Source organism: Saccostrea echinata, unplaced genomic scaffold (genome assembly GCF_033153115.1).
Source record: "Saccostrea echinata isolate AGI-Se365-2 ecotype Australia unplaced genomic scaffold, CSIRO_AGI_Sech_v1 ptg000054l, whole genome shotgun sequence".
NCBI lineage: Eukaryota > Metazoa > Mollusca > Bivalvia > Ostreida > Ostreidae > Saccostrea > Saccostrea echinata.
The window spans coordinates 42,664,479-42,736,567 of NW_026889803.1; the positions used below are offsets into that span (position 1 = coordinate 42,664,479).

General features: G+C 35.0%; 1 protein-coding gene and 1 non-coding gene across 2 annotated transcripts; both read left to right on the plus strand.

Annotated features, from left to right (window-relative positions):
* Nucleotides 1-9,552: 9,552 nt before the first annotated feature.
* Nucleotides 9,553-9,626, plus strand: Trnat-cgu (transfer RNA threonine (anticodon CGU)). The gene has a single exon. It is a non-coding gene; the product is annotated as a tRNA-Thr (tRNA).
* A 17,771-nt stretch (nucleotides 9,627-27,397) lies between these two features.
* On the plus strand, nucleotides 27,398-38,433 carry LOC133205443 (antiviral innate immune response receptor RIG-I-like). Its single transcript, XM_061341262.1, has 15 exons — nucleotides 27,398-27,482; nucleotides 27,825-27,959; nucleotides 28,042-28,383; nucleotides 28,601-29,083; nucleotides 29,170-29,232; nucleotides 29,734-29,901; nucleotides 30,093-30,175; nucleotides 32,112-32,363; nucleotides 32,688-32,850; nucleotides 32,967-33,062; nucleotides 33,471-33,637; nucleotides 33,894-34,062; nucleotides 34,172-34,405; nucleotides 36,501-36,668; nucleotides 37,466-38,433. The coding sequence occupies exons 1-15, from the start codon at nucleotides 27,398-27,400 to the stop codon at nucleotides 38,107-38,109; spliced, it is 3,252 nt and encodes a 1,083-aa protein (XP_061197246.1). The 3' UTR covers nucleotides 38,110-38,433.
* Nucleotides 38,434-72,089: the final 33,656 nt, after the last annotated feature.

A 72,089-nucleotide genomic window follows, 5' to 3' on the forward strand; every position in this document is an offset into this window, starting at 1 on the left:
AAAAACAGAGAGCCGTTTTATTATAACTTCACATACATGTTTAAATTAACAATCAACCAATAACAATATTCTCACCACCTCTCCAGAACATGACACTCATCAATAAACACAGCACTTTTAATGTAGACATATGTAGAAGAGGAAAGAGGTTGTCTCCCATTATCAGTCGTGAATAGAGATGACAAAGGATGCCTTTGAAGTTTCCTCTCATGTCATCCTCAACATCAAGAGACACACTCCTCACTCCGTAACTGATCTTCCACGTTTATTTGACAAGCAGGAATGTTTTCTATATTTTAAAAAGTACAAATAAATGACATGAATTATCTACGAGGTACGTTAAGATGTTACCTCAGAATTACATGTCATGCACTATACACACTTCAGCATTTAATATCTATTTTAAAAAAAAGGCTTTGTATTGAATCAAGGATATATTTTTGAGGCACAATATTCATTACAACAACAAAAAATTAAAACATAAAAAAAATTGAAAGTAAATCCGACTATGCGTGTTTTCTGTGGTTGAATATTTGTTGTCAGTTCCATGTGTTGTACTACTTGTACAATTCGTTTCAGTAAGACTTAATTTCATCACTCCAAAAAAATCCACGAAGTACATATCCTTAAACAGTGAAAATCTGTTTATAAGATATGAAAAATAATTATCCATTCATTTATCATTACGTATTATTAACAGAAACTGAACAAGCATTCTGAGAGTATTGCATTGGCAATACTAGTCCCCTACCGGCAAATGAAAATGCCATAATTGCGTCAAAAATCATTGAAGCGGAACGAAATGCAAACTTGATCTATAACTAATCAAGGTAAAGCTACATACCAAAAATCAGCTCAATATCTACAAGCGTTTAGAAGAAAATTGCGGAAAACCCTTAAAAATTGAAAAGGCCGTAGTTCCGTCAAAAATCAATGAAGCGGAACGAAATGCTAACTTAATCTGTAACTCATCAAGATACACTCACATACCAAAAATCAGCTCAATATCTGCAAGCGTTTAGGAAAAAAGTGCGGAAAACCAAGTGGGACAGACTGACAGACAGACGGACGGACAGACTCAGAGGAAACCTATAGTCCCCTCCGGTTTCACCGGTAGGGGACTAATAAACCGGCGGAGCTGCCATAAAAAATGAAAATGTCTCTTAAAAATAAAAAGTCAAAAGCTGTTAAATAATAAGTTAAATACAGTGCCTTTTAACACTAAAATATTGAAAATAAATTTAATTTGAAAGCCATATCTCTTCATGGAGAGCAACTGGTCCCATTGAATGATGTTCAGCGGATAAATTAACTAGAACAGACGGAGATTCAGAAGGATGAAGAAATTCACGGATAGTAGAATAAAGCTGAAAAACCATTTTCCATCATCCACTAGGGAGGTTTATGATTAGGTCACCAGTGTTTTCAAAAAGACGAAGCAAAGATGACATTAAAAGATCTTTTGAATCGAGACTGTATATCTTAAAAATCATATTTCTTATAGCATTTCTTAAGTTAATTGATCAAAAACTTGTAATAAATCTCTCTACTAGAGTCACGGATCATAGACAACATTAGTATGAAATAGCACTAGAAAACCTTATTTTCTTGTCTGGTTTCCACAGAAGCATGGGGCTGATGAAGGCAGACAATGTTTCAAAGTGTAACACTCCGCTCATCAAATTATTGCATTCACATAGAATGTTTCATGTTTATGATATCAGTAATATGTTTATAAAATTTGTCAGCTCATACATCCAACTAAGTAAACAACAACTGAGCAAACATTGCAAGAATTATTAATTAATAAATTTAAAGATGTACTTTACACAAAACCTATTTTGTAATATACCATGAATAGTGTACAAAAAGGGTTTCTATTTAATTCTTAGTGTAGAAAACTCTGAAATACATTGTTTTACCTGTACTGTCTTTTACCTAGATCCTACAGTTTAAGGTCTTCGAAACTTCTGGTCAGGAGTGAAGAGGTGTTCCAAGGGAAAGGTATGGTCACTGGCACGAGAAGGACCCCTCGGTCTGAGTCGCTGTCTGGCAGACTGGTACACCACAGACTTTAAAGCTAGTGGAGAGGGGGCTTCCGCCGGCGCACAGTCTGTGGCCTCTCTCCTCCAGGTGCAAGGTGAATACACCGAGAGGCAGGATCATCCAGCTTTTCTTGGAGCAGCCTCTGGTGATCTAGAATAAATGTTGTATTGTTTCTGGGTGCACGCTCCCGCCTCTAGACAATCTCCTCGAGCCTGGAGACCCCATCCTGAGGAGAGTGGTGTTTGTTCCTACATCCCTGGTACATCTACGTGAAGATGGCCCGTGTTCAGTGTCAAACTCTCTGGTATCCTAAGAAAAGAAACTCTGAGAGAATGTCTACATCTTTCTTAGCAAGCACTGTCTTGCTGGATGCTGTGGAGATGAACTTAGTCGCAACAGGCTTGGCTACAGGAACGCAGGTGTCACTGCCTGGCATAACTGCTATTATTCACCGAGAGGGAAAGTGGAAGGCAAAGCTACAGGGGTGGATGGAACAACCTGAACCTGTGCAGTGGCTGGAACTTGACGCTTCCTCTCCCTAAGGGCTGCAGAATCTTCATTTGATAACTGACGAACCATGCTGAATACTACTTTGCTCTCCTCCCTGAACTCAGCTGAAGAAGGAGGAGAACAAAAGAAGATCCCTTCAATGCTGAATGTAAGGAATACCACTGGGAATGCTTAGTGTAGTCATAATGGTAGTATCCACAGATTGGACATACATATGGCCTCTCGTCAGAAGTAATATGTTTGAAAAATACATATTAAAAAAATAATGTTCTCCTCGAAGGTTGCAGACAAAATTCCCACACTCTCCCTCTCTTCCCAGCTGAGGAAATATTTGACATCTTAAAAAACTGAACAAAGTCAGTACAGTAAAACTGGCAGACAAAAAAAAACTTGAAATCTTTTATGTAAAGCATTTTTGAAACAGGTTACATCCTTATACATGTAATAATTAACATTCACCCTTGCACCCCTTTTTATAAAGTATAAAAAGTGGTCATGATTTGTTGTTATACACAATATGTCACACACATATTGAAAGGACAACAAATCATTATTTTTAAACTATTAATCAGTAGGCATTATGACTATATCAACACAGTAAATATGCATTTTACTGTAGATGTATGTCGTTTTTCAGTTTCTCTGATTTCAGTGCCCACTTTGATGGCGTACATCCAGTGTAGAGAAGTAGTTTGTTATGATTGACAATTTTACACCCGCCACGAGCATCAAATTGAATCTCATACTAGGTCACTGAAAATTTTCAGTACTACAAAAGGTACTATGTAAGCTTTTCTTCATTTTGGACATTCTCCTTCTTTGATCTTTTCATTTAGTAACAATACAATATCTCCAGCTACGTAACTTTTGAATTGTAGATATCTCTTTGTCGTTTTGTAAATTTTTCCTGGCAATTTCATGGGCATACTAAAGTTTAGACCTTGTTTCTTCAACAAAATCTCCATAAGATGAAATTTCTTCTCCATTGGAAGTTAAGAAATGATGTATTACCTCATGTGGTATTTTAAACTCCTGACCAAACATCAGTAAGGTTGGAGTAAGTCCTGTATTTGTTTCATGTTGTGCCAAATTAATATTACCTAAATCCTAATCATTATCGGAAAACATCTTGGTTTTAAAACAGTAGTTTTTAAATATCTTTCTTTCGTCTTCAGACAGTAATTCAGATGAACTCATAAAGATCTTTTAAATGCTCTGGAACCTTGATTTCACTACTTAAAAGGAGTTGATTATCTCCTGAAACATTACTTTTAGTAACTTTTCTAATACCACTCTTGGATACTTCATCAACTAGGGTCATAATCTCTTCAATAGTTTCGCCAGTTCCAACAACTGTATCTTAATACACCGTATTGGGCTCCTTGAAATGATTCATAACCTGAAAGGAACAATAATCCTCTTTGCGATGATCTTTTTTTGAAAAATCAGGTGAAATTTCTAGCAATAGATTCTCATTATCAGCACCGTTGTCGGCAATTCTCTCAATAGATAAATATATCTATGTGGTTTTTGGAGACCAGGTCTTCCAACAATCTATTGGAATTCCCATGGGTACCAATTGCGCCCCGTTATTAGCAGACCTTTTTTATATTCCTATGAAGCAGAATTTGTCCAAAATCTTATATGTGAAAAGAAGAAAACACTTGCTGTGGCCTTCAACTCGACATTTAGATATATCGACGACGTTTTGTCATTTAACAATGGTTATTTCCATTCTTATGTCGATACGATACATCCTGGTGAGCTTGAGATAAAAGATACCACAGAGTGTAACAAATCTGTTTCATATTTGGATATTTTACTTGAAAAAGAAGTTAATGGTAATCTAACAACAAGCTTTATGATAGACAAGATGACTTTAACTTTTCAATCGTCAACTTCCCTTACTTATGCAGCAATATACCTTTATCACCTGCATACGGGGTTTATATCTCTCAGTTGATTCGATACGCAAGAGCATGCTCTACGTATATAAAATTTCTAAAACGGGGTAAATTACTGACAAACAAGTTGATGAAACAAGAATATCAGCAGTCTCGTTTAAGGACATTGGCAAGTCAGGGCTTTCCGGAGAAAAAAGGTTTAATACATGGGTTTTTTCACTTATAAAAAAGTGATTGAGAGTGATCTCCCGTGTAGAATTCTCTAAGTATTAAAGCGTATGTTACAGAGGTAAACAAAAGCACGTGTACTTTCTTCAACGGGTAGAATCATCTATACAGCAAAAAAGAAAAGTAGTAATGGCTTTGTTGTACATTATATTCCGGGACAAAGAGCCAATAGGTCGTCATTTACCATAGTTACGCTCAGTATGCTGGGAAGGGCAAAGATGTGGCATATACTGAGAGGTAGGTCGACCATGCCGACTGAGAACAGTTCTTAGGTCGTGTGAAGGAATCGGCATTTAGTAACTACGAATAAAAGTTAAAAATAAATCCATGCCAATATTTTTATGACAATGTGTTTCAATCAATTCAGTCAATTACAAGATAAAAACAATCAACCAGTCTCTTCACCAATTTTAGCTGTTAAGGGACGCAACTCAAAAATGATAATCGGTGCCGGTATACCCATGTTTTGTTTCTATATATACATTTTCAGCCAAAATATCTAAGAGTCATAGGAAATGAAGATACAATAATGTATATAATACAAAAACTGTATGAAATAAATGGGTTTTGAAGAAATATGGTGAAAAATTATGTAGGTCCCTTTTATCAACATTTTACATAGGAAATGCATTAAAAATTGTAAAAACACTAATTTGACAAAATCTTAAAAAGAATGTTGGATTGGTAAGTAAAACGATCCAGAATATAGCTTGTCTAGTACATTTAAACCTACTCAAAAGTTCTTGAAAAATTCTATGCAATAACTAGGAACCTTGCCAATGTCCTTAAAGTCATCATTTCGTAAGTTCTATGGTCGATACAATGACCTTGTCAGCAAATATAATTTATCATTGAGTCAAATGCTGACTGACGTTTTTCATACTAATTGTTAGGCGATTATTTACACACTGAATTGTCGACGGATTTTTCCGTTATTTCCCGATCATGACAAGGAGCACACGGCGGGTGACCGGTCGGCAGGGGATGCTCACTCCTCCATGGCACCTGACCCCACCTCTGATGTTTTGGAGGTCCGTGTCTGCTCTGCTCCTATTTTGTATTGTTTAATGGACTTTTGAGCTTGAATACTGTTCGTTATCTCCATATATTTCATGCAGGAATATTTGCTTCAGCGTCAGTCATCGATGGGATAGCAATTCCTTACTCAGCGACTCTAGAGCAAACGCTCTAACCACTGCGCCACGCGGGCGACAGCAGTAAAATGAACATCTATCCAATTAATTTTACCTCGATTTATATCCTATCAGTGTCAGGTAATCTTCGATTCGTTGAAAATACCAAAATGAAAATCATCTCCTAAAGTTGTTGGGTCTCTACTGCCCGTCTGTTGGTCAGTTGTCTCATAACATAGGCATCTCTTGACCCTCAGAAATGGCCATTTAAAGAGGGGTCCCCATCCTTGCTGATCTTGGGCAAACTGTTTTCAGCATTGGACAATCATAGTGCCCTCTGTTTGAAACAAAAACAACAGTAAGAGTTGGCATCCTGTTTTTAACGTCACGAACGTTTTTGTACTGATTGACCTGTTTTTCCTGTTCTTTTCTATTCTCTGCAGGAAAACCTGTCATCGCTTTTGTGGAAGAGTTCTTTTCATTTCCTCCAACTATTTGCATATCTCTTTCAACTTGGGGCTTATTTATGGTGAACTGCTCTCTGGGAATATTTAGGTCTTTCCACCTTTCTGTGAAAAGACCTCTTGAAATGCTTCTATTTATTATTATTTTTCCGCTACGGCCTTTTGCACCGAAAGACTTGTCGAAACAGTTCATGATACTGGACATCAAAAGTTATGTCGAAAACTACCCAACGAGTATGACCTATGACTCCCTTTGGAGTTCTTTCCCCTTATACAAAAACCTTGTTATCGCTATTCAAATCGAAGAGATGCAAAACCTTTTCACCAATGTCTTCCACTAATTAAGGAGACTCTTCAATCCATTCATTGCGAAAGTATTCGTCGATCCCTTTTATGAGTTATTGCCCCTGAAAGTTTTTGATGTTTACGTATAATGAAAAATTTTCAAAATGAGAAGTCGAAGAGACATCGGGCCAACTGTATTAGATTCTTGGACCTTGAAGTTCATGTCAACGGTCAAGGTCAATCAAAATTTTGAGAAATTTAGGTTTTTTTTTATAGCTCTTTTGTCTTTCAACATATACTATGTATCTTCAATATGTACTTTCAAAACTATTTCAAAGATTTCATTCTTGTTCCCTGCGCTTAACCCCTTTAAAAGTTATTGCCCCTTGTGCGAAAAACCTTGTTATCGCTACTCCTCCGATACCATAAACCATACAGGTACAAAACCTTGATTAATGTCTTCAGGGTTATTAGACACAACTTTAATCTATTCAGAGTGAAAGGATCTGATAACCTCTTATATGAGTTATCGCCCTTATGTCTTTTCTCTTACTATTAAACTTTATAAATTTAAAACTATAAGACCTAAAAGCATGAGACCAATTGTAATGTGGCCCTTGACATTTGGCCCTGTATATTTTTTCAAGGTCAAGGTCACATAATTTTTTTGGGAAAATTTTCATTTTTGCATAATTTCAAGCCATTTGTTTTTTTTTTTTTAATTCGAAATTTAACTACAAAGAGTTAAATATATAAAAAATAATAAAATTTAAAGAAGGTGGAAAGACCTTTAATTAAAATGAGAACAATTAGTCTACAAGTATTCCTTCCGTTGCTTCCTTTCACAAACTTTTTGTTATTGTCAAAACTCAAACTCAGCTTTTTGTGTCTCCGTTTTAACTTGTCTAGCTGCCTTGTTCTTGTTCTTCTGTCCTATACCAGTTTCCTCACAACTCACAAAACAGCCTCACCTGTTTTCTGGTTCTTTCACCTACTCTACTTGAAATTGAGCATTGCTGTCTGAGAGACCATCAAGATATCTTGATAGTAAATTTTCATCTCTTGTTTCTGAATGTCGTTTTGTATGAGCTTTATCATATAGGCACCTGAGATCAGCTGCGTAGTCTTCAACCTTTTCACCAGGTTTTGCTGTCAGTTGCTAATTTTAGCTATAAATGTTTTTCTGGTTTCCACAATTCTGAAGCCGTTGTTTAACTGTGAGTCAATTTGGAATAACTTCTGCGTGTAGCTTTTGATAATTGTCCATAAACAAATTCTGCTGCTGTAACATATAGTCGAAGTAGGAGTTCCGTCTTATTTTTGAAACTCGGTCCATCGCCTTCTCTCTGCTATTTCCTCAAGTCTAGCAAACCAGATTTTCCAGTCCTCCTTCTTTCCATTAAAAGAAGACATCTTTACATTGTGCAGCTTACGTCGATAAGGGGGTTCTGACACCTTTGTAGAGACTTCTTCATCACTTGTAAGTTGAATCAGTAACATTTGTTGTTGTGTTCCTGACTCCATTGGTAGAATTTCTTTGTTTTTCTCTCAGCAGTGCATGTTGTGCTCTTTGTACCTCCGTTTGTATCATTTCTGCTATGTCTATTTGCGGTGCCGTCTCTTGTTTTCCACCAAGTATATCATTCGATCTATCTTCCATGACTGTTTTAGGTGGATGAGCTGTGGAAGGATTAAGAAATGAACTTGCAGTTCTTCCAGGTATATTTCCGGTATGTTGAGGCAAATGGGCAGAACCAGTTGATGGGTAAATGTTAAGTGATCCATAGAAGAGGTCACAGGTAATGTACCTGTAGAGGAAATGACAGTTATTATTAGTATCATTAAACATCTATACAAGAATTAACAATAAATTATAATTGAAAAATATGTTAAACTTCGTAAACACACAGCGCAATTTCTTATGGGAGTTGGTCATAGCTAAAACAATAGGCACCATGAGGTTTTAGCAATAAAGTAAATCTAAGCAGTATAATACTTGTACAGTAATTATGCATGTATAAAATTTAATTTTTACTTAGTTAACAAATTATTTTACACCTTATACTTGTAACAAGAAAACGATCAAATGCGCATCATAAACAAACAACGAAAATCCAACAACTTTATAGGGGCGATGTTAAAAGCGTAAATCATAACCTACATGTACATGGTAGTACGAGTATCAACAATAAATACATAAAATGAATAACGGTACTGCCCATAGTCTTACAATAGGATGTAAGTGGGTTAAACTAACTCGATACCCAGATGTGTGGGACCATGCTCTTTAAGTCGTAAAAACGAGATAAAACTCGCACATTAACCCCTTTTTGAATTATTTCCGAAGCTGGAAAACGTAAACTACAGATTAAGCCATCACGAAAACCATTTTTCTCTTTTGATATTTGCAATTAAAACATCCCATTTCTCCAATTCAAAGATTAGAACTACGAACTACGCTGGGGTTTTTCTTCGCACACAGTATAAGACACACATTTTGGGAAATCCCCATGAAAGTTAAAAGGAGAAAAGTGATTGGTTAAAACTTTTTTTAGAAAAACACTGTTGACCAATCACACCTCGGGTTTAATCTTAGGTGCAGTGTTGAGCGAATTTAGTGGACGATTTAAACTACACCAGCATGCATGACATATCGGACTTCTGAAACACGGCTTAAACACCTCGTAAATAATCCTAAGCTAATATTTTTTATTAAGAGTAATTACTGCTGAATGATTCCAGTCGTCATTCCACCCGCTGCAAGGTATTTTATCGAAAATACGGAGTGTTTTCACTAGTATTACGCATGTTACCCCTAATGTAATACATGTATGGTACGACTTAACATTTGAAAAAGAAATTATTTATTTCCTGTAAGTTTTGAAATTTGTAGAGATATGCATCTATGTTGTACATGATTTTTTTTATATTGAATATTATGTTTCTCATACACAACAATTTTTATTCAAATCATAAAAAACTGTTCACGGTAGCTCAGTCGGTAGAGCGCTCGATCCGTAATCGGGAGGTCGTGAGTTCGAATCTCGGCCGCGACAGACCTGAGTCGATAAAAAATGGGTAGCAACTGTTCCTTCGCCATGCGCTCGGCACTTTGAAGTGAAAGTTGCGGGTCCTTCGGATGAGACCTTAAAAACCGAGGCCCCGTGTCACGGCAGGCGTTTGCACGATATAGAGATCACCATATACCGGTGAAGGGCTTCAAATTTTGACATTTACTCGGCACTCAGGGCCATTGATGAGTGAGGGATCTTTATCGTGCCAACGCCTGCCGTGACACGGGGCCTCGGTTTTTAAGGTCTCATCCGAAGGACCCGCAACTTTCACTTCAAAGTGCCGAGCGCATGGCGAAAGAACAGTTGCTTCCCATTTTTTATCGACTCAGGTCAGTAGCGGCCGAGATTCGAACTCATGGAGCAAGCGCTCTACCGACTGAGCTACCGTGAACGGTCGTCTGCTCTAGAGTCGCGAAGTAAGGAGTTGATCCTTACGTCGCGGGGTCGAATCCCACTGTGGGATGTGGAGACCGGTCCTTCGGATGAGACCGTATAAACCGAGGCCCCGTGTCGTAGTAGGTGCTGGCACGAAAAAGATCCCTCACTGCTCAATGGCCGTAAGTGCCGAGTATAGGACAAAATTCGCAGCTCTCCACTGGCAAGTGGTGGTGTCTCCATATGAGTGAAAAATTCTCGAGAGGGACGTTAAACAACATACAAACAAATATTGACATTTATTTTTTCGTTTTAAAATGCTAACAGATGCTTTAGATGAAGATGGCTGTGTCTGTGGACTCATGTCTATTTACAAGAAAAGCTGAGCGTTTCTCAAACAGTTGTCATTTTCATCATAACAAAGCACATGGTGTCAATTCTGGATCGATGGTGGCATCACTTTCAACAATCGAGGGAGCAACTGTGGAGTCGGTGCTACTGGTACTTTCACTTTCCGTCAAATTTTTCAGTTCTGTTACTGTCAACATCAGATGGATTCATTACTTCTGGTCTTTTACAAGTACCTGCATGACTAGCATGCACTATACAAACTTCAAATTTGCACTCAATTTCCTCTCTGTTTAGTTCTTCAAAAACATTTGAACTTGGAAGTATTATAACATAATTATTATATATATATCTTTGTAAAATAGAATCCTTGTCATTGGTACAAATATTGAATTGACTGTTGTTAGCATTTTCATATAAAGGTGGTATGTGTACACATAAGGGAGTGTCAAAATGAGGAGATTTAAGCCATACATATCTCTCCATTCTTTCTGAAACAATACATGTAAAACGGACTATATTCAAGAACGATAACTCTTTTTAACACTTCTTATTGACAAGAAAATGCAATGTCGGTTTTTATTTGAGTGCATATTTTAGCTTATTCTTTTACAATATATTAAACTACAATTAAATGCAATTTATTTTGTATTGTTCTTTACACAAAGCACAAAAAGGAACGAACGAGTAGAAAAAAAATCAGGTTAAAACTTAAACGGGGGGTGTAGTCCGATATATATTTTAAGTGAAATTTTCGCTCATTAAGATTTGTTTAAACTTATAGTTTACCAAATGTGCTGCACATAAAAATAGAGGTCACCTCAGAAAGTGGTGAATTATATTATGAACGACATACCTTGCGAAGTCATGAAATTTTGCACATGTTCTAAAAAAGTTCCGGTTATGAGTTATCGTTCATAACATCGAACCCTAGCGGCAGTTGAAAGGCCTACATATTAAAAATATGCCCCACCTCCCCAGTAGATGCCATTTTAGAAATGCACCATAGAGTCTCAAGAAGCAGTTTTTGTGGTTGCATGGTTTCTTATGGTCCCAATCCTCGTAATGAAATGGACTCATAAACATTTCTTAAGTTTTAAGCGGTTAATTTGTGATCTATTTGTGCACGTCCATAGTACGCCTTAACAATGCTGCTTGACGTTTTACCTACAATTGAAAAATCTTGACCTTGAACTGTCATATGGAGGCATCAGTGTTTCACATACAGATTCAGTCCGAAATATCTGACGTTTTTCAGGCGTTTTTCACGATTTTGATATTTTAACAGGAAAACGTCAGAGCCGGCGCCATTAAGAAAAGTGGAAATTCGCCGCCTCCAACAAGAGGCGACATTCTTGAGTCGGTTTTCGATATACTCGAACCGAATTAAATGTCTAACTTACATCCTATCAACAGTACAATGCTTCTAGTACTTAACGAATATCGTTTTTATTGTTCCTTTATAATAAAAATTGTCTGGTGAAAACATTTTATCAAACTGACGAGGTTTGCTTAATTTCGTGCATTTTGAAATCTCTCGAGACGTCCATCGAAATGTGGAGTGATATTTTCTTTTAAGCAATATTGGTGAGAACTAGAAGCATTGTGCTATTAATAAATTGTGAGTTTGACATTTAATTCGATTTGCAAATATCGAAAATCGAGTTCAGTTGGGGCGGCGAAATTCCCACTTATGTAATATTCATAATAAACGCCTTGAAAACGTCAAGGAGGGGGGGGGGGGTCATATGCAATATATTTTTATGTGTATTAGAAGAATAATTTATGAAACAATTACACACACACACATGTAGGTCTTACATTGAATTTGGATTCTACAATGCTAATTAAACTATATTCAATTAAAACCCCGTGATTAAATTCCATACCGAAAGCATAAAGTGGGGAACTATATTTTGTTGCGGGAGGTTTTTTTTTTTAAGAAGAAAATGATCAGTTTTCTCTTTCAAAGTATTTACAGTATTGTTAAGTTTGGATTCCTTATTTTACATGTAGCATGCACAGAGTTATTTTATGCAGTGACATATTTTATGCTGGTCCTAAATTAAGTAATATATTAAATGAACTGTCATGATTTCTATCATCATATTTGACAAAAACAGCAAATATATTTTGAAAGTCCTGGAAAAAAAAATAACCCATTTTAAGCTTAAAATTAACACTTTATTAGTAATATCTAAAAATTTACATTACAGACCCCCACTTTTAATTTTCTTTTCTGAATATATAAGAAAACTTTTAAATTAACCATTCTGCTTTAATTCAGAAACAGTCATTACTTTTAAATGATTTTATTGCTTGTTAATCTTTAATGCCAGAAAAATGAGTGCAGAAAGGTCAAATAATTGACTATGCGAAGTACTTTAAAACTTTTTTATAGTCACAAATTTTAATGTGAGAATTCAAGATGAAAAAAAAGTCTTTGTATGTGCCCATAATTTATTTGCATTAAAAAAATATTAGAGGAAAGACTTTGAAAAATTGATTTATGTGTTAGACGTAATTTTTGTTTGCTTGTTTGTGGTCCCTCTGGATAATTCTTCACTCATATGGGGACGCCGCCACTTGCCGGTGGAGAGCTGCAAATTTTGACCTATGCTTGGCACTTAGGGCCATTGAGCAGTGAGGGATCTTTTTCGTGCCAGCACCTACTGTGAGACGGGACCTCGGTTTATACGATCTCATCCGAGGGACCGGTCTCCAGGTCCCACAGTGGGATTCGAACCCGCGACGTAAGGATCAACTCCTTGTGTTAGACTTAATTACATTGCAAAAAGGTTATATTGAATGTTCCGTAGCACCAAAAGAAGCATATTGACCCGCATTTTTTGTTTTACTTTTTAGTTAAGCTATGTGTATAGATTCTAAAAATATACTTGATAAAAAATCTCATTACTCTTGTTAATAGGAACCATGTTCCTTAACAATAGTTACATCCATTCATATGTCGACTCGATATATCCCAGTGAATTGAAAAAAAAAAAAACACCACAGAGTCTGACAAGACTGTTTCATATTTTGATTCTTTACTAGAAAAAGGCGTTAATGGTAACCTAACAACAAAACTTTATTTTAAACGTGATGAATTCAACTTTTCTATCTTCAACTTTCCTTATTTATGTAGCATTATACCTTTAACACCTGCATATGGAGTTAATGTCTCCCAGTTGATTCATACTCAAGAGCATGCTCTACGTAGGAACGATTTCTAAAACGAGGCAACCTATTGACAAACAAGTTGATGAACAAGGATATCAACTGTCTCTTTCGAAGTTAATATTTCGAAAGTTCTATGGTCGATACAATGAGTTTGTCAGCAAATACAATCAATCATTAAGTCGAATGCAGAGGGACGATTTTTATACTAATAGTAAGGCCATTATTTTATAATTGTTTTCAGACTTTTTTTTTTAATTCAACTAATGTAAACATATCACCTGTTATAACATAAAATAACTAGAAGACTAGCTTAGATGAAATAAATAAAATGATAATTCACTGAATACTCATTTCTCTCCTTTTTAGCTCTACTGGTCAGAGACCAGAAGAGCTTATGCGATAGTAAGGTGTCCGTCCGTCTGTAAACAATTTTTCAAAACGCTACTCCTCCTACAGTTTTGGTCTGATTTCAATATAACTTGCCACACAAGTAGACTACACTAAGATACATAATTCTGTGTATCGGTTTTTAATTTCGATGAACGGTGTTGCCATGGTTACTAAAAATAGAGATTTCTGGGAAATACCTTCAAAACGCTACTCCTCCTACAGTTTTGGTCTGATTTCAATAAAACTTGGCACACAAGTAGACTACACAAAGATACATAATTCTGTGTATCGGTTTTTGATTTCGATGAACGGTGTTGTCATGGTTACTAAAAATAGAAGTTTCCTTGAAAAACTTTCAAAACGCTACTCCTCCTACAGTTTTGATCTGATTTCAATAAAACTTGGCATATAAATAGACTACACTAAGATACATAATTCTGTGTATCAGTTTTTGATTTCGTTGAACGGTGTCGTCATGATTATTAAAAATAGAAATAGAAACATAATTATGTACATCGGTTTTTTTCGATTTCGATGAATGGAGTTGCCATGGTTACTAAAAATAGAAATGTCCTTGAGATACTTTCAAAAAACTACTCCTCCTACAGTTTTGATCTGATTTCAATATAACTTGGCATACAAGTAGACTAAACTAAGATGCATAATTGTCCTTATTGTTTTTTTTGATTTTGTTGAATGATGTTGCCATGGTTACTAAAATCGAAATTTCTGTAAAATTCTTTCAAATGGCTACTCTTCCTATTAGTATCAGTATTAGTCTGATTGCAATAAATCTTGCCACAAAAAGAGACTAAACCAAGGATCACCATTCCATTTATTGCTGTTGCAAAGTTTCAAGTCCAAGTGCTACTTTTATCTTCCTTCGTTATAAGTACAAACCAGTAGAGCTACAGTCTCGTCAGAGACTTCTGGTTTTACATAGTAGTTACATTGTAGTTGATATTAAATTAAAAATTGGTTATATATGGTAAAGCCATTAATGGCACTGTATTAAATGTACACGTAATTTTTTTTGGAACAGATGTACTAGTATTGATTTGATCACAAGACTTCACAGTCATTTTCCTTATTGTCAAATAAATCTGTTGGAAAAAGCTCGAAACTTTTAGAATTTACTCTTGAAAGAATCTGGTCAAATTTCATCATCGAAGTCTTGCGACATAAAAGCTGGGTCCACTGGTGTACTACTGGCTGCTGGCTTTGGAACTTTTCTCAAGGCACACGGAATGTCAGCTCTAAGATTTTTGCTTGTGGTATCTGACATGAGTTTCTTTGTGGAAGAATCGGTAGACCCTGATGATAAATAATAAAATTTATTTGTAAATTTAAATAATGATATATGCATTCCATGAAATATTTGTGTGATTTTATCTCAGACACTCTCACTTAACAGAGTAATAAGTTCTAAGGCGTGATTCGGCTTTATGCCCTGTAACAGCCATGATGTACCTGCTGGGAAGCTGTGCTTTACCTAGGATGCAGACTGCTGTTGCGCGCAGTGAATGATTTGTATATCTCCTTCACAGCCCTGCCTTTTCACTTATCTTTGCCATTATACTTCCCAATGTATTGTGACCTGAAGGGGTGTTGTCGTTCCAAACACCAGTAGCATCTTTTGAGTTTCTTTTAGCGACGTTAAAAAAATGCTGAACACTGAGGATCCATGTTTCTTCTAAAACATGAAAGTTATGACTGAACACATGTGATCATCTGTAAGATGAAATTGACATAAATTCAAGACTTTGTCTCTTTCCAGATTTGTGAGAGTACAAATTATTAATATTACAGTATTAATTAAATTTATAACCTGGTTTGGCATACATTCTGCCTTCAGCTGCGTTTCTGTCATTTTGAAGATTTTTTGTTAGCTTGTCGTTAACCATGTAGACATGTATACATTTTCTCTGACGTCCCTGGTTGCTGCAAAATCGAGGTCCACAAAAGCTTTTTCTAAAAGCTTAATGTTCAAATCCTCCTTTGCCTTCACGTTACAAATCTTTACATACGCAATCAAAAACTCTTTGATTCTTTAAAATCTTGTCCATTTATATCGACATCAATCGTAATGTCTGAGGAAATTTGTTCAGGCGGTGTCGTATGGCTATAAAACTACTCTTTTTAGACTGTTCTCTGTTTTCTTGTCGAACATCTGGATAAAATTTTGGCAGGCTTAATTTGAGGAGGGATTCTTGTCAGGTTTCTGACTAGATGAAATATTCAAAGTATATTTGCTTATATGTTTTATATATTTAGATGTTAGAGATTTAAAAGATCACATTTTTCTTTCCTTATCACAATTGTACAACTTTAAATAGAAATGGTAAACAGAGTTTGAAATCTAGCAGGGACTATATTTTTGGCGGAATGGCGGCGTATGAAAATATCTTCTTTTCTGCCTCTCAAAATAATTATAGAACAATGAATTTAGTTATAATTTTTACACAATCAAAGACTTGAAGAACATTTTTAAATGTAAGTTAAATTAATAATAAGGGACTAAAGTTTTAAAATATATCAAATAAATATGATTTTCCAAACAAACTTCAATTATGTTAGCTTTTAAAAGCTTCCAATCTAACTTCAGATTTGAGCCAAAAATCCGTAAAAAGTGTTTTTTCTCTCTTAATAAACGGTCAAAACTTTTTGTTTTTATATCATTTTGTATCTTTATGTGACAACTTTACCATATGTGAAAATAATAAAAATTTAAATATAGGAAGCATATAAAAATAACTAAAATGTCTTAAAATTTTTGGAAAAATAGAGAAAATTCGGATTAGCCAATATCCATTTTAGTTAAATTATTTATGTCAATTTGGTAATATCTTATAGACCCTATATGATAATATCTCTTTATGCAAAAAGAACAACATTTAATTTATTGAAATAGAAGTAGGCATCGCATAATTGGCAACAGTAATTTTTTATTCTTAATGTCCGGAGAAAAGGTACTGACCTTGACTTGACCTTGCCTCTAATATAAAACGGTCAAATTTAATCTAATTGATACCATCACTTCGTGATATTGTCTTCTTGATTCTGTGAAAATTTCATTGATTTTTAAATTTAAGAAATAAGTGTTCTTATGAGAAGAATCCCTCCTTAATGATGATAAATTAAACTCCTCAAATGCCTTACTTTTTCCTTTTGCACTCAAATATGACCTGAGTAATCTTATAGCTGATGTGTTTAGCCTTGTATTTGAGGAATCTTTTTCCAGCAATTTTGATCCCCCATTGTAGCCCCTACCTACCCCGGGGGTCATGATTTGAACAAATTTGAAACTACACTACTTGAGGATGATTCCATATCAATATGACTAATTTTGGCTTTGTTGTTCTTGAGAAGAAGATTTTTAAAGATTTTCCCTATATATTCCTATGTAAAACTTTATCCCCCATTGTGGCCCCACCCTACCCCCAGGGGTCATGATTTGAACAAACTGGAATCTACACTACCTGAGGATGACTCCATATCAATATGACTAATTGTGGCTTTGTTGTTCTTGAGAAGAAGATTTTTAAAGAATTTTCCTATATATTCCTATGTAAAAATTTGATCCCCCATTGTAGCCCCTACCTACCCCCAGGGGTCATGATTTGAACTAATTTGAATCTACACTACCTGAGGATGATTCCATATCAATATGACTAATTGTGGCTTTGTTGTTCTTGAGAATATTCCATATATGGAATATATTCCATATATATGACTATGCTTTGTTGTTCTTGAGAAGAAGATTTTTAAAGATTTTCCCTATATATTCCTATGTAAAACTTTGATCCCCCATTGTGGCCCAACCCTACCCCCGGGGGTCATGATTTGAACAAACTTGAATCTACACTATGTAATGAAGGTTTCACATAAGTATAAACTTTTCTGGCTCAATGGTTCTTGAGAAGAAGATTTTTAAAAGATGACACCAAATTTTCACCAATTCTTAATTATCTCCCCTTGGAAGGGGGCGTGGCCCTTCATTTGAACAAATTTGAACCCCCTTCACCCAAGGATGCTTTGTGGCAAGTTTGGTTGAAATTGGTCCAGTGGTTCTGGAGAAGAAGTCGAAAATGTGAAAAGTTTACAGACGGACGGACAGACAGACAGACGGACTACAGACAAAATGTGATCAGAAAAGCTCACTTGAGCTTTCAGCTCAGGTGAGCTAAAAAAGTAGAAGGGGTTTTGGGGTTCCTCTCCTAACAGGATATTGAAGGGGAATACCAAAATAACCAGGAAATTACGTCATAATAGGCGGAGAAATTCGACGACCCCCTTAGGTCTTAGGAACAACCTTCATTGCCCTGCCTGACTGTTTAAACTACCTCTGCCCAAAACCTCATTGATGTCACGTAATAGATGCGAGAGTCCGAAACCAATATTTTCTCGATTCTAACTTTACCAGCAGTGGCATGGACTTTCAATGTTCCTATATTGTGTTATTAATAAGTTTCAAAATATTCAGTCTGCTCTTAGATGCAATTTTTTAATGACGGGTTTGCGAAGGTATGCACTTTAGTTAAAGGTCCCATTGAAAGTTCATTTTACCTTTTTGGGTAGGGTGAGGGGTATTTAAAAAAAAATTAAAATATCTTATGAAAGGACATAGAAGAGTTAATGACAGTTTAAGTCCGCCGTACACTTCATTTTAGTTTCGGTTTGATTGATAGGAACTCTTTGATTTTCTGGAAATGTATTGTACGATGATGTCTTAATTTAATGCTGCTGTCTCTCCGTTCTGAGTGGACTTCACATTGTGTACGGAAACAAATACAACTATCAACCGTAAGTTTCCTTAATAATAATATATGAAAACTGTGAATACATAAATACGAAAATATTTACAATGTGAAACTTCGGGTTCATAATTATACATGCAAGAAGACAACTACATATGTCATTGAAGTATTATATTTTCAGTTGAAACAATTGTATTTCTATGTTCATGTTTTTTTTTAATGCATTTTTTGTATCTCAATATTATTTTTTTCTGTCGTTAATGTTGATTTAAAAAAAAAAAAATCATTAATCTAAATTTAGAACATGTCATTTTCCAGTTCCTAAATTTAGATACCTCGGATTTGAAATATTAATAGAATCGCCATGATGATTTTGAATAACTGCACGCATCTAATTGTGTTCATTTTAAATTACAAAACAAGACAAAATTATTTGATATACTAGTAGTTTTAAACTAAAAATGTGTTTCAGTTCAGTCAAATTAGTCAAAAATAAAGTCAACATCAGAGATATTGCAACACGAAGTTTTTTTGTGCATCTATACTTATAAATTAATAAATTTTGCAAATAAACTCCGAAACGGGTGCACCAGAGTTCTTACTTACTCCCCTAACAATACACTAGATACATGCTGATGTCCGTAAACTATATTTAGATTTCACTCGCATAGTAAGTATCGTACATTAAATTAAAAGTCTACTTTCATTTTCTATAAACAGCCATGAAATAGCTAAAACGTGAGTACGGTGGCGTTTCCGGTTGGCGGATCTAAGTTACTGGCAATTTTTAATGAAACTGACAACAAGCAATCGTTCATTTATTACATAAAACGTCACCACTGAATTATTCAATCAATACTCGATTTAAATGATATAAAAGAAATAAGTTGTGATAACCGATTAAGAAGGGAAATGTGCAAAATAGTTTCGTCATTCACTGATCTTTATATTGACGGAAGCTTCTAGAACATCATATAGCATCGAGCCCGATGTTAAGAAAAAAACGAGGCGATTATAGCTACATGACCATAAAAAAAGCTTTTGTGTAAATGGTCATAAAGAAATAATGGTAAATCACTAATAACGCTGTAAGTTGTGAATATAATTCTATATCGAAAGACTATTACATATACATGTATGTAGTAGGTTTTCCTAATAAATTTATCGGTAAAATTTGTATATATTCCTTACTGAGAGCATCGTGGCAATTTGTACTTCGTAATAAACTTGCTTACATGAAAAGAGAAAATTAATGAATAATGTATTGTTCAAATACAATTAAAGATGTAAAATTTTGCGCTTTAATCAATGCACAGTTCATTTCTGAATACAATCTTTTATAGCTGCAATAATGTAGCCCTCTCCTTTTTTTTGAGGAGGGGGGGGGCAAAGAGAGAGAGAGAGGCCAGAAAAAATCAGATCAAAAAAAAAAAAAAAAAAAAAAAAAATCGGAAAGGGCTACATTATTGCAGCTTAGTCTTTTGTATCAAATACTCAGCCTATTCATAGTTCATAGGGCGTTAAAAGCTAATTTTTACACAGGTACTTGGTTCTTGGTTTATAAATATGTATGTACCTTATTGATAGGTGAAAAAAGTAAAGTACATTTTTACATATCAATAAGGTACAAACATGTTTATAAACCAAGACCAAAGTACCTGTGAATTTTTACCCCCCCCCCCCAATCATGTGCATATTCGTTGCTTTTATCCTTGACGGAAATGAAATAAGAGCATCTGAAGTACAATATCCATAACATAGTATAACAGGTTTCATGATAAACGTCAATTAATGAAATTGTTATTTTTCAAGTTTAAAAAACAAAAACAAAAAAAAAAAACAAACAAAAAAAACGGGGGGGGGGGGGGGTTGGTTGGATAGGTAAATCTACATTATGCGGGATTTTGAACAAAGTATTTGTTCCTGCTATAAGCAGGGACCTATATACTAATATATAGGTTCCTGCTATAAGCCTGTAGGCTGTCAGTAGGCATATTTTCTGTCGGTAGTGTATGAATTCAATTCCCCGCGCTTGCGCGGGATTTCATCTAGTTCAATTAGATATATATTGAAGTATCCTTCTCATAATTTGTTTTACTGTAGCTTGTGCACAAATCCTTATTTGTGGGGTAAAATCAGTGATTTTGAATACAAATAAGGGGAAAAAATTGTATTTTATTTATTAAATTCAGTACTCCTTTGAAGTCATATTAAATGCTTTTGTTTATTAACCTCTATCGATTATAATATTTATCAATTGTAAATTATTTACATGACATGTAGAAATTTAGAAATACCAGGGTCCTTGAATTCCCACATTACATTGTAAAAGACATGTCCATCTCTTAAATAGTGTGTCAAAACAATTATATCCTGAGTAATACAAATTATACAACAGGTGTATAAAGATTTTCAAAATAATCGACATATACGTACAATCAACATTCATCTTATACCAACTTTATTATTATTTTTTGTTTTAAAAGTGTGCAAAGCTGTATCATATTGAATATGCTGTCAAAATTTGTATCCCTTTTTCACAACTGAAGATTAAATTAAACATAAAATGATCGTATAAAATTATTATCATTATTTTATAGATCCATTTCATTAAAAAAGACGAAATTGAGACCAAATTAGATAAAGCTGTGCAGTTAAATATAGTCCTGGGTATATACTTAATAAATGTTGATGATATTGTATGTCTTGATTGCTCTAGTATGATAAGTTCGAAATATCCCCATCTGCCTCTTTTTTGTCTAATTCCTCGATCTCATGGAAGTCGCTTGAAGAGTTACTGCAATTCCCGAGGAATTCGCCACACCAGTTTGAACAATCTAAGCCAGATTTTCGACATGTGCATTTCTTTGTATCACAGTTGAGTTTGATTGATTGATTGCATGTTGTTTAACGTCCCTCTGGAGAATTTTTCACTCATATGGAGACGCCACCACTTGGCGGTGGAGAGCTGCAAATTTTGTCCTATACTCGGCACTTACGGCCATTGAGCAGTGAGGGATCTTTTTCGTGCCAGCACCTACTACGACACGGGACCTCGGCTTATACGGTCTCATCCGAAGGACCGGTCTCCACGACCCACAGTGGGATTCGAACTCGCGACTTAAGGATCAACTCCTTACTTCGCGACTCTAGAGCAGACGCTCTAACCACTGCGCCACGCGGGCGACCAGTTGAGTTTGAAGTTACATATGATTTTCATAAGATTTTCTGGCGCAGGTGGAAGTAACATCTTTATTGGCAAACAATTTTCATTCTCTATGCACCAACCCCAATCTTTTACAGCAAGTGCAGTTTCTCCTTTCCAAACTTGACATTGTACGTATGTGGTAAGGCTATGAAATCGTGCTGCATCTACTGTTAGAGGCAAAGTTTGACTGAAACTGGTGGTCCTCTGTTCACTGTCAGTTTTGTTGTAAATGTTTGCCATCTTAACACTTGTAGCCTTTCTAAAGAAATGCCTGCATATAAACATGACAAGACTTCCTCTCCAGCTTTGATAACCTTGTCCTTTGTTGAGCCTTTGGACATGAAGACGAAATACCTCCATATATACATGACAACACTTCCCCTCCGGTTTTGATAACCTTGGCCTTTGTTGAGCCTTTGGACATGAAGATTTCCCCCTGCTTTCTCAAGTATTCATTTGTAATAATTTTATTTAGAGCAAGGCATTTCCCGATGCCAAAAGCCTGGAGGTCGAATCACATTCAGTGATTGCATCAATAAAAGGGGACAAAGAGTACATCTTCATAGTGCTGACGTGTTCTATTCATATCCCATTTTTCTGCTTACCTTAGCAGAGCAAAAAACAAACTGTTTGTGTTGACTTTTTACAAAATGACACCAAAGGACTAGAATATCCGTGTCTTCCCCAGTCACAGTGGTTTGTGTAGTCTCAGTCGACGCAAGAGAAGGGAAGACTTCACAGCCTCGCATAGAAATCCTTGGTTGTCAAAAATTGCAGGAGGAATGCTTGCAAGTTCATATTTAAGTAATTCTGAGCTGTCCTTGACATGTTCCTCTCCTGCTATCACCAGTCGTTGGAAATTAGTTGAGGGTCTATCTGTATTTTGATCTCTTCATTGCCATTTGCTTCTTTACCAATTTTCTTCGCACTAAGTGATGTTACTTGCTCCTTTCGTTTGTTTGTAAAATCTATTACATGTTTTTGCAACATCTTTTCTAAGATTTTCCATCAATGCCTTTAGCGTCATCTACATTGGCATTTGTATCTGCTGTTTCACGAGTCTCAATGTTTCTGAGAGTAAGGTCGTCAAAGAGTAAATGGGTCATCCTATCTGAGAAACACCTGTAGAATGTTGATAACATGACACTCGCTTTTTATCCTAGTTCTTGAACCCTCTTTATTCTGCTCACTTGCCTCATAATGCGTAGCTGTCAGGGTTTGCATAGCTTCATTAATTTCTGAGCAAGCCGGTATTGATAGTAGCCACAAAGTTCCCTGTGTAAGCCCTAAACCTCTCCTATGTGTCAATTCACCTACTGATTTGATGCTCTGCATACGAACTTGCTGTACTGCCAAATCGGAGGATATTCCTCCCCAGAAATGGTCAGTTCTTATGACATGGGGCCTTTGCAAAATAAAGTGTGAACATCTGAGCTGGTCTGTTTTAAGTTCTGAATCTGCGTTAGATAAATGTAAGCAGATTTGGTGTATAAGTTATGCCCTGCTGCTGCAAAGAAGGGAAGCATTTCCTCTATTGATTCCAAATGGCAGTGCGTTCAGCTAAAAGGAATTTTCTCAAAACTGACACCATCTCCATATAGATAAGCCATAATTTTGCTTTTCTTGACTTAAACGGAGCTTCTTTCTTGCTTGAAAAGTCTTCCTCGAGAATTTAGATCTGTTCACAATTTGCAAACTTATCAACAGACATCGATTGAATCAAAAGTTTATCAAATAATGTAAGAAACTTATTCTGAAATTCTTCAGCAGAATTAAAGTGTTCCGTCTGCTGCAGAAGTAGGAAGCCAACGGCCTTATCTACCAACAGATATCATCTGACAGCTCTGGAGACTGCTTTACCATTCAACATATGATAAAATTGGGTGCATATATGTTATACCAGTTCTCGAAATCCATACCTAGCCATGATGCATTCAATACTCCCAATAAAACTCATTTCTTTATGAAATGCACCCAGACGGATGACGATTAATTTCTCCTAGGTTTGAATCGCCCACAATTCAAACATTGCCTTCCAGTAAAGAGACTGGTCAGATGTTACGACCGGGACTTTACCATAAAGTCGTGCCTCAATAAACTTCAGTGTTGAATACACGCATGAAAGACCGCTAAGATTTAGATCTATAATTGGTAAAAACTTATTTGAAGACTTGCCAGCAATGTGTCCTTTTTCTGACCATCTGCATTGTAGCTGACCATCCAGGTTTTTCTTGTCGCTGAGGTCAAACTGCTTTCATCAGAAGATCTACTTTCAAACCAGAAAATAATGTTTTGATTGCTTATTTCTTGAATTGTTTCAATTTCAATTATATTAATTAGGCTTGAATGCCTTGGAATGAAATAAGAAATTTCTATGTGGCCGAGATTTGAAAGTTGACCTGATGATACATCTTGTCTTCTTATCAACAGTCCAAAGTAACCGGTAGGAGAAGGTGTAATGCACGATATCATTCCCATTTCATGGAAAGTATTTTTCCCATCTTTTATGTCAGTGTTCAATTTTATCCATTGAAATCAGGCTTTAAAAATCGCTAGATTTTCAAAAACGCATGAAAATGGATAAATGACCCTTATAACTTTCCATATGTTTAACATATAAAATTCAACATAAAAGATTGATAAAAGACCTTATTTTATTTGTAATCTTATTAATAAGATTACCATTTTTACTGTTTGTTTTTTTTTGTCTGTAAACATGTCCCCCCCCCCCCCCCCCGTAAAACAACAAAACCTTTGGTATGAATTTGTGAAATAACAATTCATAAAACCCATAAAAAGGAATTTTTGTTTCACGGGGTGGGGTGGGGGAGATGTTTTAAAAATATTTTCCGTTTTCCGTTAATTTCTATAGTGAAAAACGCGATTTTTACCAAAATTAAAGAGTTATCTCTCTTACTTTTCTCAGACAAGTTATGTTTTATGAAAATTCACGTAAATATCTATATAAATATAAAAAATCATTCAAATATGTTAACTTTTGAAATTTGACTTGGAGGTAGGCGGCAGAACAATACTATCGTTCGCAGTTCTTCAGGGACTGTAGGTCGCCCAACAGATTTTTGTATCTGGCAACTTGTGAGTGAAGAGAACTTTTTTCGGAAAAGCTTTGAGGGTTCTGAAATTTACACTGCAGACTTTGTGATAGACAGCATCAGCAGTACGCAAATCGCTAACTGATGCCAATCTTCTTTGGATTTCTCTTTGAAACCCTTTTGTCAAAACGGAATGCCATTTTCTCTACTTCAGCTTGTTTATCATGTTGGCAACAGTACAAACAGTTTTAAAAATCTAAATTATGCTGAGACCGCAGTTTGGAAGCAGTGGGGTTTGCCTCAAACTCTAACCTTCTTTTCATCATTTATTGGAAGCCGAAAAGTATAAATATACTTTTTTTTCAAGTTTACAGTTTAAAAAATTGCAAAAAGAGTAAATAAAATAAAATGTCACTGTTACTAATAATATATGAAGTCCTTAAAAACAGCTGCTAAAAAAGTCAATAAATTTAAATATTTCATAAATTCGCCGTTTTTAAAAATTATCTATCATCGATAAGAAATTGTACGATTCAGTATGGAATTCCATAGTGGATCAATGTTGTCATCAGTGTCTACAAATGATATCATGAGATGGTCAGAAAATGCATAATATTTATGAGATAAGACCATTTTATTTCTCAGTTTAAAAAAAAAATTGCATTTAATAATATGTTACATATTATGTTTCTGTCTTGATTGAGGAAAATATCCTTTAAAGGGTAATTATCACGTCTCAAAACTTTTTGATAAGACAAAGTTTACATGTAATTAAAATCATATATTTAAAAATCTTTGCTAGAAAATTTATATTGTTGATGTTTCAGCGATTCAAAGTTTGAATTTCTCAATATGCATATTTTGATCGCCGATGCTATGCGCCATTGCTCTGACGTCATAGGTGTCAATCCTGGTCAAGCAAAGTACTATTGTGTATACAAAACAGCTCATTCGTTGTGTCTATTAAACATGTTCGTAAATAAATAAGTAATAATTGGATAATTGACAGCTAGTAAGATATAATTTGTGGCTTTAGGATGCACAAATGCGCACAAGAAAGGTTTTAGGAAGACTTTTTTCCCACATTTTCTGGACTTGGTCGAGAAGTGGAAGGGGGCCCTTTTTGCTGCAAACGCAAGGGCTTTGTCTCCATTCAGAACAATCGTTTATGCCCGATCACGATTATTTTCTGTACTATAAAATATTTTAAGGACATAGTACCTTTTTAAAACGGGAAAGAAATACCCAACGCGCATTTTAAAGTCGCATAGAATCTAGTGCATGCTAGTAGGAATGTTGTGAACTTCGTAATGGCGTACGGCGCCATCGAACAGTGTTGAAGAAATGTCATTTCTAGTACATGATATTCACTGGAACAGATAGAATATTTATATACAGTTTATTAAAAGAATGAAGAAGTTGAATTTAAAATTCTCATATCTATATATATTTACGAAGTCCAACTTTAGTTACTCGTTTTATTTAGTCGGAAGTCCCGAGTTGTCAACGGCTTCGTCTTCGGTGTTATTTCTCTCTGCTAGACATTCATACATAAAAGATTGACCGTCTATAACTAAAAGAATATCGTCGATGTCAAAATTTCCACCGACTTTATTGTGTAGTGTATTTTATTTAAGTCAAAATCTATTTGATACATTTTTCTTACGATAAGCTTTACGAGTTCTAATTGACCATTGACACCTATGACGTTTCAGTACTACGTGACCCCTATCTAATTAGTGGAGATTTTTACTTGGAGAACTCTATATTACGGGCGTTTTATAGCCTAATTATGACTGTTTTCAAAGTTATATCATAATTAAACGATAATTATATGTTTCAAGAATGTAATAGTGTTTCATTTTTAAAAATTTAAATACGTGATAAAAACCCTTCAAGTTCTCTCAATGAATATTTTTGCTTCATATATATTTAAATGCATGTATTATTCAATATGTACCTAAGTGCGGTGTAATTTATACAATGGTGAGAGTACAGAAAATAGGAAAACAAAGAAAAATATATGCATGAATATAATAACTATCATTTATTCTCATAGTTTTCAATATGAGAAGCTATTTTTTGTATGGAAAGCAGTTCGGGTTAAATTTGTTCAAGAAAAGGTTTTTTTTCTGTGAAGTGCGAATTATACCAAATGTCTATTCCATTTACCCCATTTTTTTGTATTTGTGCATATATTTTGATTGTAAGATATTTTTTAATACATTTTATTAACATTAATACCAACTACCATTTCCAATTTATTTATCTGTTTTGCAATTTCTTTGACGTTATATTTTATTTTGACTGGACTATTCTTTCGGATATATCAATTTGAATTTTTTTTTTGCTTTATTAATACATGTACATAGAAACAACGTGAAAAAAAAACAAAGGAATATGATGATTGTTCTTGCCGTAATGTTTGATTACAGTGACGTAATGGTATCTATCTATCTCTCTCTGTTGGAGGAGTGTATTGGAGGAACGGATCTTCTCTCAGATCTTGGTGGCATTATAGGAAAGGGTAGGATTAAATAATATTTTATTGTTTCTTACCGCTAACATTGGTTGAGAACAAGAAAAAGTATACAATCAAATTTAATGAAGAGACTAAAACTTTAGAAATAAACTTATGCGATTTGATGGATGGTCATACTGCTTTTTTAACAAACAAAAAATACATTTATTCACCCGAGTGCAATGGATATGCATCATTTCACTGTTGCGCTTCTATAATTTCTAGGTTAGTATAAAGTGATCTATGATATATATATATATATATATATATATATATATATATATATATATATATATATATATATATATAATGAATATGAGTAAATATGACACTTTCTTTTATTTTCAGATGGAAAACTTCAAGTTCGGAAAGCGGGGAGAGAGCAAGGGTCAAGGCACTCAATGCACGTCCTTCTGGATCTCATGGACGCTTGTCAACACGAAGACAAGTGGTCAATTTTTTACAAAGCCTTAGAGAATAATGGTACTTCTGAAAAAAGGATTTTTATGAAGTTCATTAGGAATGAATTCATAAAAAGTTATAAAACATAAATTATTTTTTGCAGATTTTAAGCACGTGATCACTGCATTAAAAGATGAAAATATTCCGGAAAGTGTTCGAAAGCCATACTGCGAAATTTTACTTAAACCGGAAAATGTTTCATATTTCCAAGTTTTACTCAGTCAAGAGAAACAGAAGATGTTGATTGACGGAAAATTGATTTCACGTGAAGACAGTGATAACATCAAATTTGAAAGGGATATGACTGGAAGTGACGCAGCAGCCATTTTGGTTCTCCTTGATAGGTTATGGAGAAAGAATGTCTCGTGGATAAATGAATTGTCTAATATTTTCCAGGATCTTAGACTGGAAGATCTGTCTAAGAAACTTCTTGTGTATATCAAAGGTAAATGTTCCTTTGGCATCTGAATATGCATTATTTTTAATGTCTAAATTTGTTTTCCTTAAGAGGAAGTTACACTTTCCTTGTTAACAGTATGTAAAAGATTTTTTCCCAAAAAGTGTTTATCAATTTGAGTTATGTTTTTTTTAAAATGACTTGACCAAACATTCTATCTCTCTCTCTCTCTCTCTCTCTCTGTCTTATCTATCTATATATAAAGATGAAACAGAACCCAAAGAACTCCAAGTCTCAAAACCAAATCAGTGGGTATCAAAATCAAAAGAAGTTCGCGGAGAGGAAGTTGAGGATCATAACGTAACGGGAAATCAAGAGGAGACAAACCCTAAGGCAATTTTAAACACCGACATTTCCAAACAAGGCGAGTCACATACAACCAAAGACGGAGGGGTGGCAGGAGGGTTAGGAACTGAACAATTGTATTTGGCAGAGACTGCCAGATTAAATTTGCCTAGCCTAGAGACGACCCTGGAGGAGTCCCCAGAACTTTTATCAAAAAGTGCTGACAGAGTAAAGCTGGCGATGGATGAGGAAATTAACAGCAAACGGAAAGCGGAGTTTAGGGCTGGAGGAACATCTAACGTAAACGAAAGTATGACAGCTGATCAAGTACAAGATATCTTAAACTATCTGGATGCCACAGTAGAGCGCTCAGAACTCAGAAACACCTCAGCACTTTACCATGGTTAGTAAAAACAGATACATTTATTGGAAGTTAAAAACAAAACAAAGCAAATACTAAAAAATTTTACCTTTTATTTTTTTTTCTAGATGATTTATCAGAAAAAGATGAAGATTCGGAAAAGTCAAAAAAAGAGAAAGATATGGAGGAAGGTGTTGCTTAATTATTCAAATTGACAATCTAAACATTCATATCATAAAAATTGAACAGTAAACTTGTGCAAACATCGTATTTCTGTTTTAATGATACTCCTCGATGTGTATATGATAAAATACTATGTTCTGTGGTCAAATGCCTTCTCTTCTTTTTTTTTCCACTGCAACATTTAACTATCGTAAATTCCTTATATTCAGTGAGTAGTTTTCACATTTTTTTAAAATTCAAATTTTCGAAGATCAATGGGGACTTTTCGTTTTTGACATGTTTGCTTGATTGGACTAAAAATTGGATATTAGCTATAACGTTGAAGAATTTGTTTTTCTACTACCTAATATGCAAGGCCTTATGTTAAACAAGAAGAAAAGAACTACATATAAAATGAAATATTGTTTTATTAATTTAGTATACTACATTATTCCTAATTATTGAAAGCTTGACACTTATTTTGTAAAGAAACAATTTTGCCGTTATAAATACCCTTTACTTATTTTTAGCTACGGAGAAAGAAGTCTATCCGACACTAACATTGAGGGAATATCAGCTAGAACTGGCAGAATTGGCAGTAGAGGGTGTTAATACAATTGTCTGTGCTGAGACAGGGACTGGTAAAACATATGTCGCTCTGTACATAACTGAGGAACATCTTTCCAGCAAAACTGATGGTATATTACAATTACGTGGCTTCTACAGGCTATTAATTGCATGTCATTTTTGACCAGTTAATTTTTTCTGGACAAAAAGTGCAAATAATCATAATCCAGAGGACACGTTCTTAATACTTTTGTGAAAAATTTCTTGTTTGTGTATTGTTATAGATTTTGACTGAAATAACATTTCTTTATATTTCTTGTAGCATGCGTTGTTTTCTTGGCTAGAACCAATGCCCTGGTGGAGCAGCAGTACGAAATATTTGAAAAGTATCTGTATAAATATAAAGTAAGTTCACAGCAAAGTCTCTGTACAAATCTAATGCAATTCCAAAGCAGAATACTTCTATAAAGCAAAGTACCTTACAACAAAAAAAATGTGTCATTAAAAAAGGCCTGTAGAAACACACGAATTAAAAAAAAGTCTACGTCAAAATATTTGCAAAAATATCAATAAAAAGGTAAATCCGTAGTAAGAATTGTACAAATATATGAAAGAAAAAACGCTGAAGATGTTAGGTCTAAGCTAATGTAAAAATGGTTTCTCATAAAATACGTCAACAAGAATTGATTTACTTACAGTTTGTAATGCCTAAAAATTCAAGGTTTATTTATCCTATTTTATTTACTGCGCGTAAATGTTTATGACCATTTATTACACTCCTCTCTCTTAACATGTACTTTGGAACCTTTCATTGGTCAATATTTTGCACATGCAACTTCTCTATCTTGTAATCCTAGGTTGTTACAGTTTTTTTAGGCTCTTTTCACTTGATCAATAAAATGCTTTATTTGGTTGTTAGTATGGCAATTAATGTTATGTACAGCTATTGCAGTAAAAATATACCATTCGCTTAAGTACTGAATGTTACGTTTTTTTCTGCGATAGCTGCAATGTTAATACGCATACTAACAGACAAAAAAACATTTAATTGTTTTTATTATACCTCTATTAAGAATACTCAAATTTGATTGGCTTGTTAGAAAGCTTTTAAACTCAATAATGACTTCAAAAAGTACCGTTAGGAATCATTGCACGTGGGTTACAATGACCCGGTCATTATAAATAATGACCGCTAAAAATGCCCTGTTAATCTAAATTCTATTCAAATTGAAAATTTATGCATACAGTAATGATTGTTCATTACAAAAAATGGCGTTATAAAAATATGTATAATCTTTTTTATGATAAGGAATACGAAAGACCTTTAGATGCGTTATAAAAATGTATCGTTTTCATTGAAACGTTCGTTACAATGTCAAATTCAACGAATGCAGACTCGGCTCTTTTGTACAGTAAAAGTCAGATTGTCATTGTACTCGGGAATGCTATTTATGAATTTATAAAAATGCATGTTACTGACAATCACAGAGTGTTTTAAAAAATCGGCGGTGCAGAAACTTACAAGACTTGCAGACGAAAAGTAAACAACTTCACTAGCGAATCCCGATCCCGATGGAACATTGATGATAACAGTTCGTACATGAAGGTCTAATACACAATATGTTTTAAAAAATCGGCGGTGCAGAAACTTACAAGACTTGCAGACGAAAAGTAAACAACTTCACTAGCGAATCCCGATCCCGATGGAACATTGATGATAACAGTTCGTACATGAAGGTCTAATACACAATATTGATTCTTTTAGTAATTAAGCCTACAAAAATTGTCTTATTTCGGTATAATAAAACAATTGATTACCCCTTATGAGGTCAACATGGTGAAACTTTGTGCATGACTTGTACATGCAGTTTTGTTGTGGACGTAGTAGAAGAATATGCCACAAACGCACGGTTAGCAATATTTTGAAATATACAGTGAAAAAAAAATCGAGAAACAACGCACTTTTTAGGCGCAATAAATATACACTTTTTTAATGGGTGGCATTGTAGCTCTCTGGTCGTCATCCCATTTTTTTCAGACCACAGATCTGCAGCTATCTGATATGTTTAATGGATGAACCAATGTTCATGAAATCTATATAGGTGGCTTGCTTAGCGGCGTTCGAGTATTGATAAACAATCATGGTTTTCATAAGAAATAAAGGAGATGGTATTCAGTGGACGTAAATATATCAATATACATGCTAATTAATATTTATGGATTTTCCTCAGGATCACAAACAAAAACTTTACACAGGAAAATTACAATTAATTATGTTACATAAGACGGAAAGAGCAATTAGCTTTCATGGAAAGAATGATTCTTTCTTGTCGAAATAAAGGTTTATCATCTAAAAACTGACAAAACAGCTGCACTGGGTAGGAAATTGGAGATTGCCAAGAAAAAGAACCAGGTAATTTTTATGACGCCACAGATTCTTTTAAACAACATCAACAGCCAACAGATCTCTCTCCAAGAAATCTCTCTGCTGATCCTAGACGAGTGTCACCACACAAGGAAGAGGGAGCCATATAATAATGTTCTGAAGCAGTATTTAACGCTCAAACGAGAGGAAAAACACGGGTTGCCACAGGTAAATACTGAAGATCAAAATTCAAAGATTTAGAACGATTCTCATTTTAAGTAGTATTTACTGTAGAATAAAAACAAGTATATTTAGAGGGGGTAACAGTATGAGTAAAAATTTTGAAATTTTGGGGTTACCTTTGTATTAGAAATTATCCCTAAAGCTGAAACAAAGTATTCTAGGTATTTTAATTGCTACAAAAGAAGGCATAGTCATTTGGTTCTCTATGATCTCATAAAATTTGTTGAGTCTTTAAGACAAGCATATTGCTTGCTGGTCTGACAGAATTCGGTTTCATATCCATTTAACATAGTTTGTATATTGTGTCAGGTTTTGGGACTGACTGCTACTATTGGGATTGGTAAATCCAGCACAGAAGAGGGGGCAGTGACTCATATACTTAGCGTGTGTGCAAGTCTGGATGTGTTCGAAATTTCAAAGGTCAGAAAGAAAATAAAGGAGTTGGAGAGTCACGTGGCCGTTCCAAAGCGAGGCATGTCACTATTCCAACTATAACACTATTTTCACAAATTAAATCTCTTTGTGTTTTTCCTCTTTGACTCTCATTTATAATTTATTTCTTAAAAATAATACGTTCAATACTTGCAGAGACTTTAAAACTAATGGAAAAAGAAAAAGACATGCCAAAACAAATCATTCTGGATAAAATTGAGTCAATTGAGCAGTATGTAGGCAAGACAGAAGGTAACTAAAGCGCGTTCAGTTGTAAAACAATGCCATTTACAAGGTCAGGTCTGTCTTTAGTAACAATTTCAAATACACCACCGTTATTGTTGTCCACACCATTCACGGTAGCTAGTGGTAGAACGTTAGCTTCATGATCGGGAGACCCGTGTTCGATTCTCATTTAAACATAAGACGTAAACATAGATAGTGACTGTTCTTCGTCAAGCGCCCGACACAGAAGTGAAAATCACTGGTCTTTCGGATGAGACCTTAAAAACCAAGGTTCCATTTAGATGTATATGAGGCCTGTCCGAGAGCATTGTCAACAAAAATTAGGATAAAGTATATCTAGATTAACAATGGTTGATATATTGCTAAAATTCAGCATGAACCTTTCAAGTTTAAAAACTTTTTGATGTTTTTCAGTGGTCAATCAGCCCAAACTGAAGAAACAATGGGGCAGAAAACCAAATAAAAAAGATGGTAAACAGTATCAGAAATGGACCATCCACTTCAGAAACAGAGTGATATGTAAACTGAAGAGTGATCCAAAGCTCCTCAGAAAACTACACGTAGCCCTTACTCATCTGTCGGTTGGTGTAAAATCTCTGCTGTACTAATTTTCTTCTAAAATTCAAGTATCCATTTTTTGTTTTGATTATTTATGACAAGCAAAGAAAACTGAATTCAGAGAACGAAAACATCGCGTTGCAAATCCATACTTGCAAGTAGATACAAGAAACCGGTAGTCAAGGCTGTTTCATGTATAGTTTCTAGTGTATTAGAGTTTTACAATCATATGAACAGCACAGTTGTTGCTTTGCTTCCAAAAGGCAATGTTTTTTGAAGGCTTACAATGAAGCTTTGGGTGTTAACTATTTGATGAACAGCACTCATGTTGCTGACTATTTGAAGCGGAAATTTGAAGATGACAAGAATCAGCACCAAGTTTCGTTAATGGAACATCATTTTCCGAACGAAGATGATATAGAAACACAGTTTTTACGATATAATGAAGGTCAGAAAATAGGGGTACATAGATTGTTAAAATTTCAATTTTTCACTCTGCTGATAAGCATTACCAATGAAAATATTACCTCTGTATGTAATACAATTTTCATTAATAGAAGTGTGTCAGGAGCTCCTGGAACTGAGTGAAATAATCAACCCTCATCTAAAAATGTTAAGGAACCACTTGGTTGACCTTAAATCTGACCTTGGTGAGAGTGTTAGGGGAATGATCTTTGTAGAGACTAGAGCAACAGCTTTTGCACTAGCGCAGTACATATCAGATGAGCTGGGAATGATGGGATACAAAGCGGCGCCATTTACTGGCAGTAAATCTAGTGACAACAGCGAGGGTAAGTCGACAGAGTGCTAAAATTGCTTAAAGTAAGCCCCATCATAAGTGTTTTTCATCTTCTTATTGACATGAAAAAATAAAATAAACTCTATATTTATCCCCATTAGATTCATTGAAATTCTCTTCACAACACCTTACATTTCAGGAACGTTTTTCTTGCCATAAAATCTCTCTTATAAACCATATTACCCGTGTACATAACAAACTATCATATTGTCAAATATACCGCAATATTTTCATGTGGGCTGTGAATGGGCTAACTGGTTGTCGCAATTAAACACCTGTATAGAGCCAATTAATCAATATAATGATTAATATCCATGGTGTGTTCAAATATGGTTAAAAGACCCCAGTTGGAAAAATTAACTCCAATTCATCCAAAATTTTTGACAAGCATATTGGATTTTGTGCTTTTTATCAGAAATCTGAATTTTCAGATGATAATGGAGTAATAGTTTACAAAGATTTGAATAGAAGATAAGTCAACTATCTACATTTTATTTAACAGTAAAGCTATATATTTCATCATCTTTCCTTATTTTGGATTTTTTATACCCTCGCAATGAAGTTTGAGGGGATATAGTAACGCGCTTGTGGGTGAGTGAGTGCGTGCGTAACGGAAGTGATAATTTACATGGGAATCGAAGTTATGTGTTGCCTTGCTAAATTGAATAAAAATTTGTTGTTTTTCTGACTTATTTTACGTTTTATGAAAAGAAAAACAATATTATGAGAGCAGTTAGTGATTTTAGCTGCAAAATTATCAATCCTTGCCGACCATGGTCCAGTATCTAACCGTACTCCAGTTCGGAAACGTCACAAAAGTGGGTCGAATGTTCCTCGCTCTATACTAGTAAACATGGTAGACCTATTGTGTAATGAAGGTGGATCTGACAAATTGAAGCATTCGTAATTGGGAAAGCGTTACAACTTACATGTTTCTCGGATTCCAACTTTTATCTTTACGTAGACTATGTGGAAAATAAAAGGCCTGGGTGATTTTTATCTTTTGTGATTATTGAGAAAATTCAAAGCGTGCCAGGGGCGCGAGAGAAAAAAAATTCTTCTAATAATAGATAATGCAACAACAATGTCGAACACCAAATAAGGTTTAGCTGATCCCGCCCACAGTGTGACGTAAGCGGTCCAGTATCTCATTCTGCGGTCAAACATCGATTTTTTTATGAACGCTCATTAAACCATTGGAAATGTTAGACTTTCTTAGTATAGATTTATATAGGAACCAATTTTTAAAGGTATAACAATATATTTTAGCGTCAAGTAATTCACAGGACATCTCTTAACCGATACATGTTGCAGATTTGACATCTATAATGTTATACAATTAACAATGACAGAGCTTGTTAAACTGGACAAGAATGTTGTTAAGTTCCATCAGACAATATGATCTTTGCTTCTACATGTTCTATTACAAGAAAAAAAAACTACGTGTGCTGATAGTGAAAGGTCCCGTGACGATAATGATTGTATTTTCCTCCTTGGAGGGATGCGAAGTCTGCGTTGGAAATTGTGATACGTTAACTTGAGGCTCTTGTCAATGAGAATGCCTACAATGTTTTATACACAGGAATTCATTTTTAAAACTACCGCTAGTAGATCAGACAGTTCTCATTGGATAGCCCTTTTTTAAATACCAGACATTCATGTATTTATTCTATGATCCCTTATTTGTTTCAATCATTTTTTTATCTTAAATTTTTTAAGACGTGTTTTAAAATATAATGAAGGAAAACGAAAAGATTTAGTGTTTATCTCAAAAAGGTACAAAGAAACAATAACTACCCCCACCCAGGCTGCGGAATTCAATTCATCGCAAAACTTATTAAACTGCCATATTTCCAGATAAAAAAAAAGTTGCAATTAAACGAAAATTGACCGTGCAGATTACTCAAAGTTGCTATTACAAGAATTGTTTTAGTCAGCCTGGGTACACCAATTTGAAATGAATTTTTTAAAAAAGAAATAAAATATTTTATGAAACATATTAAATGAAAATAACAACTAAAGAAAATAGTTCGCATTAAATAATTCGTTACGTGCAGCGTGAATGAAAATTGACCATTGTCTTACAGGTATGCAGGAAGAAGAAAAAGCAAACACCTTAAAGAAATACAGAGAAGGGGAGATAAATTTATTAGTGACGACCTCTGTTGGAAGTGAAGGAATTGATGTCCCGGACTGTAACTTCATCATAACATACAACTACACTGGGAACGAGGCAGATATAATGCAAATGAGTGGTTCGTAATTAAATAATGCTAATATTCTTGTTAATTTATATTTCTCTTTGTAATGGTTTAAGATCTCAATGAAATAATTTCACTAAACATTACTATGTAGCCTTGATAAAATCAATTAAGTCGACTCTCAGAAGATAATCAAAAATGAATGTAAAGATAATTTTTGACAAAAACGAATTGAGATCGAGAATTGAGAAGTTACACCTTTAGAGATTGAGTGTACTAGAAACAGCATACCTTCTACGCCAAAATACAAGTGGTTTCAAATTTTGACAAACATTCTATACATCATCCAGAGCGTTGGATCCACGGGGGGGGGGGGGGGGGGGCACATCCATTGAAAAAAATCCTCATACCAACCCACCCTCTGTTTGTGTACAGAAATTGACGTGTTCAAAATTTAGCACAACCACTGGGCATTAAGTGGTTGGCATTATCATGATTTAGTGCTACGCACGTCTGCGCCCCGTACTGTATTTATTATTGATTTATCGCCGAAATATGGCTGAAATGTTGCCGACTCGGCGTAAAACAACAATAATCAATCATTCATTATTGATTTACTCACGGTATTCAAGAGTTAGCTCATTCTTGTCTATTAGAATATGAAGCCCACTTTTTTTAAGTACACATATTGTAGACGACACCCTTACCGGGGCTCTCTTTCGCTAGCTGCGTCAGTTTTCTAGTTCTAAGCTACGGTGAAAAAAAGAGATATTTCTAAATGCAAAAACATACTGTGTTTATTACAATTTTAATTAAAAGTACGATTAACTTTATTGCTTTTTATATTTTAGGCCGTGCTCGAAAACAGGGTTCCACGGTAACACACATATCTGATCAGACGATACAGCGCCGTGAGGAAACAAGTCTACAGAAAGCCCTTTTGATGGCACGTGCTTTTGACCGTCTGGAAAATATGAAAAGAGAGGATCGAGAAAGAAAGATTCGAGAACAACAGCTGAAAATCAAGAGTGCAGAGATTGGGTCTTTCTTTTTAGAGAGCTCAGTCGAAAAATCAAATAATTCCTTCGCCATGATTTGTTGGAAATGTCAAGGGTTTGCTGTGATGAGCCATGACATCAGAATCTTCACAGGGCAGCATAGGGTTGTATTAGACCAAAACTTTGAAGATCGCTGTATCTTTGAAGAAACAGAAGAGATATCCAGATTCAAAAAGAGAATCATTCGGTGTCGAGAATGCAAAACAAAATGGGGTACAACATTTGGAGTTGATGGATTTGAAGTACCCGTTTTGAAAGTGAAGGCTTTTTTGTTTGTACCGGGCTATACCGATGGCAATTTGTCCGACTGGAAGGAACGAAGAAGATTCAAGAAGTGGGGGAAAATTGAATTTAATATTGAGAAAATGGACAAGTCACAGCTGATTGAAGTTTTCACCAAGATAAAGAAGACAGTATCAACCCCACCTGCAACTTAGATCAAAACAATGATTATTGGAAGTGATCAATGAGTGACTTCTCATTGTGGACAGTATTTTTTTCCAAACTTCTAAAACTCTGATAAGCCTAGAACGTATTACATTAGATTGACATCGTTATTCCATAGGCCTATATGACAAAAACACTTTACAGTTTAATATCTTATATACATAGTTGTGATTTATTTTCAGATTAAGAATGTAAGAACGTGTACTAGATCCAATGCCTTGACAACTTACTAAGTCAGTGAAAAAGAACGCAATTTTTATTAAAGCAATTTTTATTAAAGGTTTTTCCGCAGCTAAGATGACAGCAGTGTTGCATCATTAATTCCCCCCTTTATGATTTTGGTGTCACTACAATGAAATTACATAGTTATAAATATGCCCTTGCTTTCCAGTTTTTTGTATGCCCCCCCCCCCCCCCCATATGGAGGGCTTATTGCTTTGCACCTGTCAGATGGAATGTCGGTAGACTGCGTTGTCCGCTCAATATCTTCGGAACCCTTTGCTTGACATCAAACTTGTAATGTCTACAAAATTATATGTTAATTCGAGCGACAAGGTACTGCAAAAGTAGGTCGATCGAGGTCAAGTCGGAGCTACGAAAATGTGAGTACGCTTCGAGAAATGCTATCTAACAGTCCAGAGAAATCAGTTAGACGTTCCTCCACAGAGACTGGAATCCCTAAAACTTGTGTTCATGACACTTTTAGGAAGGATCTCAAATTTTTTCCATACAAAATTCAGATAATTCAGATTTTGAGTATCTCGGATCAGGTTTAAAGATTTGATTTTTGCCGTTGGGGAGCTGACGTTGCCGACAATTACGCAGAAGCATTTCAAAATGTTTGGTTTTCAGACGAATCACTTTTCCTCCTTCTGGTCATGTATGTAAACAAAACATGAGATCGTGGGGGAAATGAACAGCCTCATTGTTACATGGAGAGGCCACTGCACAGTGAAAAACTGTTTGGTGTGCTATATCGTCACATGGAGTGAATGGCCCATATGTTTTTACATATGTTTACAGACACTGTTAATTCACAACGATACCTGTCAATTTTGAAAAACAAATTTGTTCCTGCGCTTCGAAAGCGAACAGAAAATATGCAAAATGTCTGGTTCATGCAAGATGGTGCAACATCACATACATCTAATATTGTATTAGATTATCTCAATGAAATCTTCGGTGACATGGTGATTTCCCGACGATACCCTGAAGTGAAGGATTGTGGACAGTCTTGGCCTGCGCACAGTCCTGATTTGAACCCGTGCAATTACTTTCTCTGGGGGTACCTCAAGTCTTCTGTTTACAGACCAAAAGCGTGGACACAAATATGCTTTTGTCAAGCATCAAACGGGAAGTTAGGAAGATCAGTGAAGAAATGTGTAAAATCGTTATTAACAATTTCAAAGTGCGAGTTAGGGAAGGGAAGCTGATGAAAGGACGTCATTTAGAGAATTTCATTAATTATTGAAATGACAGAAAGGTACTCTGTACTTAAAATGCTGTTAAAATAAAACTATTTGACATATCAACTAAATTATGCTACCAGAACAAACTTCTTTGTTTTATATGTGTACATATTTTGATATAAATTCTTCAACATTAGATCAGCATTCCAAAAGTAGGAAAGTGTTACCTTTCTTTTCGGACACCCTGTACCTGGAGTGACTATAAACTAATATTGGCCCGTCAACTGAAACCTAGATCAGTAGAAGCAATGCATACATTTTTAGGGATATTGTTTTTGTTTCAAATAAACGAGTTTGACGCCCGCTCTGTTGACAAACGATGAGATGACTTAAGCCCCACATCTTTACTGTAAGAAACGCTGTCATTGGTTCCTTGCTACACTCGTTGACATTTGCCCGATTTTCTATCCCAAGTATATTTCATCGGTGAAAAAGCTGTGTAAAGTTCAGTTTGTCGTAATGCTCTATGTAATTTGACTGAATTTCAAATCAAATTATAAAAAAAATGACGATCTGACCACACTCTAGCATTATAGTTAAAAGAGAAGTGTAAAATGGTGAGAGACCGGGGAGAGGGGGGTATGTATGTATGTGTATGCAGTATGTATAGGGCAAATATGTGTGACTAGATCTTTTAGATAAATATATACTCTTCAAAAAAAAGAAACGCATAATAGGAATAATACCCCGAAAAATGTAAGATAGTTTTATGATACATTTTTTTTTTTAGATGGAAATGATTCAATCGAGTAAAATACGTTATTTTTTTTATCGCATTTGTTAATTGTACAGCTATTCTACAAGTCTCACAGACATAAAGACCTAATTTTGCAAAATGCTAAAAAATATTTGATCTCATTTTCCATTTGTTGGTTTTTGATGCAACTGCTTCAGGCACCAAAGGGCTATCAAAACCTAGGGTTCTCAATATTTTGATTCTGGTTTTATCTAAAAATTGACGCTATCTAAAAATGCTGCATCTGAATGTTGCATATCACAAAAAGGAAAATGGGCGACTGGAAGCAGCTGTACCACAGTCTACAATTGCAAGAGGTTTTAATGTTACGCACAGCACCATATCTATATCTAGAAAACATATACCATATAACTCCCAGTGTTCGCCAAAAATATGGCAGACCACACGTGACATCAGCACAGGATTGCTTAAGTGGTTTACTTAATTTTCATGCTTCACAATGACGTCATCTACAGCATTAGCTATCCCTGAACTGCACAGAACATCTAACAAGACCGTTCGCAGTTGACTATAGAATGCTGGAATTATTGCCAGAGGATTATTCATGCCATTGTTCCGACCCCACAACACCGCAAATATCGCCTTCAAAGATCTCAGATCAACAGAGTATGGCTACAGCAGCACCGCTGAACACTTTCGTTTAGCTACTATTCCAGAATGTTTATCACAAAGCCTATTATAAGTTTAAGAGTGCAAAAGCTTCGTGATGAATGTTTTACAGAAAACTGCCTCCAGGACGTAGATTGATTGATTGATTGTATATTATTTTACGTCCCATTCGAGAATTTTTCACTCATATAGAGACGTCACCATATACCGGTGAAGGGCTTCAAATTTTGACCTTTACTCGGCACTTAGGGCCATTGAGCAGTGAGGGATCTTTATCGTGCCAACGCCTGCCGTGACACGGGGCCTCGGTTTTTAAGGTCTCATCCGAAAGACCCGCAACTTTCACTTCAAAGTGCCGAGCGCATGGCGAAGGAACAGTTGCTACCTATTTTTTATCGACTTAGGTCTGTCGCGGCCGAGATTCGAACTCACGACCTCCCGATCACGAAGCGAGCGCTCTACCGACTGAGCTACCGTGAACGGTATCCAGGACGTAGATAGATTTGGTGGTGGTAGTGTAATGATATGAAAAACGGTATTATATAAAAGTAAGACTGATCTGGTACATATTCAAAGGACTTTGATGGAAAAAGGTACTCTAACGATGTTCTACCTGCACATGCCTTTCCAATATTGCAGCATCCTGCAGCCGTATTTCAATCTGACAATACACAGCCACATACGGCTCGTTTGACAATTGCATTCTTGCAAAGTTACAGCAACCTGTTTCTGCCATGGTCATCTAAATCGCCAGATTTAAACCCAATTGGGCATGCATGGGACAAAGTGGATTGGCCTGATTTGCCAAAGACAATCGCATTCCCAGACTCTGCAACAGCTGATCAAAGCACTACATTCACAGTGGGAGAGTATTCCTATACATTTTTATTACACTCATTTGCTTCCATTAGATGCTGTTTTAGGCTATCATTTGTGTCTGTGGGGGGCATACAAGATACTGATCTTTAATGGCCTTGAACTGTCTATGATTTTAAAATTCTTCAGTAATTATGACATGTAGATTGTAGACCTATTGTTAACCACATTTCTTTATTGTCAATACATCATTTTTCTAAATAATCTTTATGTTCAATGTGTCACTAAAATTCTACTATGCGTTTCTTTTTTTGAAGAGTATATGTATATTGAAACTTAAAAACACATTTCTTTTGGCTGATGGAAGTCATCAACATTAACCATTTTCAATTCAAAGCCATTTATGTCTTTTCGCCATTTATGTTTTTTCTATGACCTTTTAATATGACTTGACTTACAAGAAGCCGTTGGAAATCATCACGTACACGACGGTAGCTAGTCCTTTTTAAAAAGTCAGGAAAAATTGCAACGTCGTAATAATTTTACTGAGATATTAAAATGTTAACTTCGAGGTATTTCATATAGTGTTGGTCGATCCCCTCCGAATAGATGCTTGCTGTGGCCTTCAACTCGACATTTAGATATGTCGACGACGTATTGTTAATTAACAATGGTTATTTCTTATGTCTTTCTACACACAAGTAGGCGAATTTAAAACGGGGCGAATTCAAAAAACACAGTATAATTTGTTAAACAGAATTGTGACAGGGCGAATTTAAAACGGAACAAAATTGTTTGCAAGTGTGAAAGGGCGAACGTAACACGGAGCGAAAATAACCCTGTATACAGTATTAAAGTTTGAGTCCTTAATTATTATTGCTGGGATAAGTAGTGGTTCATGCATGAAAGTGAGCTCATTTCTGCTTCTATATATCCCAAATAGCTAGGGGAAACTATCTCCATTTGCACCATAAACATTGAGTTCGAACTCTGAAATCTCATGCAAACTTGGTTTATTCTCCAGAAAAATGTAAAATGCCTCTGGAATAGTTAGCATTGAACTACTATCTATCAGACTGAGAACTTCTTTCCTACAAATTTTGACCTTTGATTCATTAGTTGTTCCTTTCATCCTATCTTGCAAATCTTTAGGGCATGAATTAGTGTTCTCTTCCATTTGCCCTGCAACAGGAGAAACTACTTTTTTGGTTTACCTCTACCTGTACTTTGTCCTTTGTAGAATCCTCGTTGTGAGGACCTTCCTCTCTCCACAAATTACAAATTTATAACATTACATTGTCTCTTCCCCAAGTTTTCCAATCACTTCTCAATAATTTTAACTGCTCTAAGGAGTTCTTGATTGGTAGTATCTCTGCTAACTTCAGTTGATTTGGTATGGAGGGCAGCAGAGTTGGCATCTTTGTTCGAAGTCTCTGTGCTGGTCTCTTGTTGATCCACTTGTGATGTTATGCGTGATTGATAGGGGAGGATGGCAATGGATATGTCAAGCACAATACATGCACAAGTTGTGCAGCCATTTTATTAACTAGTCCTAAACCGGGTATAAAACCGAAAGTAATAAGAGTAAACACAGTCAAGTCGAACAATTAAATCTGGAATAAATATTTAATGTTTAATAATATTACAACTTTTCCCTTTTCAAAATTTTGATGTCATTAAATTTAAGTTCATGCACATTCAATGTATTTGTTATCATTTCTTCAGACAAATAAATATGACTTCACATCATAACAACTGTAAACTTGTTAACACACAATGACTTGGGTAGACTGCCCATCAAATGAAAATACTAGGAATATTGGGTATTATTCTGCCCCAGTTTACAAGCACAAAAATTATTAGCACAAATAATTCATCACTGACACTTCCTTGAAACTATTCCTCAGAACGTTTCGGTTTCCGTACTTTTCCAGATCGCATACGATAACTTCCAGTAGCATTATGCGGAGTCTGCGGTTCCAAAATGATAGCACTCTTTGGAAACTACGGTTATGTCAGAATCCTGAGAACTGCTCGGCATGTCATCAAATGAAATTACTGGTTTCTATAGGCTTTCTCCTTAGAAATTAGAATATCCTTACGGTTTCTATGGTACTTGTCACCTTCTGGTGTGGTCAACCAGTATGATCGGTTTTCGTTCTTCATCACATAAACAGGTTTCCATTCGTCTTGTGTCTGAAGCGAACAGTTTGTCCCATAGAAATCTCTTGTTGATTTCGAGCTGAGCGATTGAAAAAATATTGTCTCGTTTGTGATTCCTTTAGATCCTTGATGACATCCTTAGGTTTCACAGTTCTTGGTCAGAGTTGCTTCTTGGTAACAGGTAATATGGATCGTAACTCTCTGCTCATCAATAACTAATAATAACGAAATCCATACAAGTGTTGCACTTAAGAGTCATTTTCTCAATATCTCTATTCATATTGTACCAGTATACTTTGTTTCTAGCTCGTTCCTTGCTTTTCTCCATTTCCATGTGTCCTAATTGTAATAGTCGCAAGATTTCTGGTTGATTTTCTTTCGGAATCACGATTCTTTCTTTTTCGAGAATCAGTCCATCTACCACAGTAAGGGTATCTCTGATTTTTCAGAATGTAATATCTTGTTTGCTGTAAACTCTTTGTATGGAGGCCATTTATTCTGAATGCACTCTTTCACTCATTTAGGGTCATCGTCACATTCAGTTATCCTACAGAGATCCTCCAGAATGTTCCTGGACATAGGTACACTTTGTAAAAGCACAGAGTAAACAAATGTGTCTAATTCCTGATTCAAAGTTTGAGATTCCTGTCTGTTGACGGGAGGCCACGCTCGTAATAGTGTATCCGCAACTACTAGTTCTCTGTCAGGTTTGTTTTTAAAAGTAAAAGTGTACTTCTGTAATCTAAGTGGACGTCTTTGAAGTCTTGGGGGTGCTTGTGAAAGGGGTTTTCTTAATATCGATTCGAGTGGTTTATGGTCATTTTCTACTGTGATGTCAACACCATATGTGCACTGATGAAACTGTTCTAGCCCAAATGTCACTACAAGGAGTTCTTTTTCAATCTGTGCGTATCTTGTTTCTGCATCTGTAAGCGACCACCACACTTACAGTCACAGGTTTCTTGACATCGAAAAATGTAAGAACAAGTGCTTCAGATAAAACTCTCTTGATTTCCTTGAATGCACTCTCCTGACCTTGCTCCCAGTGAAATGTCACATCCTTTCTCAAAAGAGTTTTGATGGATTGTGTTATTCTCGACATGTTTGGTATGAATTTGACCAAGTAGTTAATGGTGCCCAATGGTCGTTCAACTTCATTTGGGCGATATAAGAAGATCTTATCTGTTACTGAAAACGAGGAGCCTCGCATTTCGACTCTAAAAGACGCAATTCCAAAGTATAGTTTGAAATCAAAAGCAGAAAACACATGTAAAAAAAATAGTAGTACGCCTTTAATGCTTTCTGTAGGCGGTGTTATTCATTCAAACCTTGGGCTATTCCTTTACCTGCCACAGAGTGTACTATAAAGGCCTTTCAACTAATTTTTCAAGTTGCACATATGGTAAAAACATTTGATAGATAGATTTATAGGTACGTGAAATTCTCAAAATAGTGTATAATCTATACATATGTAACCGGAAGTAGAACCCTTAAATGAATAAATTAACAAAGTTATTAGCCAACTTGGCTTAAAGCAGTAAACTATCTCCAGTATGTCTGTCAACCCAGGTAAGGGGATTTCTGGACTATGATCAACGCTAAATAAAAACACAGTTGTAAGTTTTATAAATTTAATAAAGTGAGAATTAACCTTTGCAGATGATAACAAATAATAAATAATAGTCAAAATTTAACTAACCAAGAATAAAGGGAGGAATGTGGAAAACCTATGAAAATAATGTATGTCCCTACTGAGCTTCCATACTTATGAAAGGGGTTAAAATCCTTTAAAAACTGTTATAAATGTCAATGAGTTGGGAAAATGTAAGGGAAATGAGCTACATCACCCTGTGTGAAATCTACTAATCAACACTCTAGAGTTGAACTTAAAATAATAATGCTAAATCTGGACTCTAAAAATATCTAACCCAGAAAATAAAAAAACACCAAAAATAAATAATAAATAGTGGCTCTAGAAATTATACCTGTTATCTACAAATCCCTAGACCAGGCTGGACTTCGAAAGGGGAAAATAAAGGATGACTGCACTTAACGGCGGTTTTTGGGTCTTTTTCGGTCACTATTTTTACGTTTATTCCTTGCTTAATTTTTACTTCGAGTCATTTGTTATAGAGTTTGATCAATTTCCAACTGAAATATAATGTCATAATTGTTTTGAACTGCGTTGCAATAAAATACTTTGATGTTTTTTCACCCTTACTGCTCTGCAAATATCTGGAATTTAGACTTATCTGCCCTTGATTGAAGATAAGCTTTATAAATATGCATGAAAGGTGGAGCTAATATTGTAATGAGTGGTCTAAAATTAGAATAGAGTTACTGTATTTTTATTCTGTTGTATTGAACACATACATCGTCTCTTTCTCTCTTGCCATGTCACCATTATTTTTAAAGGTTTCAAGCAGAATATATAGCATAATTATAATATCGGCCGGTAAAATCGTAAACCAGTTGCTGATGCCGACAATTAACGTGTTCGGAAATAAGTACCGATTAGCTCAGTCGATAACGCACTGAACCAATAATACGGAGACACGGGATCGAATCCTGTAAAGCATGGGACATTTACAAATTTATTTTCCGTAATATTCAGTTTTTTTAATTTTACTTTTAAAAAAATTGAAAACCATCACAATTTCTTTGGTTTCTTTGTCAATTTATTGAGCGTGTTATCTTAGTTTTTTGTTATCTTAGTGTTATCTTAGTTAGTTAGTTTTTTTTTTTTTTTTTTTTTTTAAGCGATGGGGTTATTTTTTTTTTTCCAATTTACCCTATAAATTAGCGTGGTTAGGGTAGTATGGTTTATTCTTAATTTACTGGATCCTGTCTTTGGACGTACGTATGTTAAAGAATGGTTCAAAAGCATGATATGATATTGATCTCTATAATCTCGTAGAATACATATACAGCATACAAAATAACACTAAAAAACAGACTGATTATAGAAAGTGAAAGTTAATCACAATATCGTAAAAAAAAATCCACATGTACCTTTCGTATAAACTGTTCACATGCGGAAACGTTCATTATTTGTGAGAAACGTTTTCTTTATGTTGTTTTCATGTGTGTGAAAATTACTTTGCTCTTTCTGAAATAGGTAAAGGACTATATAACGTGAAATACGCACAAAAATATACTTAGAAACAAACAGGGGGATAATCATTAACTGATAATATTCTAAACATGAAGTTGTTAAAATGGAAAAAAGAATTTTTATTCCGATGTATCGACTATGTTCGCACAGTCTAGAACATTATCTGGCATAATCTGAGTACAATTATCTGCACAATTGTTATGTCTTTGTACGCCGATGTACCAAAGAACAGAGGCAACATGAGCACATGTACCAACTAAACGTGCTCCTGATCTGCATTGGCAATACCAAACTTTAACAGGGTCTTCCTTGTCCAAAACATCAAACTGAATCCATAAATAATATGACTTTGATGACACGTGACGTGACTGAATTTTAGCTTGGATAATATCTGGCATATTTTTGCCCACAAAAATGTCGTAACTACCGTCTTCGTCGATATGTTCTAATGAATAAGAAGACGCCTGCTTAAGCTGGTATATACCAAAAGTTAATGTACGCAAATACTCATCTGAAAGACGCGGGAAATCAGTCAGAGCATCATCAGCATCAATTCTTGTCATTTTGACAGCGACTCTTCTACCTGTCTCTTTAATAAAACGTTCTTTTAAAGGATTAACCGTAATTTTAGATCGTTCAAGCATACGTTTAGCTATTGTTTCGTCAGTAGATGAATCGCTTGCCAAAGGAGGTCTAAAAGCATTGATCAATGATGCTACTATCCGAACATAGTCACCAATAAAAGGTATTTGTGTATTGGTGACTATGTTTGCCAAAAACTGCCACCTTTTTAATCTGCCGTTTGCAGACTCAACTGCCCACCTTATTTTAGTTACAAGACGTGACAAGTTGGCTTCTTGGACCGTATGCTGTTTTTCCCCCTTTCCCAAGAAATATGGACATTCTGACTGCAGTCCGACTGATTTTATCAAATCAAGAGAATCCCTAAACCCCCTATCTAAAACTAAAATATCATCTTTTTTTGCCCAATTAAAGAGTCCATTGCCCTCCCCAAGAAGATGTTTGTTTAAGATTGCAGCGTCATTATTTTTGCCATCTGCCAGATACGGTCCAAGAATATCAACAATATATCCATCTGAAGCGACGATCATAAGGGGTTTGACCAGTGGACGGCCTTTGTAAACACTATATGATCTCCTCTGAAAGGTATATTTGGAACTTTTCTGAATGTAGATATATGTGCCATCTATCAACAGAATAGCTGTGTCATGACTGCCAGATGCTAGAAGCTCTCTTGCAAAAACTGTTGTGTGGTTTTTAATGATATCTTCTCTACAAATATTCTCAAAGCCCAGATATTTCGGGACAAAATAAGTCACCAAAGCCTCTCTTGCTCTTTTGATTATTCTACTTAAGTACCGTTCACTTTTTATATTGAATAACGTTCGCAAAATGCTGCTAGATAGCCCGGTTCTGAGTTTTGTAAGCAAAATAGCTAAAGCAGTTCTACCTGAAACTATCCTATGTCGTAAACCATACACCTGTGAGACTAGTGAATTAAATTGGGTAGGATTCAGACCTGTAAGAGACATGTAATCTTCTTCGCTTAAAGAATCTGAATTGTCAAACTCAATTCGAGAATTCTCCTTTTTTAAGAGCAACTCTCTACATATTGTCAGCTGCTCTACTAGTTCATTTGAAGTTATTATATGTGTGCCTCGTTTAAACCTAAAAGAGTATTTTAGAAGTTCTGAATTTTTAAACCTAGATCTATCTACAAAATGGCAAGGACATGCACGTGCATTGTCATAAAACATTACATTGTGTGTCAGAAAAACGTATGTACGTGCTGCCTGTGGAATTCTTTTTAAGATTTTTCTTTTCATACCACATATCGCACAATATTTACGTGATTTTGTGCCTGAATAAAAAGTCGACACGTGGACATGTGTTTCAGTTTCAACATTCTTGTTCAGTAAATTCCCCCTAGAATAACGCTTATGACACTTCCCACAAATGCAATCATTTTCCGTGACTTTCCTACCCAACAACATTGACAAGTCTTTCCTGTATGTAGCATATTTCACCCCCTTGAAAAGTCGGCGATGTGGAGCAGCAGCTCTCTTGTTGCAGACTATACAATCATATGCTTTCGTCATAATTTCAAGTTAATTTAAAATATGTATTATTATGATATCTTCAGACTAATACTTACCAAACTGAGATATACGTATAGCCTATACAAAACTACCTAACCCCAACCAATCAAGAAAAACCACCCGAATACACTCAAATATATATAATTATAATGAAAATAAAACGCTTTTGAGATAAGTATGCGATCCCTCTTAAAGATATCTAAGAGAAAAAAAGAGCCCCTCGATCGATGGGAATGGATTGAAACAGATATGGACAATCAATATCGCCCACCAGAATGCGCGCTACCTTACACGTCTCGTGACGGAATTTTAGTATTCACAAAGTTACCTGGGGTTAGAAATCACGTGGTGAATTATAATATTCAACAGGTAACAACGTGGTCAAAATATCCCGTTTACAATAGAGAACGCGAACACAAGAAGAAACAGTTTTTTCTCTTTTTAACCATGAGCGCATGTTTGTCTATTGATCTCCTTTCAATATAAACTTATTTATATAAATATACAACTACCATTAAATGGAGAACAATAGACAAACATGCGCTGACTATGTATTAAGTCTGTAAAAAAGTGGGCGTCCTCATTATCCTATGGAGATTCGAGAAAATGTAATGATCCCTTCCTATGAAAACGACTTCGAACTTGGTAAATACGAACTTTTAATTAATGTAATTACATAAAGTTGCAGTTAAGACATTGGCCATTCCTACAATTAAAAGAAAAATGCCCATTTTTAAAATTAATTTTATCGCAATTTTTAAGTGTCCTTAAGTGCAGTCATCCTTTATTATATTAAACCTACATCCTAACTGTTTCCTAACAAAAATCTAGAACTTGTGAAAAACGTGAAACTAAAGCTAGCTAAGACCTAGAGTACATTTAAACCATGAGGTTTTCTTAGCACTCTAAGGTACTAATCAAATAGTGCTCATAAACCATGAGGTTTTCTTATCACAGTAGAGAGGAACTAACCATGAGGCTGTGTTCCCAAATCCAAAAGAAGAAAACTACACGAACACGGCTTTAAATACCCTAGCTAGGCCCAAACATAAAAGCCAATAAATGTCAAAGATCCTACAACTAACTTAACCAATCAGAATACAGCTGCCAAAAGTACTATGGAAAGACTCCCAACATGGATGACACTTCCTGTTTAAAAAGTAAAACATGTGGAATGTCAACGCATGCCCTAACTTATAACAGACAAATAATAAAGGGATTTTACGTAGTTAACAACTGAAAACATAAGGTATATAAAATTAATCAGACTGAAATATCAGCAAATACTTCTAAAATATAATTTACGAAACGAAGGCTATGAAATAAAAATCTAAACCACTACACATATATTTAATTAAATTTAAGGGAAGGTAACTCGTGCGTGAAAAACGATCAAAAACTTGCCAATTTATGAGTTATCGTTTATAGGAATGGCATATAGGCTGTTTCAACTTGTATTGCTATGCATACAAAGTATTTCTTGTATTGTTGTGAACACAAGAGGGTTGACCAAAACATGGAGAATGTCTTCACCCTACCTGGAATAACGGGATCAAAATGAATGGTAAATGGACTATATTCAAGATTTATAACTCTGACATGTTTCTCATGTGTGCATTCTTGTGCTGCTTCTATAAAGATATATATTTCTACAATTAAATGCAATAATTAATTATCTTATTCTTTATTCTAAGCACGAAGAAGAAAGACAAAGTATAAATTTAATCAGGTTGAAATCAAGAAGAGGGGTAGATTTCACTTTATATTTTTATTAAAAATATCACTTATAAATAATTGTACAGTGTCGGTAACTACGTGATTAATAAGTTTAACATTTGTGTTGAATTTAAAATCCACAAGATTGCGCCGACAGTGAAGGAGTACTCAAGGAATGCCAGAAATTGACAAACGTTACAAAAAATTGCTACAAGCAGTCTATTTTCTAAGTTGAGCTAAATCGGTTAAAGAAGGTACAAGCGAATCAGTAAGTCAGCCCGTAAAGAAAAAAGAACGAATATCACCGGAAGTGTTATTAAAATTAGTGGAAAAAATTGGGAAAGAATATCTGATTCATTCCAGGATTTGCGTTTTATGTTGCATGTGTTTGTGTCATTTTTGTTTATCGGAAGCCTCTGCTTTGACGCTGATTGGCTTTGTATTTATTTTTTCTGTTGTGCTATTTAGAGTAAGGTAGACGATTGGTCAATCGGATTAAAATCAGATCTTTGTTACGCTGAACAGCTACCATCAGAATTTCGGAGCGTTACAAAGATCTGATTTTAATCAGATTGACGATTGGTTGGCCTGTAGATAGTTTTTAGTAGGCCAAAATAGCAAGAGTTATTTCCCGTTGGCCACCATATTGGAGGTCAACATGCTCATATTCCTTCATTATTCAACCAACTTTGACTTTTTATACTGGCCATTGTGGGGTAAGAAGCACTGTTTTTCTGAAAAATATACATTTGTAAAAGTCTCCTTTATTTCGTAATTTTTATTCTATAAAGATTTTTCTCCATATATTTCTGCTACACCCTCTTAGATTTGGTAAGACAAAGAGGAAAAATTACCAGGCTGACCACCAAGATGGCGGCCAAGGGAAATAACTCGGAGAAAAAATCTGTCATATGAAAACTATCTATAGCCAGGGTTTCAGCAAAACCCGGCTTAAAAACAAATGCTTTGATTGATGGGGGCCGGGAAATTTACACTAAATCCGAATTATAGCAGCATAAAAAAATGTGTCTGTGAAACACTGATACCTCCGTATGGCAGCTCATGGCCAAGGTTAAAGTTTTTCAAATGCAAGCCAACTCCGAGATCAACACTGTTGGTAGATAAAGAAACTCGTCCAAGGAATACACGTTAAATATTAAAGCACTAGCATTAATTATTCAAATATTTCGGCCAAGGTTAAAGTTTTCAAAAAAATCCTTTTACAAGGTCAGGGTCAAAAGATAACACATAGGTCTTAGCACCAACCGTTCAGAAGTAATGGCGAAAGTTGAGATTTTTCAAAAATGGGTCATACCCCAAGTTAAAATGGTCAAGGTCAAAAATGTTGGCGTATACGCAAGGGAAGGGTTTGACACAAGAAATACACATAAGAAATATGAAAGACCTAGCATTAACCGGTAAAAAGTTATGGTCAAGACATTTTTATTTTCCAAAGATACTCCAATATTTTACTGAAGCCTTTTGAGAAAGATTGAAGATTGTTATTCCTCTAAGTTTACATTTATTTAATGGATGGTGACTTCAATCTGAATCTGAATAAAGTGCTGGACTCTTGAATTAAATAACCAAAAAGCAGGAAAAGAACCGTTAAATTTAATAGATAATTTATATCTGATAGATACAATTAACATGAAGATTGTTTGATTAATTGTTGTTTTACGTCCCGTTCGAGAATTTTTCACTTATATAGAAACGTCACCATATCCCGGTGAAGATCTTCAAATTAGACCTTTACTCGGCACTCAGGGTCATTAAGCAGTGAGGGTTCTTTATCGTGCCAACGCCTACCGTGACATGGGACCTCGGTTTTTAAGCTTAAGGTCTCATCCGAAGGACCCGCAACTTTCACTTCAAAGTGCCGAGCGTTTGCGAAGGAACAGTTGCTACCTATTTTTTTTTTTTTATCGACTTGGGATTTACATGAAGAAGAAAAAATCCAAACAGGCCAGGCTTTACTTCTTACTGTCGGAATATGCCCAAAACCCCATATGTAATTTTTTTTTTAAAGTTTTCGCTCTGATAATTCTCCAGTAGTTGCTAAATTTACATTGGAAGAGGTTTCTGGAAATTCAACAATTCTTTGTAAACAGATAAAGCGTATTTGTTTTAATAAAGCAAAAGATAACCGATGTCAAAGTTTACTCAGTGCACAGTTTAGAGCATGGAAAATTTGTGTTCAGTTATACAATGATGAAAATTCACATTCTGTTAACAAAAAATTCTGGATACTTTTTTAATGGAAATAAGACGAAAAACTATCTCATTCTTTTCTTTTACGATTGATTGATTCCATGTTGTTTTACATCCCATTGAAGAATTTATCACTCATAGAGACGTCGCCATATACCGGTAAAGGACTTTAAATTTAGACCTAAACTCGGCACTCGGGGCCATTGAGCTGTGAGGGTTCTTAATCGTGCGAAGCCTACCGTGACTCAAGGCCCTCGGTTCTTAAGTCTAACCCGAATGAACCGCGACTTGAAATCACTTTCAATGCCGGGCGCTTGGTGAAGGAACAGTCACTACCTATGATTACGTCTTAGGTTTGACTCGGCGCGGCGAACGAGAATCGAACCCGGGCCCCCCGATCACGACATTTTTTAAGAAAAAGAAAACAAGAGTGTGAAACTCAGTAAAAGAGATATTAGAAATGGAATATTCCTAAAGCAGAAAACTCAAGAAATTTTTTTTTTGAAAAATTGGCGTCCCGTAAGCCTTTGAAATATTATTTATAAGTTAACATCTGGGTATAAATGAATGGCTGAGCAAATAAAATAAATACATACAGATCAAATTGGATTTATGAAAGGAAGAAAAATTGGTAAAAAAAAAACATTAGACTATTTTATGACATAATAGATGATACAGAATGCAATCAAATACCTGGACTAATAATGCTTATAGATTTTGAAAAAAAACAACTTTTGATACTATCTCGTAGAATTTAACATATAAACCAGTTGATTACTTTAATTCTGGAACCTTAATCAAAGCTTGATTGGAACTTTTTATAGCAATATTAAATCCTGTGTCGTCGACCGCGTGGCAGAGCGTCTGCTCTAGAGTCGCGGGGTAAGGAGTTGATCCTTACGTTGCAGGTTCGAATCCCAGTGTGGGACGTGGAGACCGGTCCTTCGGATGAGACCGAATAAACCGAGGTCCCGTCTCGCAGTAGGTACTGGCACGAAAATGATACCTCGCTGCTCAATGGCCCTAAGTATCGAGTATAGGTCAAAATTTGCAGCTCTCCACCGGCAAGTGGTGGCGTCCCCATATGAGTGAAAAATTCTCGAGAGGGACGTTAAACAAACAAAATCCTGTGTCATACAGAATGGAATTAGATCTGATTATATCTATTTAGAAAGAGGTTGTAGACAGGGGTATCATATATCAATCTATCCTTTCCTGTTGTGTTCTGAAATTATGGGTATCTTTATCCGCAAAAAAGAGGCATAACGATAGATGGAGAAAAGTATGATTTCACAATAGACAGACGACACATCACTAATCTCTGATGGATCGTCTGAATCTATGGATGTGATTCTTAGAGAATTAGACTACTTTGCAAACTTATCAGGGCCTAGAATAAATTTTCCAAAAAAAAGAAGGGAAACAAAAAGAAAAGAAAACAAAAATAATATAAAAATTAAAAAAAAAATCAAGGGATGTATATCATCATTCTAGCTGGAAGTTATACTTGAATAGCACAACTTATGATCTTTTGGGGAATAAATTTTCAGTAGATATATATATATATATATATATCGTGATCAAAATCAATTATATACGAACGTTTAGGGCCTGGACACAGATTTGAAGTTAATATTTTCTCAAAATTTCTGTATACAATCATTACTTATATGTTGCTTTAGCATTTCACACGGAAGTATAATAAAAAAAAAACTTATTTTATCTGGAAATTATTGAAACTACGAATTTCGGGAGGCGTTTGACTGTGGCCTTCAACTCGACATTTAGATATATCGATGACGTATTGTCAATTAACAATGGTTATTTCCATTCTTATGTCGACACGACGTATTACGGTGAGCTTGAGAAAAAAGATACCACAGAGTTTGACACATCTGTTTCATATTTGGATATTTTATTGAAAAAAAGACGTTAATGGTAATCTATAACAAAGCTTTATGATAAACGTGATGACTTTAACTTTTCAATCGTCAACTTCCCTTACTTATGCAGCATTATACCCTTATCACCTGCATACAGGGTTTATATCTCTCAGTTGATTCGATACGCCAGAGCATGCTCTACGTATGAACAATTTCTAAAACGAGGTAAGTTATTGACAAACAAGTTGATGAGACAAGAATATCAGTAGTCTCGTTTAAAGTCATCATTTTGTAAGTTCTATGGTCGATACAATGACCTTGACAGCAAATACAATCTTTCATTAAGTCAAATGCTAACTGACTTTTTTCATACTAATTGTTAGACCATTGTTTATATACTGAATATTCGACGGATTTTTCCGTTATTTCCCTATTATGACAAGGATCACACGGCGGGTGTGACCGGTCGGCAGGGGATGCTCACTCCTCCATGGGACCTGATGCGACCTCTGATGTCTTAGAGGTCCATATTTGCTCTGCTCCTATTTTGTAATGTTTAATGGACATTTGAGCTCGAATACTGTTTGTTATCTTCACATATTTCTCTGACACATCCTTGTACTTTCACAAAGTAAACTTTATCCTTAATACTTAAGAAAAGTAGAAATTTTGTTGTGTATTAATGAAAAAAATTAAAACTATAATCCAGAAAATTCAGAGTGGAAATGTGAGAAAGCAAAACTAACTCATCAGTATTGTCAGTCCGTGTTCAGTGATGTGTGCAGAGTTTAACAAATTGAACACATTCGGTGAAACGTAAACATCAACAATAATAGAGCTCGTACCCTGTTTAAAAAAAACAGTTTACGTTTCACCGGGTGTGTTCAATTTAAAATAGAAATGAAGTTCTGTCGTCATTTGAGCGATTGGAGCTCCCTGTATTTAGGATCTTTTAAAATGATTGCTTTTAGGTCGTCATTTTCAACTATGTTTGGATGTTTTACTGACTAGAGACGATAACGGCCAACTGACAACTAAACTGTATGACAATCGAGATGACTTGCCATATCTATGTAGTAATACTCCACTTTCACTTGCATGTGGTGTTTACGTCTCCCAACTTATTCGATACTCAAGAGCATGCTCTGAGTACGATAAATTTTTAAATCGAGGCAGGCCACTGACAGATAAGTTGATGTTACAGGGATTTCAACCTTCTTTAAACTCAGCATTTCGTAAATTATTGGTTGTTATAATGACGTTGTTAAAAGTTATAACCAATCATTGGGGCAGACATGTTTCATTGCAATTGTTAATCCGACGTTTTTATACTAAATTTGACTACGGAATGTTCCGTTTTCCTGATTAATACACAGGACTCACGGCTGTGACCGGTCGACAGGGGATCCTTACTCCTACTAGGCACCTGATCCCACCTTTCCTTTGCCTGGAATTTCCAGGCGTGCGGGTTTTATGCCCTGTTCACGATTTGTATTGTTAGTTATTTGTAGTTTTTCTTTTTTAGATCTATCACTGTCTCTTACTTCTGTGTCATTTCATCTTAAAAACAGAGGACATGTGTCCTGGTAGGCGTAGGCTCATTGCTACGGAAGTAAGCGCCATGTATAGTCAAATTTTTGGCACTTTATCTTAAGCACTTAACCTAAAATTCGACCATCCAGTCTCAGATACTGTTCCATCTGCTCCTGGGGACTTCCCGGTCAGGAACTCCGGTCGCATATTTGCTCCAGCAAAAACAAAGTATGGTGGAAATTATGTACCTCCAGCGCTTCCACATCTTAAAATTGTGGTCTTGGAAGATTTTTGTGACATCACTTCTTGGACATTGAAATGTCGCCCAGCAACTACTGCTAGTAAAGAATGATGTTGCTGAATTCCCTTTTCATCAACACTAAATATCAAATACGGATTATGCTGGAGATTGTTCTTCTGTTGACCTCCTGGAGTTCATTGAAGTACGAAGTCACTGTTTTCTAGCTTTTGCTCTCTAAATCTCTGGGACGTGGGTGTACTACGCGGAATTCCTCCCACACATTCATGAATCCCAGGTACCACCTCAGCGTCAGCGGGTTATCTCTGGGACGTTTCCCAAAAACTTTAACAAAATCATTGGCCAGGTCTACAACTTCTTTTCTTGTTTACCTATAGCCAAACTGAGTCATTTCTTTATCCTTTTCCATACTCAAGACAGGAGCTCTTTCTGATTTGACTGTATCTACTGACACCAGACCCATTGTTCTGTCTCTTTTTGTTCTCACTGGTACCCCAAATTGTCTAGCTGCAACTCGCACTGTCTGTTCATCACCTCAACAGCTAGATATGCATTGGCATTTTAGTTGGACTATATTGCCGGTACCCTGAGGAGGCTAACTTTAGTTTAACCTATAAAAAATTCAAAGTAAAATATATATTTACTTGAAGTTATCAACAGTAGCATTATTATTAATTTAAAAAGATATACATAATGCTTATTCTTATGCACACAAAATAAATTTTGCAAATCTATTGGTAAGAACAAAGCAATAATCTATGATCCACCAATATGTATGCGTCGTGTAAAATTTTCAACACACTAACCATTTAGTAATTATGAAAATAATTGAAATATAAAGTAAAAAACAACACTCTAAACATATTCTCGGAAAAAGCTTCATTTATTGGTCACGTTAAAAAAAATAGCAAAAATTAGTAGATATGTAAATTTTCGTGCAGTCTGTGCATGTAACGCATCATCGGGCCTTGAATTGAAGGAATAATATTGCCATTATGACATAAAGCGGAAACTGGGCGTAAGAAAAGGTGTATATTGTGTATTGCCTATTATTATTTGTTGAATTACCTGATTAAACAGAATTTCTGTTGAAAACTTCTTGACGTATCTGTTGGTTCTTCTGTGTACATTCGATAACGGTCTTGTAGAGTTGGTTTTTCTCCTCTACCCCCCCCCCCCTCCCCCCACGATGGTTCTAGAGTAGGATTAACCCTACGGAATTCTCACCATAGATTTGATTTTTCGAGGGGAGGATGTAATAGTTATAGAGTCAATCCCCCAATAAAATATCATGCCTGTACTTATACATGTATATGAGAGGGAGAGGCGATACATAGTTACATGTCCTCTTTCAATGATTTTCCAACAGGTGCTCTCGAAGTAAACAATCTTAGTAAAACTTCACAAAAATAGCCCTTTTCTAATTGTTTATTTAACATTTAAAATTAAACAGTAAAAACAATCAATATTGCGATCAGTTCCATTGAAACATACGAAGTATGAAAATTAAAAAAATTAAATCTCCTTTTTTATAGTAACTGCACAACCAATTCTTGTGAAGCATTAAAGTCTTTTTTTCATCTGGTCAAAGTAGTTTCTTCAAATGCAAACAAACAAACAAAATGGTACAACGTAATCGATTGAACAACTTTTTTAACTGAAGCCATGAAAACAAAAAGGAGGATTTTTATTTTAAGTGGACTTTTTTTCTCCGATTGTTTTTCATACTACAAGTACATAAATATGTTAAAATATCCAAAAATAGCTGCCGTTGCCATGGAATTTAAAATGGGTCAATTTCTAAAGATTCGAAATTTTGCAAAACTTTAAGAGGGTGTTTGCTCTCTGCTTTAAAATCCAATATCACACTGCTGGGTTCGAGGAGACATACTTATGCTACGGCTTGCAAAATCAATATTTCTTGTATTATTTTTGGCTTTGGCTTCTTTTTTCCCTCCTCTTTGAAGAACAACTCTATTCAAATTCTCAGATCTCACAAAATGGTATTTTGAACCTATCTGTAAGTTTTAGAATTTTCCTCACATACTCCTTTGTAAAAAGTACCGATCTTTAAATAATTGGCTGGTAGAGAGCATACACATTAGATCACTAAAAGTTTAATTTTTGAGGCAGGTCCGTTCTCAAGTAATTTTAAGCCCTACCCGGTCCAAACTTTCATGAATAATTTACAATCTACACTATTTCATACACTATTGTGAGACTTTGCCTCACTTAAAGATTCATTGAGGTGAGCTTTGTAATCTTTGATTGCCTTTGTTAATATCATAAGTAATCTTTGTTACCACTAAATCTTTTGGCACGCATGATCGGGAATATTCTTGAAACCTCAGGCATATGTAGGCCTTTATCCTACTAAATTAGTCTAATGATAATTTGGTTGCTATGAATGTCTTTTTCCTAAAATTGAAAAAGAAATCGATAATAATATTTATTTTGAGTCCAAAATTTTTTAACTTGGTCGCTCATCAGGAAAATGGAGGTCAAATCCTGCATCTGAAGCAAGTTTGGTTGTGTACATCTCTAGATGTCCATGTAAGTTTGGTCCAAACAGGGCTTATAGTTACTTGGAAATGAGCCATGCTCGAAAAACTTTAACGTGGTCGTTCTTATGGGAAAATATTGGCTGAAAATGCAGAATCTGAAACCCGGGTCTCAAGCAATGAAACATAAAATTTTGTATTTTTATGTATCACCTTTTTATTATTTTAGAAACTCTAAGAGGTTGTCACTGTAAAATTACATGGGATTTACTTGCAAAATTTAACAAAATTACATGTAAACCCCAAAAATCCAAAACATTGGAACAAAAACCATGCAATCTTATTAAGAATGAGTAGTTTGTAGATTTCAACAGTACATCAGTAGTAATCTGCGAAACAAAATTAAGGACTTCAATTCGTTGAATGTTTTGGATTTTAAAGCATGTGTCTAAAACTAAGAGAATCATAAAGTTCCTCCTGACTTAATATCCCCGCTTAATAACTTTATGTGCTTTAATGGGTTGGACATGAAAATAACAGGAGAATTAAAGAATAAAAAATCTAAAGCTAACAAAAAAAAAAACAACTTATAAACAATAAAGCTGTTTGTAATGAAATGCCAAAATATGGTCAGCATGTATATAATCTTTGTCTTTTAAAATTATTTATTAACTGCCTTATCTATGGTATTTACCCCATTTCTTGGACTAATGGATAAATCTATACTATTAATACTCCTTCACAAAGGAAGTGACCCAAGTAACCCTGCAAACTATAGAGGAATCACAATATCAAGTAACATAAGTATACTATTCAAGTCTTTCTTAAACTCGACATCGGACAAATTTCTGCAAGCAAAAAAAAATATCATTAGCAAATATCAAATTGGTTTTTCTAAAGCATGTAGAACATCCGATCATATGTTCATTCTGAAAATCTCTTATTGAGAAATATTGTCATCAAGGAGGAAAGCATATGTTTGCATATTTTGTCGATTTCTGTAAAGTCTTTTGATACTGTCTTACATGATGGTGTAAAATCAAAACTTCTACAAACGGGAGTTGGATTGATTGATTAATTGTATGTTGTTTAACGTCCCATTCGAGAAAGAGACGTCACCATATACCGGTGAAGGGTTTCAAATTTTGACCTTTACTCGGCACTCAGGGCCATTGAGCAGTGAGGGATCTTTATCGTGCCAACGCCTGCCGTGACACGGGACCTCGGTTTTCAAGGTCTCATCCGAAGGACCCGCAACTTCCACTTCAAAGTGCCGAGCGCCTGGCGAAGGAACAGTTGCTACCTATTTTTTATCAACTTACGTCAGTCGCGGCCGAGATTCGAACTCACGACCTCCCGATCACGGAGCAAGCGCTCTACCGACTGAGCTACCGTGAACGGTAAATGGGAGTTGGAAGTAATTTTTACAATTCAATTAAAATATGCATTCCAAAAGCAGTTCACACATTCAAGTATGTTTGTTTGTTTGTTGTTTAACGTCCCTCTCGAGAATTTTTCACTCATTTGGAGACGCCACCACTTGCCGGTGGAGAGCTGCAAATTTTGACCTATACTCGGCACTCAGGGCCATTAAGCAGTGAGGTATCTTTTTCGTGCCAGCACCTACTGGGACTTCAGTTTATACGGTCTTATCCGAAGGACCGGTCTCCATGTCCCACAGTGGGATTCGAACCCGCGACGTAAGGAATAACTCCTTACTCCGCGACTTTAGAGCAGACGCTCTACCACGTGCACTGCGCCACGCGGGCGACAATATGAAACCATTTAACAAAACCTTTCTATACTCAACTGGGTGTAAGACAAGAGGACAAGCTGAGCCCAAATCTGTTCAAAATATTTATTATGATCTACCAAGTATCTTTTCTAGTACACCGAACCCTGCTTCACTTAATAATTTAGATATACATTGTTTGCTATATGGTGATGGTGTTGTTTTATTATCAACCCCAGAAATGGACTTCAACAAAAGGTAAATACATTAGATGATTTTTGTCAAAAATGATGTTTAAGTGTAAACGTTGAGAAAACAAGTGTAATTTTTTAATAAATCTAGTAAATTGTTGAAGAATAAATTGAATTATGATCTACTTGAAAATATTACCAATTCTAAATATCTTGTTTATTTCACTGCATCAGGTATTTTTTAGGTAAAGATATTTTAAGTTTTGTCAAGATATTTTAGCATTCCATCCCTGTGTTAAAACTAGTCTACATATTTTTGACCATACAATTAAGCCAATATTGTTATATGGCAGTGAAATATGGGGCATGTTTAACTCTCATTCATCACAATTCAGAAATGGTTTCTCAATTGAGAATGTATATAATTATATAATATACGGTAATATATATATATAAAGTTTTGTAAATTTATATTTGGTATTTATGAGAAAAGTGCACAAGAAAAGTGCTAATTTTGCAGTTATATCAGAACTTGGAAGATTTCCATATTATATTGATTTAATAAAATCAATGTTATTATGCTCGCATAAATTGGAAAATTCTGATGACAACTCTCTTCTGTACAATGCTTTTATGAATTCCAAAACGCTAAGCGTAAATAGAAGGTCCTGGTTCTCTTGTATACTTGAATTTTTGAATATTTTAGAAATATCTGAAAATACTTCGTCCTTGAGTCTATCTAAATTCAAACTCAATAATCAAATCCGCAAAGAGATTATGCTCTTGGTTCAACACTAAAAAAAAAAAAAAATGTTTATAGGACATGAATGCTCCGCCTAGGGTTCATTAGTAATGCAACATGAAAATTTGTATTTGTATTAGTGTATGAAATATTTGGAAATAACAAACAGTATTCAAGCGCAAAAGTCCATTAAACAATACAAATTTTTGAGCAGAGCAAACACAGACATCTAAAACATCAGAGGTGGGATCAGGTGCCATGGAGGAGTGAGCATCCCCTTCCGACTGGTCACACCCACCGTGTGCTCCTTGTAATGATCGGGAAACAACGGGAAAATCCGACGACAATTCAGTGTAAATAATGACCGAACAATTAGTATGAAACACGTCAGTCAGCATTTGGCTTAATGATAAATTGTATTTGCTGACAAAGTCATTGTATCGACCATAGAACTTACGAAATGACGAGTTTAAACTAGACTGCTGATATTCTTGTTTCATCAACTTGTTTGTCAATAACTTATCTCGTTTTAGAAATTGTTCATACGTAGAGCATGCTCTTGCGTATCGAATAAACCCCGCGTGCAGGTGATGAAGGTATGTTGCTGCATAAATAAGGGAAGTTGACGATTGAAAAGTCAAAATCATCACGTTTATCATAAAGCTTGGTTGTTAGATTACCATTAACGTCTTTTTCTAGTAAAATATCCAAATATGAAACAGATGTGTCAGACACTGTGGTATCTTTTATTTCAAGCTCACCGGGATATATCATAACGACATAAGAATGGAAATAACCATTGTGTCTGAAGTTTGTTGAAAATACCTTGAATAGTGTCTTTAAAACTTAATTTACTAGGGCTGCGCAAAAATATCGATATTCCGGTATATAGCGATTCGTTAACAAAAAATATCGTATTGCAGTACGTTTTTCCAGTACCGGTATATCGGTAAAATCCTTGGGCTTGGGATTTCTAAAGTTGAATATGAAATTTAAGACGCCAGAAACGATTTCAATCATGCCAAACAATAAGGTTGCTGTTGTATGGTTGTATTTCGTTGCAAAACTGAAGGGAAATAGACAAGATTTTTTTTTGCTACAACGTATTTATAATACACATGTAGTTTTATTCACTTTGATTATAAATGGAGGTTAATAACATAAGAAAAGAGCATTTAAACTGATATTAAAAATATTGCAATACATATCGCAATACGGTTTAAAATATTGCTATATCGCAATACGAAATTCCCAACCGATACCCAGCCCTATTTAATACACAAAAAAAAAAGTAAAGTCAAAGGTTGTTGGGAGGGTCAAGGTATAAATTAATGAACAAAATTGATGAATTCTCACCAAATAATGTATCGCTGCATAAATTTATATAAAAAAATATCTGGAATAGTTTCTTTGAGCCAAAGAGAGAGAGAGAGAGAAAAGTGAGTTCAAGGTCAAAGGAAAGGTTAAGGTCATAAATGTTGAAATTGAATAGCTCTCAATATGTGTCAGTATATGAAGTTTGATAAAAATATTTTGATTTGTTTCTCTAAAACTATGCTAAACACAAACTTGAAGCAAAGGAAAAGGTCAAGGTCAAAAATGTTCATGCAGTTGAATAGCTCTCAACAATATGTATAATTATATTACGTTTGATTAAAATATCTTAAATGGTTTCATAGAAACTGAGCTTAATACCATTTTAAGATAGGTGAGGTCAAGGTCAAAGGAAAGGCCAATTTTAAAAAATATATTAATGCACTTGAACAGCTCTGATCAAAATGTATAAGCATATAAGATTTGATAAAAACATCTTAAGTTTCTTTGAAATTGAGATAATCACTAGTGTGAGAAAGTTAGGTCAAGGTCAAAGAAAAAGTCAAGGTTAAAAGATGTCCGTTTTGTTAATTGTCCATTGTGCGATAATATTTAAACATTTTCAGCTTCTTCTCTGAAACTGCTCAACCAATTTCAACCAATTTTGGCATATAGCTTCTATGGGTGAAGGGGGACAAAAATTGAGAATTTCATGGTCCCTGCCCCCCCCCCCCGGGGCCTGAGAGTGGGGCTAAAAACCACCAAAATTAATGCAATCTTTAAAAATCTTCTTTACTCCTGGATATCAAGCAATCAAACTGTTGACATGATTGTAATATGCATTGAGCCCTCTACCAAAAATTTTGAAAATCATGGCCCCAGGGTCAGGGTCAGGGGTTCTGATGCTAGGGTGGGGCTATTTAGATCATATAGTGAAAGTGCATTATTTCTTTGAAAATCTTCTTCTCTGCTCCTGGGTATCAAATAAACTAAGTACATAGTTATGTTTAACAAGACTGCCTCTTCCAAAATTGTGAATTTCATGGCCCCAGGGTCAGGGGCTCTGGTGTTAGGGCGGGGCTCTATTGATTAAATAGTGAAAAGTCATTAATTCTTTGAAAATCTTCTTCTCTGCTCCTGGGTATGAAATAAACTAACTAAGTACATAGTTATGATGAGCAGTTTTAAGAGTGCCTCTTCCAAAATTTTGAATTTCATTGCCCCAAGGTCAGGGGTTCTGGTGTTAGGGCGGGGCTATTGATTATATAGTGGAAATACATTAATTCTTTGGATATCTTCTTCTGTGCTCCTGGGCTCTAAAAAAACTAAGTACATAGTTATGATGAGCAAGAGTGCCTCTTCCAGAACTGTGAATTTCATGTTCCCAGGGTCAGGGATTTTGGTGTTAGGGTTGGGCTCTATTGATTATATAGTAAATATGCATTAATTCTTTGAAAATCATCTTCTGTGCTCATGGGTATTAAATAAACTAAGTACGTAGTTATAATGAGCAAGAGTGCCTCTTCAGAAATAATGAATTTCATGGCCCCTGGATCAGGGGTTCTGGGCGGGGCTGTATTGATTATATAGTGAAAATGCATTAATTCTTTGAAAATCTTCTTCTCTGCTCTTGGGTATTACTTAAACAAAGGAAGTGCATGGATATGATAAGCAATAATTCTTCTTCCAAAATTGTGAAATTCATGGCCCCAGCGTCAGGGGTTCTGGTGAAAGGGGGGGGGGTCTATTGATTATATAGTGAAAGTGCATAATTTCTTTCAAAATGTTTTTTTCTACTCCTGATTATAAAGCAAAGAAACAATTGTATATTGTTATGATGAGTAAGGGTGCTTTAAGAAAATTTGTAAAACTTGTGGTCCCAGGGTTCTGGTGTTTCTCTAAGGGGGAGCTATATTGATAATATAGTGGAAATGTGTGAATTCTTTGAAAATCTAATTGCATAGTTTTGATGATGAGGGTACCTCTTCCAAATTTGTAAATTTCATGACCCTGGGTTAAATCTGTAGTAAAATGCATTATGTCTTTGAAAATCTTGTCTGCTTCTGGGTATATTGGAGGCAAACAGAGTAAAAGTTTTAATAAGCAAGGGAATTTTTACCAGAATTTCGAACATCTGGACCATTTAGTCAAGTGTTTTGGTCCTGGCCAGGGCTCTATTAATTTGTCTTCTACTCAGCGAAGTTATTCCCCTTTGCCATTTACCTTTGATAAAAAATCACTGTAAATAATGTATTTGAAAGGTTAAAAGAATAAGAGAATTATGCAAGAACATTTATTGTATAAGACATGAAGTACTTTCATAGTGTTAATGATCAGGTAGACTTGGAAATAATAGATGAACAAGCATTCTGAGAGTATTGCATTAGCAATACTAGTTCCCTACCGGCAGGTGTAATCTGGTTCCCGTTAAAAATTAAAAATGCCATAAATCCATCAAAAATCAGTGAAGCGGAACGAAATGCAAACTTGATCTATAACTCATGAAGGTAAAGTCACATACCAAAAAATCAGCTCAATATCTGCAAGCATTTAGAAAAAAATTGCGGAAAACCCTGAAAAATTGAAAAGGTCGTAATTCCGTCAAAAATCATTGAAGCGGAACGAAATGCAAACTTGATCTGTAACTCATCAAGATACACTCACATACCAAAAATCAGCTCAATATCTGCAAGCGTTTAGAAAAAAGGTGCGGAAAGCCAAGTGGGACAGACTGGCAGACAGACAGAGGGACAGCTAGACAGACGGACGGACAGACTCAGAGGAAACCTATAGTCCCCTCCGGTTTCACCGGTAGGGGACTAATAAAAAATGAAACAAAAATAATTTATCTTTTTAAATGTTCTTCAAAGGCCAAGAAATGCCAATTTGAGAGGTAACAAGCATTCTGAGAGTATTGCATTAGCAATACTAGTCCCCTACCGGCAAGTGTAATCTGGTTCCCGTTAAAAATTGAAAATGCCATAATTCCGTCAAAAATCATTGAAGTGGAACGAAATGCAAACTTGGTCCATAAGTAATCAAGGTAAAGTCACATACCAAAAATCAGCTCAATATCTCCAAGCGTTTAGAAAAATAAATCGCGGAAAACCCTTAAAAATTGAAAAGGTCGTAATTCCGTCAAAAATCAATGAAGCGGAACGAGATGCAAACTTGATCTGTATAGCTCATCAAGATACACTCACATACCAAAAATCAGCTCAATATCTACAAGCGTTTAGGAAAAAAGTGCGGAAAACCAAGTGGGACAGACTGTCAGACAGACAGAGGGACAGACAGACAGACTCAGAGGAAACCTATAGACCCCTCCGGTTTCACTAATAATATGGGATTGAAAAATAGATATTTTTTGTTAATAGTCTGCATGGTAATAGTAATAAATGGGGGACAGATTAGATACTAGATCCCTCCCCTGCTACACACACACCACACAGAAAAAATCTAAACAAACTCAAACTAATCATTGATTTTGTAACATCATAGATTTTTGTTCAAGATTGTTGCAGCTCTCTAATAGTTTGCTTACTATCAGGTCCAGTCCAAAGACTATTTATACCTACGTAGCTATTAATAGCTACCTAGGTATTTAAACCTACACCAAGTAGATATTTTACCTACTTTTTGCGTTATACTTGCATTTTGTGGCCAAACGGCTGAACGGAGCAACATGGTAAGTAACAAATTTCTTGATACAGTCACACTGATGATGAATACGAAAACATTTTGACTAAAAAATGATTACTTCGTAAATTAATAATTTTTCATAGTAATTAATGCAAAATTGTTAATTTACAAAGTAATCATTTTTTGGCCAAAATTTTGTTGTATTCATCATCAGTGTGACTGTATCAAGAAATTTGGTATTCACCATGTTGCGCCGTTTGGCCACAAAATGCAAGTAACGCAAAAAGTAGGTAAAAATAGCTACTCTGGTAGGTTTTAATAATATCTAGGTAGCTATTAATAGCTACTTAGGTAGAAATAGTCTTTGGACTGGACCTGACTATTGGGATTTCTGTACCTGAACTGTGTGAAACGATCTGAATACCGCTAAACTCAAAATGTCATAATTCAGGAGCTAAGTTCAGAAAGCAAAACTTTAAGAGCTGAGGTTAACACTCTAACTGCAAAAGTCAACAAATTAGAATTAGAACTGGAAGAATTAGAGCAGTATGGGAGAAGAAACTCATTAAGGTTCCATGGGGTTCCAATGACTACATCTGAAATCAACAACACCGATCAAATTGATGTTGGAATTTGCAACGAAAAATTAAGTTATCCCCCCCCCCCCCCCCATCGGTCCAGACGATATAAACAGGTCCCACATAATTGGGTCAGTCCAAAGCGGAAAAGCCCAAATTATTTGTAAATTCAACAACTGGAAAATCAAAAATAGGATCTATCGGGCAAAGTCTGAGTTAAAAAATCAAGGCAACGTAAGTAAATTCATTTCTGAAGACCTTACCCGCTCTCGACAACAAATCATTCAAGCACTATCCAAGGCGCGTTACTACAAAAAATAGACTCATATTGGACTAATGATGGAAGAATTTGTAAAGAAGTCTGTGAATTCGCCAAAAATCTTGATAAATCACCTCAGTGACATTGCTTGCTTCCTTCCTGAAGATGATCATGTCAGTGATGATGAGGCTTAACATTACGTAAATATTTAATACACTCTTGCCAGGTTGGATTCACAAAACATGCCAGAAGATCAGATCATTGCTTTATTGTCAAATGTTTAATCGATAAATATTGTAACACAAAAGAAGGTAGACTTTATGCCTGTTTAGTAGATTTTCATAAGGCATTTGACAGTGTTGTTCATAATGGTTTGAAACTGAAACTACTACAATATAATGTTGGAAATAAATTTTATAATATTATTAATGATATGTACATGAAAAGTGAAGCATATGTCAAGTATGGTAATCTCCTTACTTCCTCATTCCCTATCAAATTAGGTGTACGTCAGGGAGATAACTTGAGCCCTACTTTATTTAAAATGTTTATAAATGATTTGCCATCATACTTACAAAGTTGTATAGACTCTGTCAAGTTACACTAAAAAAATATAGATTGTTTAATGTATGCAGATGATATAATAGTAATTTTTTCATCATCACCACAAGGACTTCAGCGAAGATTAAACTCTTTAGGGAAATATTGTGATGACTGGGGTATGAAAGTAAATTCTTAAAAACAAAAATTATTATTTTTAATAAAGCTGGGAGAACAATTAAACATAAATTTCATTACAAAAATTTCAATATTGAATGTGTATCAAGTTATAAATACTTAGGCATCCATTTCACAGCCTCGGGGACTTTCTCAATGGCTAAACTTGAGTTATACAAAAGGGACTAAAAGCGTTCTTCAAACTACGAAAAGATTTCCTTAGCTTAAATCCTGGGATATCCACCAGTCTAAATGTCTTTGATCACACTATTAAACCTATATTACTTTATGGCTCAGAAATATGGGGTATATTTAATGTTAATAATTCAAAAATAAAGCAATCTGATGATGTATTGATGCAACTATGCTACAAAAACTTTATAGGTGAAAATTTACACATCAAATTCTGTAAAACTATATTAGGTTTGAATAGGAAAAGTATGAACCACGCTTCTCTTTCAGAACTGGGTGGATATCCTTTACATTATGATATTGTCAATAGATTACTTAAATACTGCTACAGACTAGAAAATTTAACATAAGATTTTCTTTTATTAAAAGATGCATTCATATGTAGTAAGGAACTTCATCTCACCAAAAGAACAAGTTGGTATTCCTCAATAGAAAAATTACTAAGAATTCTTGATATTCCAAACATTATGTCAAATACTAAGAGTAAATTTGTAACTTCATTCAAACAATCCCAGATAAAAAAAAATACTCTGTGGATTGGCAGTACTTAAATGAAACACTAAAAGAGGGTAAACTTGTCACTTATTTGTTTCTGAAGAACAATTTTAGACTAGAAAAATATTTAATTTTATTAAAACCTGAATACAGAAAGCCAATTTGTAGATTATGTGTGTCAGCACACAGACTCTTTATATAATTAGGCAGATATAATAACACACCTAGAACAGAAAGAATATGTAAAAATTGTATGCTTAATCAAATTGAAGATGAAGAACATTTCCTTATTCACTGTAGCAAATTTACAAAGGAAATAGAAGACCTATTTAACTTAATCTCATCCAAAGTAAAACATTTTACAAAATTGCCTGATAAATAAAAATTATTCTGGATTCTAAACTGTGAGGAATTAGTTATTTTGAATTCTCTCGGAAGATTTTTACAAAAAGCATTACCATAAGTCAAGTCTAAGGCATGTGAACTGTTTCATGATAAATTATGCAAAAAATACGTACTTCAATATGTGTATGATATATATATGTAAATTTGCATACATATGATGTATGGTATTATTTGTGCAGAATTTATGTACAAGCATATGTATAAAAACTATCTGGTTATTCCTTCTTTTTATGTCTTTCTCCTATCAATCATGCAACTCTTTCTCTCTTGTGTGTATGTAAATTGTATTACATGTATATGACTATATATAAATGTTAATTTACAATGTACTTTCTTTTTGCCCCATGAGGGCCCTTAATTGGTAAATAAACTAATTGAATTGAATTGAATTGAGTTGAATTCTAGTTATTTTTCCCAAAATATTATAGAAAATATTTCTAAAAGATAAAAAAAACATTTAAAGCAAACAGCAATGTTTTTTTTATGAACACTTACATTACTAATTTTGTATGACTGTATATATTTTATGTAAATTTCTAAATTACATACGAACACACATTTATCCTACCTTCCTTCTATCTTCTTTGCATGCCCATGCTTTGCTCTGGGTTCTTACTGATCTTTTATTTATCCCCAGTTCTTCAACTATTCTCCTTGTTAATGCTTTTTGTTTCTTTCTATCTCACTATTCTCTCACTTTATCATTGCACCATAGCCCCTCTTTACTCTTTGGTTACTCAAGCGTTACGCTGTATGAATGAAGTCGACATTCTTGTCTGCCGTCGCTGCACGAGAATCACCCTTCTTTACTTCTTTAGATTTGACGTCTTAGATCATGGGTAATGATCTTATGACATTACGTGTGGCGATTGGAAAATATTAAGTACTCCGTGTGTCACAAGATAATAATCCGGAGAAAAAGATTTTTTATTCTAAAATACGTCAAACTTAAAAAAAGGAGTATTGTTTTTCCTATTCAAGGAGCAATAAATCGAGACATAATTCTATTTGGGGACCCAAACTGTGTAAGCAAAATAATATCAACATTGTTAAAGCCGTACATAAGTATATAAAAAAATCCAAAAGATTTTTACGAATAACCAGCGTAACCATTCTGTATCTGTTACAACCCCTTCCTTCTTCCTTCTCTCCTTGCACGCCTATTCCCTTCCTTTCTTTTTTTCTCTGCACCTTTTTCTTTTGTCTTTTTTTGTATTGTACATTTGTTGGTTGTACATCACGTGTATCTGTTTTTGTCATTTTGTTTGTGTTGGAGAGGACAATCTAAGTTGGAATAACTTGTGTCCAATCCCATTGATTGTGTTTCAATAAAATATATTTAAATCAATACCGCTGGTTCGTTGATTCTTCGATAGCCTCAAAGTCTTGTCCGTCAAGCGCATTCGTGATAATAAAGAAACTACAAAAACTAGATTTTTTTTTTTTTTTACATATTTAATATTTCTTGCATCCTCTCTTTTATTAATTTGACAGTTTTTGAAATCTTTTGTGCTGCGCTCGTCATGTGTTATTTCATAGCAAGTGCCGACTCCGAATTCTCTCGCACCTTGATCAGTGATGCACCCTCAGTCTTGACAATAGAGCTCTCTATATATATCTAGGCATGCATATGTTACTTAATCCTACATTATTTTCTTTTAATTAAAAGGTAATATGTACATAATATTGTCATATACAGTGTATTAAATTTCATTTTAAAGATCTAACTAGATCTGCATTGCATTAAACAGCTGTTAAAGATAACCTTCACATCTTTAAGAAGTCGAATTTACCCCGCGTCCTTAAAAACAGTAGGGGTAATTTCGACCAAACTTAAACGGACGTTTCTTGTGCTCCACAAAACTCTCTTCTCTTCTTTTCTAGTGTTTTTTGGGGTTTTTTTTTGTTTTGTTTTTTGATTTTTTAATGATCCCAACCTATTTTTTTCCTCTTCTGATCATCTCCCCTTGGAAGGGTGACTTGGCCCTTCATTTGAACAAATTAGAATCTCCCGTAGACAGGGATACTATGTACCAACTTCGGTTAATATGGTTCTTAATAAGTTGACTGACAGACAGATGGACAGTGGATGATCAGAATTCACTTGGATCTGAGGGGGCTCAAGGGCCTTAAAGGTCACCTGAGTATATTCAACACTATAAAGGATCAAAAAAAGTATAACATAAAACAAAATAAACTGAGAGATGAAAATATGCTGCCCAAAAGCAAGAGACATAGGATGATCAGTGATAACAAATTATAATTTAATACTCACTAAAAATCATTTAGTAGATCAATTTACATGCCTACACTTGTCAGTGCTAATACACTCCCATTTGTCGCTAACAGCAGTCAAACATTACAATAATGCTTGAGCACATACTGTTAACCCGTCATATTCTCTCAAATTGGCCTCTCTTAGTCTTTGAAGAATATTTAATGTACAAAGGTAATGTATTTTTATTTATTACTTACAAGACTACCTACCATTAAAAACCATAAAATTACTTTTTGTATTATACATTCAAAATTTTGCATAATTAACTGATTC

What these genes read in the sequence shown, in the direction of transcription:
- LOC133205443 (XM_061341262.1), top strand. Translation starts at nt 27,398, where the DNA reads ATGGTATCTATCTATCTCTCTCTGTTGGAGGAGTGTATTGGAGGAACG. An exon ending in CACCTCAGCACTTTACCATG is followed by an intron (nt 29,084 to 29,169) that starts GTTAGTAAAAAC and finishes TTTTTTTTCTAG; the next exon opens with ATGATTTATCAGAAAAAGAT. An exon ending in ATCTAGTGACAACAGCGAGG is followed by an intron (nt 34,406 to 36,500) that starts GTAAGTCGACAG and finishes ATTGTCTTACAG; the next exon opens with GTATGCAGGAAGAAGAAAAA.